Here is a 72,089-nt window from a genome sequence, read left to right on the forward strand (position 1 = left end):
AGTACTGAATTTATGACGGAGTTTAACTCTTTTACACGCAGAGTTAGAAACACTTATTTAGGCGATGCATTGTATGATTAATAATCAACAGATCGAAGTAACATTTGCAACGGATTGCTTGGATGTGGTGAAGATGGTGTCGACACTTAAGGAGTGGCCCACATTTGTATTACATTTGGAGGAGTTTGCGAAGAGCAAGGAGAGATTCATCTCACTTTCGCTGGTTCACATTCCACGCGAAGAAACACGGCGGCGGACATGCTTACACGGAGTGGTAGAGTCCACCCAGATGACGTTATATATGTTAACTCAGTCCCTCTGACTTGGTTTTGGTCGAGTCGAATTAGATGCTGAGGCTGTTGACAAAAAAAAAATAATTTTTATCAAAATTTTGTATTTAATATGGTAAAATACTTCTAACAAAAATTATAGATCTCAGTTTATTTTAGTTTATTTTTTCATTTTTGAATCAAAACATGCTGAAAGAAGACCTATTTAAAATCCAGTTTATTCAGTTTTCTTGGGGATATATTTCACTTGTTATTAATTCGTTTTATTGGTTTGAACAGACGAACCGTCGGACAAGTAGAAGAGTTCCAAGTTATGTCGCAGATAAATTATCCGAGTCTGTAAAGATATGAAAAAATTAACGCACTGATTAAGGAATTGATGGTTAATCATCATATCATCATATTTGTAACATTCCCATCTCTACCACACACAAACAAGACTATCCATTTTATCATGGTCTACTGATAATCTAAGCTCGTACGCCCATAAATTTATAATCCTAGAATCCCCCCTCTCAATTTAAATGGTCTATTTGATAATTTAAGCTCGTAATAAAGTTCTAATCCTAGAATCCCCTATCTCTATATAAAGAAGGAGGCCGTGATAGAGAGAGACAAAGAGAGTTACCGCCGTTAAGCAACCTCAAAATAAGCCATCGTAGCCTTCTGAAAGCAAATAGAAGACAAATGAGAGGAAAAACGAAAAAGAAAAACTGATCTAATTATTCTAAAACTTGGTTATATTTCATTCGTTTAGGGTTTTACTATAAGCTCGCGCAGTGTAACATGTGTGTGTAAGACACGTTCACATATACAGATTTTTGACAAGAATTACTATACATATTATTTAAAAGGGCCTATTTAAAAGACAACGAATTATTTAAAAAGAAAGATAAAGAGATTTACATAGAAAGAGTTTGTGTCTCATTTCGTGAAAAATTCAAGTACTTTTTAGCTGAAATATTGTTCCAAGAGTAATTATAACTCACAATTTTTAGCTTCCTCAATATGGAAATAACTATCTTGATATCTATATTATAGTTGCCGGAAAAAAAGAGTCTATATTATAGTTTACCGTTCATGTTTTACGTGTCTTTGATATATAATATTTTATTTACTTTTTGATATTATAGTTTAAAACTTAAAAAAAAATAACTCATAAAAGTAACATTATTTATATCGCATGTCTTCTTTATTTTTTTGATAAAGTATATCGCATGTTTTCCAAAAGAAAAAAAAAAACTCGAATAAGCTACAATGAAACGTTTCTCGACATTCGTATCATTAGAGCTAAAACCTCCTGTATAAATCTACTCTAGTATGAGACGTTTCTCGAACATATTTGAGAAATTAACATAAATTAAAGGTATGAGTCGTTGCACTGAAAATTAAAAAGGGTTCTCCTTTTCATTTTAGTATTAATGGCTATCGAGTCCTATTGTTTTCAACAAGATGTGCGACAAAGACTCTTCATAATTTCATATCATGCAAGCTACTGTCGTCACTCAACAGAAAACTACTGATTTCTTCTTCTGGTCATTTGTGATGTTATTTTTTTCCATTCAATCAACTCTAGTTTTGAATCCAATCTCTGTGGAGAAATATATATTACAAGGATTGAATTTGTTAATTAACGTTGTTGAAAAAAAACGAATTTTTTACTATGCGTGATATAGTTTTAATTAATTGAAAAATCTTATCTTTTATGTTTCTCGACATCGTTGGTATTCGTCCAAATATAGTATGACGAATTACGTCTTCTTCTTTTTTTTAAAAAAACATAATATTATAGGTGATTTAGATCAATAATGGACTGGGTCCAGGACTAGAACATGGTTCAAGGACTTGAACTGTCCAATTTATCACATGGGTGAACTAATCTGATAGAGAAAACATGACCAGCTGAGTTTTCAACTGGACCTCGATCATCGAACTGGAAAGATATGGTTCAATTGCATTGGTAGTATGTGACACATATATTTTTTAAAATTAAAGAAAAATCTTAAAATAAATTGTACGGATTTCTGTAATAATGTTCTTTTTTGTATAGAGTTCTTACGCAAATATAATATTCATTTTCTTTGAGTTGAAGCACGTTGCATAATATAACTTTAAATGCAGGGACCCAGAGACAAAAAGTTTATGTCGTTATTATTTTAATTTTAGTTTTGAAATAATTTTTCACATAGTATAATGCTGCAGTTGTAGTTGCGGTTACTATCGCTAAATTTTAATATTTCAATTTTCTTTATAAAATTTTATAAAATATAATTTGTAGATAAATAGTTTTGAAAATGTAATTAGAGGAATATGTACTTTTTTAGTGTAAGTAAGAGTTAAATAGTAGATGACTTGAGTCTTGACCCTTAATAAAAGTGGATGATTTCTTAAGAAAAAGTTTACTATTTTGCAATCATTTCTTTTTTAAAAAAAAATAAAATATTGAATGTTAAATTAATTCAAATACAGAAAAACTTTTTTTAATCAAGTACATCTTTTGTTTGATAACTGAAATGAAAACAGAGAATAAATATACGACTCTAGCTTCTAGTTGTGAACCAAGTTTGAAGGCCTTCATCGTGTCGCTTATCTCCTACTGTCTGTGTCGATAGTAACTGATTTCAACATAGATAATTAAATAGTAAGTTTGCAATCATTTTAACATTTTGCTCTTTCATAAAACCATAAATAATTATAAAGTAAGTTCGAATCAGCTAATTACTTAAACAATTTGCTATCAAGTAAGTTTAATGAGTTACTCGAAGTGAAGAGAACAAGGTTTGACGCATAACAAAACTTACCATCCCATTTTGGGAGGTAAAACTAACCTACCAGTCACATTGCATATACGTTATACTAACAAAAGTAACACAATAACACATTAAGAGATGTCTTTCATTCTTTGCAGAATAAAAACAACTTTTAAATTTCCTATTGTACATTATAGAACCTATTCGATAAGGCTGTTTAGAAAACAGAGTCGTAACTTGTTGTGAATATAATTTAGAATTCTTCCAGCAAATTCTACCTTTTTAGTGAAGGAAACATTGCATGCTACCATAAATAGGTGCTGTTTTTTAGAAGAAACGTACGGTTGGAAAGACATGTTTGAAAAAGTATACAAAAGCATAATGAGTCTCTATCATTTACAAGAAAATTAAAATAATTATTGTGTATACTAATGTTTTCTTGAAAATCTTGAAAGAAATGGACAGTGATATGAAGATGACTTAACCTTACCGCTTTTATGAGATTATGTCTCATTTGGCAAATTATTAGTGGAGAATTATATGCACGTTCTTTTCATTTTTCTGCAAAAGAAAACAACAGAAAAATCTCTTTAACTATTTCTGTCAGAATTCAGAAAATGCTAGGAAAGACCAGCTTATCATCAACTACTGTGCTCCTATATCCAAAAAAAAAAACTTACATATTATACATATGACATGTGTAACTGTGTTGTGCCCCGTTATTATTCAAAACCAAAATATCAGAAATTTTAATGCATAAATTGATTATATACGCTATTATCAAAAAAGAATTCAAAAGATTGACTATGACGTAAAATTATGTTATTTGTATGAAAATAAGTATGATAAAAAAATAAGAATGATAAAAGTTTCACACAAAAAATAAATATAATAAGTATGATAAAAAAAGGAGAGATATTGAAGGAAACTGTGTTTGATGTCAAGGTATTAAGTTCATCGATCTTTTTCTTCAGTTCAAAAGCTTTTTTACCAGTAACTATCTCCAAGAACACAACTCCAAAAGCATAAACATCAGAGTAACCCATGTTCTAATTACTCAGGAGCTGAATACCCTCTTGTTCCTTCCACGTGTTTCGTCGAAAACGTAATCTCCTCTTCTTGGCGGTGAATCTCGCTAAACATAAATTACCAATCATATATCTGCTCGAAGTTCAGTGACTGCATAAACTTATGAGCAGCGGCGAAGCTACATAGTGTTTGGGAGGGGCAGTTACGTACCCACTATAACATTTTCAGTTTTAGTATAATTACCTAAAGATTTAAAAAAATGCCTATGCTTATCTATTATAATATGTTATGCCCCATTATTTAAGTAACTAGATTTATAGCTCGCACACTGGCAGAATTTTATTTTCTATTATTACAAAATTATTGAACAGATAATTCATCATATTTGTATTTTTTTTTTATATTTCTTAATTTTGTTTGACTCCTTCCTTATATTCATATTCTCTTAATTTATTATCTTTATCTTCTAGTATCATTTTTATCTTCCAATCTGCTTCCTCATCTTTTAGGCTTCTTCTTCATTATATTCATATTCTCTTAATTTATTATCTTTATCTTCTAATATCATTTTTATCTTCCTGCTTCCTCATCTTTTAGGCTTCTTCTTCATCTTCAACATCTCTGTCTTTGTATTATCGAATCTTTCTCTTCTTTTTTATCTTTTTTTTAGTTTTCTCTTCATCATCTTCGATTTCTACTTCTTCATCTTTTTTTGGTTGTCATTTAATTTTTTTTATCTTTTTTTCTAATTTTTTTGTCTTTTATTTTTATTTATCTGGTATATGTATTTATTTATTTTACTTCATTTTCATTTGCATTCTCTTCTTTAGATTTTATTTTTTTTCCTATTATTTTTCTTATTTTTTTATCGTTGTCTTTTTCTCTATTTTTTTCTTCTTTTTCCAGTTTTTATTCCTATTCGTCAGGATGAAAAATAATAATTATAAAAAATGTGTGAATTAATTAAATCTTTTAATTTAGTGTTAATTTTTTCTATTTTCTGTAAATAAAAAGTAATTTTTTATTTCATAATGTAAAAATTAATTGAGTCATTAATTTTAGTATCACATCTAAATTTTTAATGAGATTAATTTTCAATTTAATGGTATAAATTTGAGGTACAGTAATAAATGTAATTATGTATTTAATAAATAAATATATATTTTTTAACTAATAATAGATTAAGTTTTGCCTCAGATAAAATTAAGTAAATTCTAGATCCATCACTGCTTATGAATATGCATCATGTTAATTGTTAGGGTAAAAAATTCTGAAATATGAAAGCTAAAGTACATGTTAGAAATAAAGAAAACAAAAATATTGCATACATTATATAAATGAAAGGATGAGAAATCTTTCGTAGTTGTAAAAGGAAGTGATGATTTTCATGGAGAAATTTACCTTTTCAAAAAATATAACAAATATTCATGGAAAAGAATTACAAAAAGACGCTTATATCCAAAAGAAATTTGGTCACCCTAAGGTTTTTGTTAAAAACATTTTATCTAAGCTTTATATACCGGTGACCAAACTTACTCGGATCTGAATTGAATCGGTGGATGATCCCATCAACTCACCAAGTGAAGAATACCAACGGGAAGATGTGTTTTAACTTGTTACAAAGTCAAAGAGGTTGTTCGAATGTTTGGCCATTACTTCTTTCTTTTTACAACATTTTTGACTTTTTAATTTAAGTTTCAAATTTCTCAAAACAATAAAAAAAACGTTTCAAGTTTCTTTTATTTCATACTTATATTTTTTAGATATTATATGATATGATATAGGTGAGTGTTTGTATATGTATATAAGGTGAAATATAATTATGTATATAATATAGAAGAGACGAGAGAGAAAAAGGGATGAGAGGAAGTGATTTATCTTTCTATTATTACTACATCTTTTACCATCACAATTATAAAGGGTGAGACAACATATTTATAGCCAAAGTATACAAATGGCTAAGTCGGTGAATTTGAGGCGGTGAAAGAAACTTTTACAACAAGTAAAACTAAAATAATAAAATATTAGTGTGGATAATTATCCACTTTTTTAACACTCTCCCTTAATTATCCATCAATGTTTATAGATTGTGTACTGCCTCGTTAAAAACCTTATCATGGAAAAACCCAATGAGATAAAAACCATGACGAGGAAAAAAGAGTACAGTAACGTAATCTCCCCCTGGAATGATGGATATAATGTTCTCTTTATAAATCTCGCAAATGACGCATTCCGATACTTTGAATATGCTTTCTGTATACTGTAGTAGGAAGCGCCTTTGTAAAGAGGTCCGCCGCATTGTCACTTGAACGAACATACTGGATATCGACTTCTTGATTTTTCTCGAGCTCTTGGGTGTAAGAGAAAAATCTTAGAGGAATATGTTTTGTTCTGTCACTCTTAATGTAGTCTTCTTTTAGTTGAGCGACACATGCAGCATTATCTTCGAACAATTTTGTCGACTCTTTGTTGATGACTATTCCGCTTGCTTCTTGTATATGATAAGTCATAGATCTAAGCCATACACATTTTCTACATGCTTCATGAAGCGCAATAGTTTCTGCATAATTTGAAGAAGTGGTGACTAATGTCTGCTTTTGAGAACGCCAAGAGATTGCAGTTCCTCCAAAAGTGAAAACATATCCGGTTTGCGATCTAGCTTTATGAGGATCTGATAAATAACCTGCATCTGCAAAACCGACTAAACCAAGTTTGGAGTTTCTAGGGTAAAACAATCCCAAGTCAATTGTTCCTTGAAGATAACGGAATATATGTTTTATTCCATTCCAATGTCTGCGCGTAGGGGAAGAACTATATCTTGCCAGTAAATTTGTAGCAAATGCTATATCCAGTCGGGTACAATTAGCAAGATACATAAGTCCACCAATAGCGCTCATATAAGGTACTTCAGGACCTAATATTTCTTCGTTATCTTCACAAGGTCGAAACGGATCTTTTTCCGTATCGAGAGATCGATTAACCATTGGAGTACTCAAAGGAGTCGCTTTATCCATACAAAAGCGTTTTAATATCCTTTTAGTATAATTTGATTGATGTACGAATACTCCATCTCGGAAATGCTCTATTTGTAATCCAAGACAAAATTTTGTCTTTCCGAGATCTTTCATTTCGAACTCTTCTTTCATATGAGTTCTTGCATCATCAATCTCTTTTTGAGTTCCGATAATGTTCAGGTCATCCACATAAACAGCAATGATCACGAATCCTGACAAAGATTTCTTAATAAAGATGCAAGGGCAGATTGCATTATTCACATACCCTTTCTTTATCAAATATTGGCTTAAGTGATTATACACATGCGTCCGGATTGTTTTAATCCGTAAAGTGATCGCTGTAATTTGACCGAACATATTTCTTTCGATTTGGAACTTAATGCTTCATGCATTTTCAATCCTTCTGGGATTTTCATATAAATATCATTATCAAGTGATCCGTATAAATATGCTGTCACAACATCCATAAGGTACATTTCAAGATTTTTGGATGCCGCAAGACTCATTAAGAATCTAAAGGTAATTGCATCCATAACCGGAGAATAAGTTTCTTCATAATCAATTCCCGGTCTTTGAGAAAATCCTTGGGCAACAAGTCGGGCTTTATATCTTGTCACCTCATTTTTCTCATTTCTTTTTCTCACAAAAACCCATTTGTACCCAACCGGTTGTACATCTTTAGGTGTTGTGACAATAGGTCCAAAAACTTTCTTTTTATTAAGGGAGATCAATTCAGTTTCTATGGCCATTTTCCATTTCTCCCAATCAGATATTTTCTGGCATTCCAATATGGACCTTGGATCTGGATCATCAATTTCATATTCAATTTCTTTGCATACAGAAAATGAGAATATTCCATCATTATCTTCTATTTTATCTCTAGCCCATAATATCCCATCTTGGGCGTAATTGATGGAAATCTCATGATTTTCTTCGTCATTTTCGTCTTCAGGACATTTCTCTGTATGTGGTTCTTCTGGACCATTTTCATTTTGTTTTCCCAATTTCTTTTTCTTTCGGGGATTTTTATCCTTTGAGCCAATTGGCCTCCCCCTCTTCAACTGAACTTTGGGTTCATTCGCTATTTTTCCATCATTTTGTTCTTCCGGAACGTTAATTCTCGATGGAACATTTGCAGCGGGTATATATGACTTTGTCACCCTTTTCATATCTGTGAACGCATCTGGTATTTCATTTGCCATATTTTGTAAATGAACAATTTTCTGAACTTCGAGTTCACGTTGTTTCGTAGGGGGATCAAGGTGCAACAAAGATGGTGTGCACCATGTAACATCTTTTGGAACTTCTTTAATTCTCCCCCTAACGCTGGAAATTCATCTTCATTAAAATGGCAATCGGAAAAACGTGCCGTAAGCATATCACCAGTTTGCGGTTCAAGATACCTAATTATACTCGGTGACATATAACCGATATATATTCCCAATCTTCTTTTCGGCCCCATTTTTAATCTTTGTGGCGGGGCTATCGGAACATAAACCGCACACCCGAACACACGCAGGTGGGATACATTTGGCTCCTGGCCAGATGCTAATTGTATTGGGGAATATTTATTAGAAGAACTCGGTCTTATCTGAAGCAATGCCGCTGTATGCAAGATAGCATGACCCCATACTGAAATTGGGAGCTTTGTTCTCAATATTAACGGTCTAGCAATGAGTTGTAACCGTTTAATCAATGACTCAGCCATGCCATTTTGTGTGTGAACATGTGCAACAAGATGTTCAACATCAATTCCCAATGACATACAATAATCATTAAAAGTTTGGGAAGTGAATTCACCAGCGTTATCAAGTCTCACTTTCTTTATCGTATAATCAGGGAACTGTGCTCTCAACTTGATTATTTGGGCAATGAATCTTGCGAAGGCCGTATTACGTGTTGTCAATAAACACACATGTGACCATCTACTGGATGCGTCAATTAATACCATAAAATATCGAAATGGCCCGCATGGTGGGTGAATAGGCCCACATATATCACCATGTATTCTCTCTAGGAATACTGGAGATTCATTCCCGATTTTACCTGGTGATGGCCGAGTTATAAGTTTTCCTTGAGAACAAGCATTACACATAAATTCTCCCGATTGAAAAATCTTCTGGTTTTTCAACGGATGGCCATTAGAATTTTCCAAAATTCTCCGTATCATGACTGAACCAGGATGCCCTAATCGTTCATGCCAGATTTGGAATGTACTAGTAAACTTCGGGTTTACTGTAACATATGTTTCAGTCATATTTATCTTTTTGGAATATATTCCGGAGGATAATGCTGGTAATACTTCCAGTACAACTTTTCTCTCTGAAATAACTGATGTAATGCAAAGATATTCAATGCCGTTCTTATTCATAGTTTCTATGTGATATCCATTTCTGCGGATATCTTTGAAACTTAACAAATTTCTGTAAGATCCGGGGGAATATAACGCATCATTTATTTCAAACTTTGTTCCCCTTGGCATTGAAAAACTGACTCTTCCGGAGCCCATAATAATTTTTGCATTACCAGATATTGTATTCACGCTTCCAGCGGAATCTTTCATATTAAGAGAGGAGAAATACTTTTTATCTTTTAATATTGTGTGCGTTGTCGCACTGTCTGCCAGACATATATCTCCATCCTCGATCTTAATCTTTGACATTTTTCTGAATTCAAGATATTCATAAAAGATAAATTAATATAGCAAAACAAAAGAGTTTATATTATAATAAAAACCTTTTTACAACAAAAGATACATTTTAAACATTTTTATTTTTCACACTATGTATACATCATGTCACATCTTCTTCTTCGGGAAGATTTTACTCGTTTTGTTTTTCGTTGATATCTTCGGGATCAACGATGAAATCAGATATATCGAGATTTGTATCATCGTTTATACCATCGAAAGAAAAACTAGATTCACCATGGATGAAGTTGGTTTCACTTTCTTTTCCTTTCGCCTTTTGCGATTCTCGGTACAGATCGGCTAAATGTTTTGGCGTACGACAGGTACGAACCCAATGTCCTTTCATGCTGCATCTGTAGCAAGCACTCTCATGTTGCTTGCGACCAACTTCATTATCTTTGAACTTTTTGTTATTTCTTCCATCGTTTAAATCAGCAGGACGGAATCTTCTTCCTCGTCCACGACCTCGACCACGTCCAAAACCTCGTCCACGACCACGATCATTTCCTCGACCGCGTCCATGTCCACTTTGCCAATTTTCATGGCTTGATGATGCAACATTCACTTCTGGGAATGGAGCTGATCCAGTTGGACGAGTATGATGGTTTAAAATCACGAGTTCATTATTTTGTTCTGCCACCAAGAGAACTTGCATTAACTCCGAATACTTCTTGTATCCGTTTGCCCGGTATTGTTGCTGCAGGACTACGTTTCCAGGATGAAATGTTGAGAGAGTTTTCTCAATCATATCATGATCACTTATCTGTTCACCACATAACATTATCTTGGAAGTGATTCCAAATAGAGCTAAGTTATACTCACTAACGCTCTTATAGTCCTGGAACCGGAGGTTCAACCACTCATGTTTAGCCTTTGGTAAGATCACATATTTCTGGTGATCAAACCTATCTTGGAGTCATTGCCAAAGATCTGCAGGATCTTCTTTCGTGATATATTCATCTTTTAAACCATCATGGATATGGTGGAATAAAAAGATCATGGCTTTCGCCTTTTTCTCTTCAGGAGTTGTTTTCGTTTTATCGATGGTATCAAGGAGCTGATTTCCTTTTAAATGCATCCTTGCAGCTACTGCCCATCTCATATAATTTCTTCCAGAAATATCAAGGGCAGTAATCTCGAGTTTTGTCAAATTTGATATGATAACTGTTATCAATATAACAATTTATAACTTTGGTCATAATCCAGTTTTAAAAAATTCTGATTTTAATAAAACATGATAAAATTTTAGAATTTATAAACGTAATAAAAACTGAATTTAAAATACTGAATTTAAAGTAATAATAAACAGAAATTAAATAACAGTATTAACAGAATTTAAAGAACAATAATTAAAATAAATATTCGTCTTCTGGACGAAATTAATTATGCAGTTCTTTAGGAACGCTTTTATATATCTTCTGGATATATATTTTTTATATAGTTCTTCTGGAACTATTCTTTTTCATATGTCTTCTGGACATATATATTTTTTTTTTTCAAGTATGTCTTCTGGACATGGTATGTTTTTCTTAGTTCTTCATGAACTTTTCTTAAATGTCTTCTGGACATTTATTATATGGAGGTAATGATCTGAGGAGTCAACTACCATATGATCATAAACCAACCATATATTTGATCTGAGGGGACATAGTCTACCATATGATCATGATCGTAAAGGCATAGCCTCCATAACAATCGGTTCGGAGAAGGCAGTGCCTATCATCCCGACCATAAAATATAAACATAAAAGTAAGCGGATTGAACATATATTAAACCTCACCTTTTCGGTATAGGAATGGTATAAGAACGGTTCGTGCTGATAACGTTTTAGATATTATTAGATATGATATAGGTGAGTGTTTGTATATATGTATATAAGGTGAAATATAATTATGTATATAATATAGAAGAGACGAGAGAGAAAAAGGGATGAGAGGAATGTGTGAGCCAAAACTCGCACAACCAAAAATTTGTTAAGGAAAACTTAAGGGATCGGAAACTTCTAGAGTTTATCGCAAGAACAGTAAGATCGAAAAGAAAGTTTTTATTGCTGAGAAAGTGTTTTGCTCTTATTGCTTAGGGTTGCCAAAAGTTACAGAATGAATTGTGTACATCGTCTATTTATACTAATTCTCTAAACCGCCTAGCCGAGAATCTCGGGAGAGATTTTCGGAATATTTCCTTATCGCCTCGTGCGGCTCACCGCCTTCATATTTCGCCTAGGGTTTCTATGGGCTTCGTCTTCCAAGGCCTTGGCTCGGCCCAATTGTGGAAGGAAGTGGCTCGGCCCATTCTCCTTTTTATGCAGCTCGGTCCACCTGCTTTTTTGCACAGCTCGGCCCACTGGACATCCTTCCTGCGGCTCGGCCTACTTGTTCCTCTTCACGGCTCGGCCCATCTTCGCACGGCGTGGCCCATCTTTCCTTATTCACGGCTCTCCCACTTGTCTATCTCCACGGCTCTCCCACTTGTCTTGGTGAGCACAGCTTGGCTAATTTGTCTTTCTTCCATACTTAGTCATTTTGAGATGGTTTTATCCGCTTGGGGTGAAAACCGACCCCAACAGTTAGCCCCCCAGCTCGTCAGTTTCGGAGGCGAGAATGACGAGGTCCATTACTCCTGACTGTAGGAGAAACCATCGAGTCAAGCTGTTACGACTTAAACCCAGGTGAGGTGTTTCGTTAACGACGAGGCGTTTCAAGAGAAAGTTATCGCCGAGCCGTTTCGTTAACGACGAGGTGTTGGCTGAGAACTCAGGTATCCCAACCGTTGGTCTCCCGAAAGAAAGTTCCTGATTTATTGGCGCGTGTAACCGACGCAGTTCGAATTGGTTAATACGCTGCGGATCCCACGCGCCGTGGGATGGTTTCCCGAGGTTCACACGGAACTCACGCGCTTCGGTTTTCCTATAAATAGGTGAGCTCCTTCATTCTTCCTCATTATCTTCAGACTCACTCGTTTTCACTAAAGGTAGCTCTCCCTTCTCTCTTCTTTCTCTCTCTAGTTTATTTATTTTCCGGCTAGGGTTTCTGAGGTCTCCGCTGTTCCAGATCTTTTTCCGGCGGAGGTTCGCCGCGTCGTGCTGTAATACTTGTATAAATCGTAAATTAAAGCCGCTTCGACGATTCGCTGGATTCACTCTTTCATTATGAGCCGAGCCACATAGATGCCGAGGCGAGAGGTACAACAGAATCCTCCGAGGCGTCTGTTTCACCGAGCCCTTCCAATCGTTCATCTGACGAGGCGTCAAATCATGCAAATCCGTCAGACGACGGCTCTCCAGATGACGAGCCGTCGGTTTCGACGAGCCATCCCCAGGATCCCGTTCCTGACGAAGATATCAATCGCGCCGCAGTCAAAGCCGAGGAGGAGGCTTTTCCCTTTGACCTATTTGAGGCGAAGCGTGAGTTAGAACGTCTCATGGCATCCCGAGGTGCTTCCACATCTGGGCGAGGGCCACGAGTTAAAAGAAAAAAGCCTGACCCGCCTGGCTCTACGTTTTCCTCCCTTGAGTCGCTCGAGGCATCGCTTTGGGATATCCAAGGCGGTGGAGTTTGTCGTTCCAAAGAAGAGCGACCGAGCCGACAAGCCTCCCGAGAATCACTTCACTCTGTACGAGGCTTTCTTCGAGCTCTGCATCCTCTGGTTCCCGATCCCTGGAGTGATCCTTGAATATCTCTGGAAACAAGGGATCTCGATTGGGCAGATCATGCCGAGGAGTCTGCGGCACATGATCGGCATTTTGGTTCGGAGCTTCGAATGCGGGGTCGATATTGAACTGAATCACCTGCTGAACTTGCTGGAAATCAGGAAAGCCCCGAAGGGAAATAGATTCTACATTTCCAACAAGTCCAACCGCCGGATTATAGGCGCTTTCCAAGCAAAGACCAGTTCTGGACCGAGCGCTTTTTCTATGTCTTGGTGAACGAGGCGTCAGTTGGCGAGGATTACGTTCAAAGAACCAAGACCGCTTGGGGACCACTTGGTAGCCGACCCGAAGCGTTGCCTCGGCTCGGAACTGTTTTTGTGGATTATCTTCCCTTACTGAATTTGTTTTCTTTTTGCAATTTTTTGCAGTTCGGAGCATTCTCCCCCCAATTCCCGACAACCTCTTTGTTGTTCGAGACTCTCTTTCGGCTCGGAAGGTCAATTGGAGGAAAAATTTCACCCTCGAGAGAGTGGAAAAAGCCCAAGCTATCCTCGCCGGAGTCCCTGTCAGTTCTTCACCCTCCAGTTCTTCAAGAGATACCCGAGAGAAGATGGTGATAATCACTCTCAGAGATAAGAAGAGGCGTGAAGAAGAAGAAGCCGCGAGACGAGCTGCCGAGGCGGCTCAAGCGCAGATCAAGGCGATCCCTAAGCCCGATCCGCCGAGCCGGGAAGGAGTCGAAACGGTCCAAGCCGCGGAGGCGAATACTGCCGAGGCGGCCGAGAAAGATGCAGCGCCCGAGGTGGAACTGGGCGAAATTATTCCCGAGGCGTCCAGGGATGACTCGGCGGCGCGGAGTAAAACTCCTTCGAACTCCGCCATTCTGGCCCTCCCGAAGTCATCGAGGCCGCCGACTTCGGTTGTGTAGAAACATGACCCCAGCCGAAAACGTTAGGCCGCTGACAAGGGGAAAGGCGTTGCTGTTCGAAAAGACGAGCCGTCCAAGAAGAGGCGGAAGCCAACGCCCGGAGACCCTGCTGCGCGCAAATTGGTCGTCGACGACCCCGATTACTCTGCCGTGGTGTTCGTGCGCGTTAATAACGCGAACACGCGTCTTCCTCTTCCGGAAAAGCTGAGGAGGCCGAGGTCGTACGGCGCAATGGCACAGTGCGGTACCAAGGTATGTTCTATTTTCTTTCCTTTATTTTCGCAAATTTTTACTAAGTGTTTAACGCGTGTTGTTCCCTGCAGTTTGATGGCTGAATACGAGGCGGACCTGTCTAAGGTCGAACGCCGCTTGGACGAGGCTCGAAACGAGACCGCGGCGACGAAGGGGAAGCTGGACGAGGCGATGTCTAGAGTATCAAGGCTGGAAGAGGAGAAGATAGTTCTCTGCGCCGACGTGGACAAGGTCTCCGCCTCGGTGATTCGCCTAGAGGAGGCTAGGAGAGCCAAAAGCGCCGAGGTGGTGTTGCTCAAAAGGCGAATCGAGGCCAAGGATGCCCTGTTCGAAGCCAAGGTCAAGCGCGCGAAGAAGGAGGCGAGGCGAGAGCTGACTGCTAAGTTTCAGGAACGCCTCGCCAAAGTAGAGGAGGGTCTGGCCAAGCTCGAGAAGGCCAAAACCGACGAGAACGAGCTGGGGCAAATCAAGGGTAACCTTGCGATGATCGCTGATCTGAAGAAACCGGACGCCCCAACGCTCGACGACGAGGAGGCGTAGCTGAAGAGCAGGGAGAGCGAATACGCCGATGACAAGGCGTACGAGCGCATCGCCTCCGAGATTCGTGGCGAGCTGGTTTTTTCGCCCGTATCGCCGAACTCGGTGGACACCAGCCTTGGCAACAAGCCGCTTGAGGAGACAGCGGCCAACCTGGGCGTCGTGGATCCGACCGGATCGAACGCGGGAACGCCGGCCCTCTTGAACCTCCTTGCCGAGCGTGAAACGCAGTCCGCGGCCTGATCCTCTCCGTTTTCTCCTATTTTTGTCTCTCATGCTTCTGTACTTAGGATTTTTATCTGTTTTTTGAACTTTTTATGTAACCGGTGCCTGGATGGCTTTATCCACCTGACAGTTATTATTTCTTTTGCATTTGGTTATGTTATCTTTTCCTTTGCCGTTTTTGGATTCATTTGTCTCTATCGATCCATGAAAATGTTTACGAAAACTGTTTGTTTTGGAAAGAATTGTCATCGATTGGCTTATCGAATCGTGTTGAGAATGATCTCGATTGCTTCATTAGCCGAGCTCTTCGAAATCGACAGAAATACGGGGTAAGGGGTGAGTTGTTTCAGGATCTTGTTTGAGTTTTAAATCCCGAGCTGGGAGTTAGTTTTGCGGAGTGTCTTTTGTTTTAGATGACGCTGGAAAGTTTTAAATGATAATATCAAGGCAACTTCTGCTTGCAATGCCAAGCCGTGTTTAACGACGAGGCGTTTTCTCTTTGCATGGTGCCGAGCCGTGTGAACGACGAGGCGTTTTTTTTTTTGTTAACAAAGGATGATTTGGTAGTCTCGTTGATTTTGACTATAGACCGGCATTTCCAAGAGGATGAGTGTGTTTTGCCGGGTTCTAAAATTCACTTCAGTTCTAGAGAAAGCGATGTAGTCTCGACTTATAATTTCGTGTGCGATAGCGAACTGTGGCGACCGATACATTTTTGGTCTGATATTTGTATAGCGCGCTTTAATTTTTATCCATAGAGGATGTAACTTCCACCCTCGTCCTAGGAAAGGTGGTAAAAGTCCGTTTAGAGAACTTTGTATTTGTTGCCCCGTTGTGGCCAGCAACGAGACGAGGCATTCGGAGACTTAGTTTGCCGAACTGAAACTGAGGACCAATAAAGGTCCGAGGCAATCAGATCATGATACCATGTCAAGGTGGTATGATTACTCGCCGAAGTGATGAGTGAAAGAATTTAACAATCCGAGCTCGATAAAATAAGTTGCTGATTTAAAACGAATGAGAAACTAGCCGAAGCGATAATGAACGAACTAGAAATCTGAGGTGATCATGAAATAAATAGATGATTTAAAACGAACTGAAAATGGGCCGAAGTGGCGATGTTCCTAAGTGAACGAGCTAAAATTCTAGAGTTAAAAGAAGGTATGTGTATACGTACCCACTCCCCCTTTTTTAGGAGGGGGGACAGCTGAACCCGTCCGAGGACGGGCTGCCTATGTACCTTTTGCAGGGATCAAGCCATCCCGTAATTCATGCTGACCGTGCTGTAGCTTTAGTGATAATACTTCTTTAGATGCATTGCGTTCCATGATCTTGGGATTGCTTCGTCAGCTAGCGTCGCGAGTTCGTAGACTCCTGGACGAACCACTTTTGTCACCTTGTAAGGACCTTCCCAATTTGCTCCGAGCTTTCCTGCGTTCTTCTCGGCAGTGTTTTGGAAGACCTTTCGGAGGACGAGCTCCCCTTCTCTGAATCTTCGACTACGAACATTTTTGTTGTAGTACCTCGCCGTTGCTTGTTGATAGTTCTAGATTCGGATTAAGGCTTGGTCGCGCTTTTCGTTGATTAGGTAGAGCTCATCTAACATCATTAAGTGGTTCAAGCCCTCTTGTCCTGGTAGAAGTCTTCGTCGAATACCTGGGAAATCCACCTCGGGGGGAATTATGCACTCTGTTCCGTAGACCAAGGCCAATGGAGTTTCCCCGGTGGCTCGGCGCGGAGTCGTGCGATGAGACCAAAGGACTCCTTCGAGTTCGTCTGTCCATCGTCCTTTCTTGGCGTCGAGCCTCTTTTTCAGACCGTCGAAGATCGTCTTGTTGGCCGCTTCGGCTTGCCCGTTCCCTTGAGGGTATCTTGGTGTAGATTTACTTAGACGAATTTTCCACTTCTCACAGAAGGCTTTAAAGCGTGTTGAGATGAACTGGGATCCGTTGTCGGTGACTATCTCGTAGGGGACCCCGTGTCTGCAGATGATATTCTTCCAGACGAAGTGTTCGACTTGAACATCCTTTATGCTTGCGTATGAATCGGCCTCGGCCCACTTTGAGAAGTAATCCGTGAGGACGAGCAGAAAACGCTTCTGCTTCGAGCGATGTAGAGGTCCGACGATGTCCATCGACCATCTCATTAACGGATAAGGTGACAAAATTGACGAGAGCAACTCGGTAGGTTGATGAATTGTTGGAGCGTGCCGTTGACACTTCTCGCACTTCGCCGTAAATTTTTCGCAATCCTTGACCATCGTAGGCCAGAAGTAACCGTGCCATTTTATCTTGATAGCGAGCGACTTTCCGCTAGAATGGTTCCCGCACGCGCCGCTGTGCACTTCGTGCATGATCTTTCTTGCTTCCGGTCTTTCTACGCATGTCATGAGAGGTCCTGAAAATCTCCATTTGATCACCTCGCCATCAACGAGGACATACCGTGCGGCCTAAGCTTTTAATTTGCGGGCTTCCCATCTATCGGTTGGCACCTCTCCATCGGCGATATACACTCGGATAATCCCGAGCCATTCTTTGTTGCAGCCGTACTCCGGCTCGGCTGGTAAGGCGTCTTCGTCCATAGGAATGGCTTCGTCGTCCTCTGGTTCTTGTTCAGGAGGATTTATCAGCCGAACTCCTTCTACCTCTTCGATGATAGGTCGTTCGATGAATTCAACTGGGATCATCTGTCGGAGATCTGGGTCTGAGGTCGAAGCGAGTGCTGCCAAGGCGTCGGCCGAGGTGTTATCTCCTCGGGGAATTCGCGTGAGTTCGAACTTGTCGAACTTTTGCACCAACTTTTGGACCACCTTGAGGTAAGCTCCCATTCGTCCGTCCTCCACCTCATATTCTCCATTGAACTGGCATGCTACGAGCTGTGAATCACAAAAGGTCCTTACCTTTTGAACCCCGATTCCTTGCGCTAGTCGTATACCGGCGATCAATGCTTCGTATTCTGATTCGTTGTTCGAGGCGTGGAAGCTTAGGCGAAACGACTGCTCCAGTATTTCTCCTGTGGGAGAGGTGATGCGGATCCCTATTCCAGAGCCATGTTTGGATGACGAGCCGTCGACGTGCAGCGTCCATACTTCATCTAGGGTCGGCTCGTTTGTTGTTTCGGCTGGAAGTTCAATGAGAAAATCTGCGAGCACCTGTGACTTTGCAGACGACCTGTTCCGATACTTGATGTCGTATTCGCTCAGCTCTATGGCCCACTTAGCGAGCCGACCGGATTGGCTTGGGCTGTGTAGGATCGAGCACAGCAGAAGTATAGCGAGCCCAATAATCGAATATGATTGAAAATACGGGCGCAATTTGCGAGCCTAGACCACGACGGCTAGGGTGACCTTCTCGATCTGGGGGTAGCGGGTCTCGGCATCGGTCAGAGTCTGGTTGATGTAGAAAATTATTTTTTGCTCGGATCGTTCTTCTCTGATAAGCACCCCGCTCACAGCTGTGGCAGACACAACGATGTAGAGGAAGAGCGGCTCTCCTTCGACTGGTTTTTCTAAGATCGGTGGGCTTGCCAGATAATTCTTCAACTCATGGAAAGCTGCTTCGCACCGCTCGTTCCACTCGAATTTCTTGTTTCCTCGGAGGGTGTCGTAGAAAGGCAAGCACTTATCAGTGGAACGGGAAATAAACCTGTTTAGCGCGGCGACTTTTCCTGTAAGCCTTTGCACCTCGCGCTTCGTCCTTGGAGAGGGCATCTCAATTAATGTCTTGATCTGCTTGGGGTTTGCTTCTATGCCTCGGTGAGTTACCAGATAGCCGAGGAATTCTCCCGAGGTGACCGCAAATCTGCACTTCGCCAGGTTTAGTTTCATGTTGTGCTTGTTCAATCGCTCGAAGCATTCCCGTAGATGCGCGACGTGGTCTTCCTCCTTGAATGATTTGACCAACATGTCGTCGATGTATACTTCCATGGTTTTTCCGAGCTGAGCCGCGAACATTTTATTGACAAGCCGTTGATATGTTGCTCCTGCATTCTTGAGCCCGAACGGCATGACTTTGTAGCAGTATATCCTGCGATCAGTTATGAATGTCGTTTTTTCTCGATCATCAGGATGCATCAGGATCTGATTGTAGCCAGAGAACGCGCCCATAAATGTTAACAGTCTATTTCCTGCAGTGGCCTCGACGAGCCGATCGATATGTGGCAAGGGAAAGCTGTCTTTTGGGCATGCCTTGTTGAGATCAGTGAAATCCACACAGACCCGCCACTTGCCGTTCTTCTTCTTCACAACCACCAGATTCGCGAGCCAGTCCGGATATTTGGCCTCGGTGATTGATCCTACTTTGAGTAACCTCTGGACTTTGTCGTTAACTGCTTTAGCTCGTTCGGGGCCGAGCTTCCTTCTTTTCTGCTTGACTGGTTTAAAGGTCGGGTCCACATTCAGCTCGTGACAGGTCACGTCGATGCTTATGCCTGGCATATCTTCCACTGTCCAGGAAAAAGTGTTGGTGTTCTCCTTGAGGAGGGAAAGGAGTTCGCTTCTCAGAGGCTTTTCTAGTTTTTTTTCCAATTTCGACGCATCGCTCCGGACGCGCCTCGTCTATGCACACCGAGTCCACCGCATCACATACAGGCTCGGCGCATGTTCCGCGGCTCTCTGCGATCTGTAATTGCTATAAGAGTTTCGAGAGCTCGTTCGCCGGCTCTCGGTCTGTCTTCATCTTTTTGCGGTCTATGTCTGCTCGTGCGTCGGTGACGGGGTTCCTTAGCTTGTGCTCTGCTAGGCAGCACATTCGTGACTCCTTCTGACTCCCCAGATCGTTTTGACACCCGCTGGAGTTGAGAATTTGAGGCAGAGATGATAGGTGGAGATCACCGCCCTCATCCCGTTGATCCATGGAGTTCCCATAATCACATTGTAGATTGCCGGGTGATCTGTGACGCAGAATTCGACGATCTTAGTGACTCCGCCAGCTACCACGGGGAGCCTGATCGTTCCCATGGTCATCGTTGTTTCTCCTGAAAATCCGGTTAGAGGTTTGGGGATTGCTTCCACTTCGGAGAGATCGATTCCCATCCTTCTGAGTGTCTCCCTGAAGATGACGTTCACCGAGCTTCCAGTATCGATGAGCACCCTCGCTACGTCATGATCCCTGATTGTTAACTCAATTACCAACGGATCGTTGTGGGGTCTATCGATTCCTGCCGTTTCCTCCTCGGCGAAGGAGATCACTGTATTTGGGATGTCGGTTGATTCTGTCCAGTTCTCCTTCGCTTCGGCTCGGCGCTGGTAGGCTTTGATGGAGGACACGGTATCTTGGTAGTATTGAGATCCACCCATGATCATATTGATCCTTTGCCTCGGCTCGGGTCGCTCTTCGGGTTCGCCTCTCCTGTCACGCTTGGAGTTATCGTCTCGTCGGGGAGGATTCGCGGGTTCAGCCGCGCCGCTCGGCTCGGCTCTTTCTTGTGGTTCATTAGGGACGAGGTCTTTGAGGTTGACCGCATTTTGGAGCTCTCCTCCTGCCATCTTAGGTCTGGTGATACTCGCAGAAAGCCTTCTCGTCGTAGTTGGCAGACTTTCTCACAAAACTGTTGTTGCGCGGCTCTCCTCTTCCGCGTCCGGTGCCTACCTGATAGTTATGGGCACCTCCGCTTCTAGGTTCGTCCGAGTTCTGCGTTGTTGTGTTGTTCGATGGGTTGCCCTTCTTCGCGTGGCGCGGCAAAATTGAGCTTCGGATTGCTGCTTTCATTGCTTCATACTGCTCGTCCAAATTCTTCATTTCCTCCTCGTTTACGACGAAGTCCGATGACCGGTGTAAAGCGTCTTGAATTATTTGTGGCGTGTTGAGTACCATCTCCCGTCGGAACTCGGATTTGTACCACAAAGATCGTTTCAGAGCTTCGAGCGCGGTCTTGTCACTTATCCCTTCTATTTTGGACACGACTGCCTAGAATCTTACCATGTAATCCCGAAGCGGTTCGTTTGGTCCTTGGGATAGTGTCCACAGGTCGGCATCAGATGTGCCTCTGTCCATAAACATTGAGTATTGTTTAAGGAACAAGGCGGAGAGCTGTTGAAAACTGCCGATTGAATTGCGTTCCTGTCTTGAAAACCACTCGAGTGCGGCCCCCTTAAGATGCTCTAGGAATATAGTATCCGGCATCTACTTCCCGCTTGGTCAGCTTGGTGGCGTTCTTTGTGAAGGCTCGTTCCATTGCTATCCGAAACGCTGTGATGTTCGCTTTCGGGTCGGTTGTTCCTTCGTAGAACGGGATTCTTACCTTCTCCGGCTTGGGAATCCTGGCCTCCGTGATACTTGCAGTGAATGGAGTTCTTTGAGTTTCTTCAAGCATTCGGTCAAATTCGGGCGCGGCGCTTGTTGCGTTGTGCACTTGGGACTTCATGGCGCGTATTTCAGCTACTGTCCGAGCCATTGAGGCTTGCAGCTCTTTGAGTTCGAGAGTTTGTGCGCGAGTCATTCCCTTTGATTGGGGGGGGGGGGGTCGCTCCCGCTCTTCTCTCCTCGACTCGTCTTCGCGCTCTGCCTGCTCGATCCATTGGAGGTTTTTTTCCTCCTCGGTTGGGTTGTCGCCGCGAGTTGGATCAGAGACTTCGTCAGTTCGAACGCCGTTTAGGGCCGAGGCGAGCTCTTCTTGACTTATTCGCCAAGCCGAGCCGGTTTGTTGCGGATTCGTGGTTCCGTCGTTCTGCTGGGCGTCCACATTGATCGCATCATTCTCCTCCTCGCCGGCTCGTCGCCTTGAGTTCCGGCAGAGTGGAGGCGGCTCGGTCATGTTGACTCGGGTTGCAGCAGGAGTCTGTTCGTCGAGGGGACGAAACATTGGAGGAGCCGAGGGGTTTCTTGCGCTGCTCCCTGAGGCTTCTGCAGGTGTTGAGAAATCGAAGCGTCTCCGGATTCCATCCATCGGATCGAGCCTCTCCGTAATCGCCTCGTTTCTTTTGTCATGTTCGTCGATTTTCTTCATCAACGCAGCCATCATGTTTCGCATCTCCTCTTGGGTCTCGGTAGTTGCCGTCGTTGTGCCTGATGCCGGAGCGTCCTTCTCTGTGCCGTTACCGTTGTTGTTGTTATCATCGTGGGTGTTGCTCGCCATGTTCTTCGGATCTTAAAGTCTTGTTGATTTAGAGTAAGAAAGTTTTGATTACCCACAGACGGCGCCAAATTGTGTGAGCCAAAACTCGCACAACCAAAAATTTGTTAAGGAAAACTTAAGGGATCAGAAACTTCTAGGGTTTATCGCAAGAACAGTAAGATCGAAAAGAAAGTTTTTATTGCTGAGAAAGTGTTTTGCTCTTATTGCTTAGGGTTGCCAAAAGTTACAGAATGAATTGTATATATCGTCTATTTATACTAATTCTCTGAACCGCCTAGCCGAGAATCTCGGGAGAGATTTTTGGAATTTTTCCTTATCGCCTCGTGCGGCTCACCGCCTTCATATTTCGCCTAGGGTTTCTATGGGTTTCGTCTTCCAAGGCCTTGGCTCGGCCCAATTGTGGAAGGAAGTGGCTCGGCCCATTCTCCTTTTTATGCAGCTCGGTCCACCTGCTTTTTTTGCACAGCTCGGCCCACTGGACATCCTTCCTGTGGCTCGGCCTACTTGTTCCTCTTCACGGCTCGGCCCATCTTCGCACGGCGTGGCCCATCTTTCCTTATTCACGGCTCTCCCACTTGTCTATCTCCACGGCTCTCCCACTTGTCTTGGTGAGCACAGCTCGGTTAATTTGTCTTTCTTCCATACTTAGTCATTTTGAGATGGTTTTATCCGCTTGGGTGAAAACTGACCCCAACAAGGAAGTGATTTCTCTTTCTATTATTACTACATCTCTTACCACCACAATTACAAAGGGTGAGACAACATATTTATAGCCAAAGTATACAAATAGCTAAGTCGGTGAACTTGAGGCGATGAAAGAAACTTTCACAACAAGTAAAACTAAAACAATAAAATATTAGTGTGGATAATTATCCACTTCTTTAACAATATTTCTGTTTTGGTGATTGTTTCCTTTTTTCTGCTAGCTTTTATAGTTTTATATAAGTGCAAATAAATGTCATAGTTGAGGGATTAAATAACACCATTCACATTATAATGTAATGATCATTCTACCAATCAATACTATAAAAACATTTGAATAGACACATCAGTATTTTCAATAATTTTATTGTTGACACTTTATTAAAAACAAAACAAAAACAAAATTCAAAGGATGTGGCTTGGTTCCTTATAGGTGATTTTAACGAAATTCTAAACAATGATGAGAAGATGGGTGACCCTCGGCGTGCTGAGAGTACTTTTACCCCTTTCAGGAATTTTGTGAGAAATTGTCGTCTGAAGAAAATTTTAAGCTCGGGTAATAAATTGTCATGGGCAGGAAGACGTGAGATCATAGATGCAAATGGAGTAAAAGAACTGGTACAGATACAATGTCGCCTGGACAGAGCGTTTGAGAATTCAGAGTGGTTTCGTCTCTTCCCTCGATCACATTCAGATTATTTGGAAAGATGGAGTTTCGATCACAGACCTTTGCTGACACGATTCAACAGGAATGTGGAAAAGCATCGGGGAAAATTCTGGTTTGATAAAAGATGTGCTGTCAATCCAGAATCTGTAGAGGTGGTTTGCAGAGGATGGAACCGTGATACTGGAAGGAGAAGCATCTTGGATAGAATAACCGATTGTTGTAAAGAGCTGGCTCGGTAGAAACGAGAATCTAGCCGGAACTCTAAGATTACTTTGCAGAAGCTTCAGAAGGAATTTGATGAGGAGAGTTCCAAAAAAAACCCAAATTTTAATAAGATGTAGAAGCTAAAACTAGAAATGGCACAGGCTTCAAAAGAGGAGGAAACTTACGGGAAGCTAAAAAGCAAGAAGTCTTGGCTAAAGGAAGGAGATCAGAACACAAAATTCTTTCATAACTGTGTGAAGTCTCGGACGAATGAAGAATCACATCAATGCATTGCTGGATGATAATGGACGAGAACAGTTCACTGAGGAAGCTATTGCTGTAGATTTTTACACTAATCTGTTCCGAACTTCAAACCCGGATGACCCGGTGGAGCTTCTTGAAGGGATGACACCAAGAATCACCCAACGCATAAACAGAGATTTGGTGAAACCGGTAACAGTTCAATAAATTACAATGGCGGTTAAAGCACTCAAAGGTGATAATGCACCAGGTGCTGATGGAATGCCTGGGAAGTTTTTTCAAACTTAGTGGAGCATTTTTGGTCCACAACTGGTGCTTGAGGTTCAAAATTTATTTGTAACCCGTGTTCTTCCATCAGATTGGAAATACACTCAGATATGCCTTCTACCGAAGATTCCAAACCCAAATGCGATGACTGACTTGAGACCAATTAGTCTATGCCCGGTGACATACAAGATTATATCCAAGATCTTGTGTAATCACCTGAGGAAAATCCTACTGTCATTGGTGTCTCAAACACAGGGAGCTTTTGTAGAAGGAAGGCTTATCTCTGATAAATTCCTCTTGGCACATGAAATGATTCACGGGCTGCGAACCAATCAAAATTGCAAGGCGGACTACATTGCCATCAAAACAGACATGTCAAAGGCATATGATAGGGTAGAGTGGAGATTTTTGGAGGTGCTTTTTCAAAAACTAGGGTTTGATTAGCAATAGATTCGCTGGGTCATGGAGTGTGTACGAACTGTTTCCTACACCATTCTACTCAACAGGCAGTCACATGAATTTATAAAAACTGAACGGGGCATTCGCCAGGGCGATCCTCTTTCCCTTTTCCTTTTCATCTTATGTGCAGAGGCTCTTGTTCATGTCATGAACAAAGCTGAGAAAGATGGGAAGATTTCAGGAATGCAGTTAACCAATAGATGCCCTTCGATCCAGCACCTGTTGTTTGTGGACGACAATTTGTTCTTATGCCGAGCCTTTCTCAAAGAATGTGAGGAATTTTTACGTTGATTGCGTCTGTATGGAGCTGCCTCTGGTCAGGAAATCAATTTTCAAAAATCGGCTGTTACCTACGGGGAGGACATCAATCCATACATGCGTAAGGTTTTAGCTGCATCTTTGGGTACTGAGAAAGAGGGTGGAGATGGAAAGTATCTGGGTTTGCCAGAATATTGCTTCAGTGGGTTGAAACAAAAACAAAAACTCTTGGCTTTTATTGGAGAGAAATTGAAAAAGAGATTGACTGGATGGTATGCAAAATTTCTGTCTCTCGGGGGCAAAGAAACTCTGTTGAAGTCTATTGCTATGGCCCTTCCAGTGTATGCCATGTCATGTTTCAAGTTAACTAAGATGCAACTGGAAAATATTACAAGCGCAATGACAAGTTTTTGATGGAATGCAATAGAAAAGAAGAACAAGATTCACTGGGTATCTTGGAAAGAACTGTGTAAGTCGAAAGCCAAAGGGGGGTTAGGATTTCGCGATCTGAGTGATTTCAACCAAGCTCTGCTAGCAAAGCAAGCCTGGAAAATCCTGAACGACCCTAACTCTCTTCTATCTCGAGTCTACAAAGGAAGATATTTCGCTTCAAATGATTTTCTTGAGTGTGGACAAGGATATCGTCCCTCGTATGCTTGGCGAAGTATCCTATTTGGAAGAGAATTGCTGCAGCGTGGTTTGATTAAATCCATTGGCAATGGTAGAGATACAAAAATCTGGAACAAGAAATGGATCATGGATATTCACCCTCGGAGACATATGAATAAACAGAGGATGGTGGATATCGAGCTCAATGTATCATCGCTAATTTCTACTGAGGGGGTTTGGAGATCTGGTTTGGTAAATGCTCTTTTCCCACCAGCAGATGAAGCTCGGGTACTACAGACTCCTATTGGAAACACAAAAGAAAGCTGATTTGGAGGATCTTGGCTTGTCGAGATTCATTATGGGCAAAGTGGATTCACATGAACCTACTTGCTAAAAAATCATTCTGGTCTGTAAAGGAAAAACAAAACATATGATCCTGGATGTGGCGCAAGATCCTTAAGCTCAGACCATTGGCGAGACTATTCCAGAGGGTGGAAATCCGAAGTGGAAGGGATAACTCGTTTTGGCATGACCATTGGTCGTCTCTCGGAAGATTGGATGAACTCTTAGGTTCCCACAGGTGTATTGATCTGGGTATTTCAATCAACTCCACAGTGGAAACTGTTCTAAAAAATCACAGACGAAGAAGACACATAGCGGTGCTTCTAAACAGAGTAGAAGAGAAAATCAGTCAGGTTAGAGAGTCTGCAAACTTCGAGGAAGCTGATATAGTCAAATGGAAGTGTAGCGCAGACACTTTCAAACCGAAATTAAACTCAAAAGCTACCTGGCTCCTCATTCGGGAACCTCTGTTACAATGTTCTTGGACTGACGCTGTTTGGTTTAAGTACGCCACGCCAAAATTCAGTTTTCTCTACTGGATTGTGATGCAGAACAGACTGGCGACTGGAGACAGAATGGTGAAGTGGAATACTAATGTTGTTCCATCCTGCACACTCTGTCAACACCCTATGGAGACGAAGCACCATTTGTTCTTCAACTGCACATACTCTTCTTAGTTATGGACGAAGCTCGCCAAAGGCATACTCAAGAGCAGATTCATGACAACATGGGAGGACTTGATGCAACTCATACATGATCGTACTCAGACGAAATTTTACCGGTTCGTCCTCAAATACACTCTCCAAGCCACAATTCATGCTATTTGGAGAGAAAGAAATGGCCGCCGACATGGTGAAGACCCTTCTCCGCGTCAAAAACTAACAAAGCTCATCGATAGAACCGTGAGAAACAGACTTAGCTCGATCAGACTTATGGGGGACCAAGATTATGAGGACAGCCTTATGTTTTGGTTTGACTCTAGAGACTAAAAAGTTTTCTAAGCTGTATTTAGATTTTCTCAAACTCGGATGCACTCTGATGTAAAAAGGCTTTAATTTGATTGAATAAATTTTACATTCAATTCAAAAAAAGAATATGATCATTGAAAAATGATTGAAGAAAAATATATATAATCACTGAAAAAGCTTAATTATGGATGATCTAATTTTGTTTTATTTTATTTTTATTTTTTCGTTTCTATTTTTTATATTTACGGGTTATAAAATATTAAATTATAACTAGTATATATGCGAGTACTTATCTAGTAATTTATAAAATAAATAAAAATATTCACTTGTTATGTGGAAACTTCTTTAAAAAAGTTAGATTATGTAATAATCCTTACGAAAAATGTTATGTCTATTACATTTTTATTTAGTGTTTGACTATGTCAGATGGATAGCATAATAGCAGCATAACTGAGTAATTGTTAGCAGAAAAACTGAACTAGATCAAATTTTTGTAAAATAATTATAAAATAGTGAAAAGTTAGTTTTAGTAGATAAATTATAATTTTTTATAGTTATATTTTTAACATGTTATTTGTATATAACAGAAGTACTTTTTAATAATCATAAAAATATAAAATTTTGATAAATATTGTTCATAATAAAAAATAGCGGAATCATATTTTGAAAACGTGAAAACGTGAAAAAATGATAGACCATTCATTACCATCTATTGTTTTTGGATTATAAAGGATAGTGTTATAGCTAGGGGCGGAGGCAGTGAATGAGTAGTGGAGTCATGTGCCCCTACTCTTTTTTATTTTTTCTTAAAAATTTAGGTAAATTTATTTAAATTATTTTTAATCTAGTGATAAAAAAGAAAAAATTGCTCTCAACTAATTTTTTTCTTGCTTATAAACTTATGCTTCCAATTAAATTTTGTTCTAAATCCGCTACTGGTTATAGCTGAAAATTTTGATAACCATGGAGTCAAGATTTTTTTAATATCCCATAAAAGTTAGTAAATTTCTTTTCCATCTTTGCCAAAAGTATAGAATCAACAACGCGACACATGAAAATCTACGAGCCAATAAAGCTTAATTATCTTTATACATCCTTCCTATCTATCTATTATGTTCTAATTCTGGTGCATGAATTTACCCCCTCTTGTAATCATATATACGAACTATCTGCCACTAGTCATTAATTGTCCTTTCTCCTAATTTTGTTCAGAGACATGTTTTTTTCTATAAAGTACTGAAGAAAAGATGAAGAGACTAGCTAGGTGCTATGAACCTTTTCTATAGTTCTAAATCAGTATCAAAACGTAACTAACTAACTTAGCAAATTAAGCACGACAAAAATAAACATGAAATGTGGGTATCAAACATGCACGTCACATGCCTATGTTCGTCACGTGTATAAATAAAGCTCTCCGAGCTAGGATTTGTGAAGTCACAATATAAACCCTCTTCCTCGACAATATAATTTTAGAATACTTATTGGTCCATGGAGGGCTCGTCCAAAGGGTTGAGAAAAGGTGCTTGGACTGCTGAAGAAGATAGTCTCTTGAGGCAATGCATTGATAAGTATGGAGAAGGCAAATGGCATCAAGTTCCTTTAAGAGCTGGTATGTTATTTACACACACACACACAAACTATCTTTTTTAAGAAAAACATGAATCAACGAATCGAAAACTAATTAATATATATATATATATATATATATATATAATTAATCACTACAAACACACACACTATATATATATATATATAAATATATATATATATATATAATTAATCACTACGAATATTTTCTTTCTGTATATCTACTTCAGCAAATCAATCAACAACGTGGACAAATCAATGTTTTCTTTTTTGTTTTCAAATTGTTGATTCATGCTTTTTAAGGTTGTTCATGAAAAATCAAATGTTAAACTTAAACGAAGACCTGTATTCAAGACTAAAGATGTAAAAGGAAATTTAAAAGAAAATACTATTTTACTTACGTTGCATTTTGCTAGTTTCTTGTTGACAAGACGAAAAGATGCCGACTCTTTTATTTGTTTGTCTTTTAGTAAATGAACTCAGTGAAATTTTCTGTTCGAACACGTGTGTTTGAGTGTAAAAAAAGTACATTATTTCTATTGGTGTGCATAGATTCTTCATGATAAAATTTTAGAAGACACGAAAGCAGTCATAGTACGTTCATTTAATAGAGTTATTGTCAATTATTGGTTTTGTAGGGCTAAATCGGTGCAGGAAGAGTTGTAGATTAAGATGGTTGAACTACCTGAAGCCAAGTATCAAAAGAGGAAAACTTAGCTCTGATGAGGTTGATCTTCTTCTTCGCCTTCATAAGCTTCTAGGAAACAGGTTTGTTTTCTTGAGACACAATTCCAACTTTATTCTTATGTAATGATCCAATACTAAATCATATATTCAAATCGTTCAAAATGAATGTTTAGGTGGTCCTTAATTGCTGGTAGATTACCCGGTCGTACTGCTAATGATGTCAAGAATTACTGGAACACCCATTTGAGTAAGAAGCATGAACCATGTTGTAAGACAAAGATGAAAAATAGAAACATTCCTTGCTCTTCTACCGCACCAGCCAAAAAAATCGACGTTTTCAAACCTCGACCTCGATCCTTCACTGTTAACAACGGCTGCAGTCGTCATCCGCATGGCCTGCCAGAAGCTGACGTTAGTCCTCCATGCCTTGGACCCAAAAGCATCAGTAATTTTTGTGAAAATATTATCACATGTAGAAAAGATGAGGAGAAATATGAGCTTGTTAGTAATTTAATGGTTAATGGAGAGAAGTGGTGGGAGAATTTGTTAGATGAGAGCCAAGAGCCAGATTCGCTCGTTCCAGAAGCCACGGTAGCAGAAAAGGGGGCAACTTCCGCTTTTGACGTTGAGGAACTTTGGAGTTTGTTGGATGGGGACACTGTGGAACTTGATTAGTGTTTGGACTGTTTCTATGTGTTTGTATGTTCATTTACTTTTGCATCTAGTGTGTATTGTTTTTAAATAAACCAACTAATATCTGTCTCTGATTACATTTCTATTTTACAGAATTGCAAATAATGTCTTTCTATATTAATTTTAAATCAAAGGTGGTAGCTAGTTTGTGTTATTATATAACTCAATATGAGTTACCCATCAAATAAATCACAAGCCGAACTAGGACATGATCCAAAATTACCATCTGACGAATCTCTCAGTGTAAGTGTAACCGTCGAGTAATTCATTCACCAAGTCTACAGAAACATTTGACCGGAGAAAATGTCTTATAGTAGATAAGGTTAAAGATGGAAGGTTATATGATCGCCGAAACCTGAAACCAAAGCTGAGGACGAGAAAGCAAGTTGTGGATTCATTAGGCTAAAGGATAACGCTATATTTCTATGACTCAAAAATTGTAGTTTCAAACAATTGAAACATAAGTTATGTATTACTCAAGAATTATGTCGGGTTTCATTTCGTCTGTCCTCTAGTTTTTTTTATTTTCTAGTTCGATTTTACATGTTATGTGCTTAATTAGGGTTTTACAATAAGCTCACGTAGAGTAATTGTTACGTGTAATGCTCTTGTTATGCTCATAATTAACTATAGTTTTCGTGTCTCCAAAAGTATACCTATCAAAAAAGGTTAATTATATTTGAATAAGTAAATGAGTTGTTTTCTTGGGGTTAAAGAATCCTTTTGATACTTCCTCTACAGTTCTTCAATATGTAATTAAGCATTCGAACTTAAAACCTCTTTGAATCTTACAGATTTTGTAATATATTTGGCAAACTGTTAAAAAAATATATATATTTGGCAAACTATCCCAAAAAATAAGTATGTGTTCTTTGAAAATTAAATACTATTTTTTTACTTTAGTACATGTTTTAGGCTGCTAAAAGAGAAGTGTCGAGTCCTATTGTTTTCAACATGATATGCGACAAAAGACTTTTCTTTTAGCAATCATATCATGGTTGCGCAAAAGTGTTGTCATCTCCGCTGTAAAACTCAAAGCTGTTGTCGTCTAACTGATGTCATCTTCTGGAAAAAAGCAAAACAAAAAAAAAAACTCCATTTTTGAATCCAACGTCTTTGGAAAAAATTCGCACCATGTGAATAGAATTTGTTGACGAAGTTACAAGAAAAAAAAGATAAGTACTTGTTGACCATGCGAACCACAAATGTACAGATATTATTTTAATTAGTATGCAATTTCTTTTTTTTTTTTGTGTTTCTCGAAATCGTTGATAGTTTTTCTATGCAAACAACTCTATTTTTGAATACAACTTCTTTGGAAAAATTTGTACCATGTGAATAGAATTTGTTGATGATTTTTATATAAAAAAGATGAGTACTTGTTGACTATGCGAACCACAAACGTTTCAATGTGGTGTACAACTATTATTTTAATTAGTATGCAATTTTTTTTTTGTGTGTGTTTCTCGAAATCGTTAATATTTACCCTTTGTATATCGAGGATTAGCGCAGCAATGCAAATACAACTTCTCTCTATATTACAAGCCATCACCCTCCCCCAAACAAGTTAAGTATAGCCGTCATTACAAAATATTCAGTAATACATGCACTAACGAAAAAAATATGCAGTTATCAGTGACAAACTTTAATTACAATGTATTTGCGTCTAGTCAAATTTAAAGTCTATATATGATGATCAAAAATTAGATGAGTGAACATGCCAATAATTATAAAATTTTGTGCTAAAATTTTCGGAAGTTTTTATATTAACTTTCGGACGTATTATATAACTGATAATTCGACGAATAGTGACGTTCCATTCCTCGCATCGAATTTGAATATAACTGATAATTCGACGAATAGTGACGTTCCATTCCTCGCATCGAATTTGGTTGAAATCAACGAACAACAATACCAAGTAAGTTCTTATGCAAACCAGCCCAAGTACGTACGGTTGTAGAGGACGGTTTAGTAGGCTAGTAGCTAGCTAAGCCGGTTAAGAGATTTTTGAAGCATGTGTTATGGCATGCATGGTTAACGATCACATAGTAGATAAAAGTAACGTGTATATAGTATTTATCTTTCCAAAATCTATGGAAAGTTCACTTCAAAAAGAAAATTCTATTTTCTAGAGTGAATTTAACAATATATATGGTATATATAAAAACTAGCCAAACAATTTAAATCTATACTTCTTCTAACAACTTTTATCTCAAGTAAAGTAAGATTTTTTTTTTTTTTGGTTGACATCCGTAAGATCCCTTTTTTTGGGGTTGAACTATAAATGCATGGGACAAAAACCAAAAATGCATGGAAAGTTTCGCCATTTGTGTTGTATCTTTCTTCATCGCTCCGTGAAGAAGCTCTTGTCGTTATTATTGTAAGTTATGGACCATTTTCAACCCAAAAAAAAAAAGAATAGAATATGGACCATTGGTATTGTCATGTATCAATTTATTTATGTAGCATACGTGGACTGTGCCGACGAAGCAACAGAGTTATTTATAACATACGGAAACGTATATATCATTTTTGGCAGGCCATGCCAACTTGTTCCAATCGTAAGTTCTTAACCGTTAAAATTTTATTATTAATTAATAGTGACAGTTATTGATTAGATTTCGTTGGTATGTGCGTGTAAAATACAATACTTATACATCGTATCGTCACGTTTCATTGGTTTTGCTAATAATGTAGGCTTGTGATTGTGATTAAACAGTGTTGGAAGATTACACGTTTCCTGCAACTAAATCTACCAAGCATGTTCAGTGTCGTATATGCAAAAACGTTTATGGTTTAATTCAATTATCATATAATTTGATTTGGTGTTGATTCTATAGATAAGAGAATATGTACTTTAATTTAAATAATGGTAAACCATTCTAATACTCATGACGGATTTGAGGGACTTGGTCATGTTCGATCATGGCAAGGTTAATCAATTATGACAATGTTCATGGGGTTACAAATTTCTGGAACCACAATATTTTTTTTTTTGACTTTTAAGATAAAACTGGAAAACAACATTTTTGTTTTCATTCATGATCGGTTTTAGGCCTGTACAAACAAAAATACTGTACATTATTGACCCACAATAAAGTAACAACAAAATTATATATTTTAACTCCAAAATATATTTGTAACAAACTATCTATGTATATATATACACACATAAATACATCACTTCTTTTAAATACTTCTCTGTTTCATTATAAGTGATGTTTAACATTTTTGCATACATATTAAAAAAAATCACATTTAGACTAGTTGGCTGGCTCTAGGATTTAGCCGAATATCTTATATGGTGTTTTTGTATCCACCAAACTTGCACATCCTTGGAATTAGTCGAGGTTTATCTGGCTCACTCGAATTATATAAAACAATAATATATACATACCTGAAGCAATTTTTACTTCAAGAGAGGAGGACAAGATTCCACGCACAACACAAGTTTTACCAGTCATATTGCATATAAATTATATTAACAAAAGAATTAAAAAGCAGAGATAAGATATAAAGTAAAACCTTTAACAAAATAAAGATATAAAAAATACATTAGAGATGTTTTTCTTTGTAAATATAAACAATTTTTAATTTTTTTTGGCACTAAAGAAGTAAAGGGTATGTAGATGGTTAGAAGTTAATATATATATATCCAAATAAGAAACTGTTTGGAGGAATGATCTGTTTGAGGCAGATCAAGGTTCAAAAGTTCACCGTTTCTTTTCTTTATGCTATCTTTAAAGCTTTCTGTTTCGGGAATTTTCACAACCGAAATTTCCAACTCGACAAACAATATTGATGTTTACTTAAGAAAATTTATATAATTTTAGGCCTAGAAATAATTGCTAGTACTACTTTTTTGTAAATTCTTCTGATATCATGTATCTCAGTTTCGTTCCTATGATATTTCCACGATATTCGGTTGACTAGAAATGTCAGAAAATACTTAAAAAGTACGATAAGTTTCTATCATTTTGAAGGGAAAAAATATCATTGTGTATGATCACTGTCGTGGGATGATTCCAAAGTGAAAATATTGAAAAAAAAATCAAAAGGACACAAAAAGGGGACTTTTATATGAAGATGACTTGACACCTTACCGCTTTTATGAGATTCTGTCTCATTTGGAAATGGTATGTGGACGATGAGGATGCACGTTCCTTGCCTTTTTCCTACAATATTAAAAAACAAACAACTCTACTATTGAAAACCCATTTGGCAAAAAAAAAACAAAAAAACCTATTTGCCATTTCCATCAAAAACTTGCTAAAAAGAATCAACCTATTATCAAGCATTGCGGTCACGCGTGAGATTTGGCTCGACTATTTGGTTGCCCCGGTCCACCGAAAACTGGCACTACTGCTTACCCATATTACCTTATTTCACAATAATATTTTAATACTCTGTTATAACGCACATTGGTTTTAGATTAGTTCTAGCCCTCGCATAACTTCACATGTGCAGGAGGAGCAATTGTACACAACCAAAAAAAAAAAAATTGAGAAATTTTGAAGGTCCTAAAATTTTTGAGGGTTCAATTTCTTAACTTTTTCTGTATGTATTTCTTATGTTTTTCTTATAAGATGTTTAGATTTCATTCTGTTTGATTCCTACAAGTTTCTATGCAAAATACATGCTATGACTTTTGTATTTAATAGTATTTACTTTGAATGGTTGGATTGATTTTCATTAAGTATTAAATTAAAATTTTCTTTTCATTATGACTTCTTAACCCGTGCTTTTAGCCAAAACTTATAAAAATGAAGATAGAGAGTACTAAATAAAACCTCTTTTGAAACCCTTTTATAATTCTAGAAATTTCGAGGTTTCAATTTTCTTGTAGTATGAATAATTAATCACCATTTTTTTACGGTTAGCACAAAGATTTTAATACTTATTGAACCGCCTCTGCTTATAAAATATTGTAATATTTAGCAACAATTATGAGTTTTTAATTCCCATGCTTTAGCCAAAAACCTTATAACAATGAATACAGAAAGCTTTTTTTGAAAAGAATATAAAGAGTTTGGTTAGTTAGAGAAAAGCCTTTGTGAAATTCTTTTTTAATTCTAGAAATTTTGAGAGTTCAATTTTCTTTTAGTATATAAATATATGATCAATTTTATTGTGGTTAGCAAAAAGTTTTTGAACTTATTGATCTGCCTCTGCTTATAAACTAATGTATATTTATCAAATTAGCTGACATATGTATTTCAGATAGTATAGTATGTTATCAAATGTTATCGAATAAGACCCTTTAACAAAAAAAAGTATGTTATCGAATAAAATAACATTTCGAAGCTACGAAGAAAAACAGATTTACAGAATGTTATTTACATAAAATCAGGGTGAAACTTTAACAAGCCAAAGGTATTTGTAATCTACTTCCAAAGTTATTTACCTAATAAAAGAAGTGAATCCTTTTTGCAAAAAAAAAAAAGAAGTGAAAAACGTTTATTTAATCAACCAAAAAAATAAGATTAATAGTTCATATTCGCGAAAATAAAATACTTAACGTAAGTTATAATTTTTATTATACTTTTTTAACTTTGATGTATTGAAGGTATAAAAATGTATTGAAGTCGGAAAATGTTAACACCAACGACGTCGAGACAAAATATACTTAAAAAACTCTCTACATATTATTACCATCTCCATTCAAAGACCATTCTCATATACACAAAACCTCTCTCTCTGTCTCTCTCGGTCTCCCTCTCTTTTTCATTTTTGTCAAACTCTCTCTCTCTCTCAAACAGTCTTGTCAAGACTGAAGAGGATATTCCATTATTATGTCCCAAACAAAGACAAAAAATATAATGGAAATCAAAAGCGGTTTGGGTTGGTCTAGTTACTGTAGACCATTTTCATAAGTCAAGTGTGGTCTTTATTTCCATTATCACAAAACGGACAAGCTCGGATTCTTATCTGTCGTTGGTTAAGCTAAGCACCCGTGATTATGGTTTAAAGCAGTTTATTTTTCAGATTTTTTTTTTTGAACATCTATAATTTTATTAAACGGTAAACAAATAGTACAAGAATTTTTCCAACCAAAGAGGTGGAGAGTTATATATAGTAAACGATACATTTGAAACATAACTCTTCTTTGCTAAGATGTCTGCAGCTTGATTTCTTTCCATGTTGACCTGATCTAACTAGCATAGAGGGAGTTTTATTATCCAATGACAAATGTCATATAAGATGTTGCTAATTTCTGTATTCTCTCTTCCTTGATTAATCAAATTTGTCAATTTCATGTTATCTCCTTCGAACCAGACCATTCTCCATCTTTGCGCCCAAATTGTCTAAACAACATGTAAAAAGCCTCTTGCTTCAGCCTGTAATGGTGTGGATACCTATTGCAATAAAGTGGGGCCTACCATAATAAAAGTTTTATTATAATCTCTAATAATCCAACCCACACTCATGGCATCTGCATCTTGAACAAAACTGGAATCAAAATTGCATTTTAACCCGCCTTTTGGTGGAGGTTCCCATTCACTGCCTTTATCTTGATAACCCTGTTTCTGTAAACCATATTGAGCAAAGATGAACTGGTTTTTCCATTGCTGCACATTCCTTTGCTCCATGTATTCCCCTTACTGCATCTTCATTCGGATGTGTTAATCGTTTCTGGAATAAAAATTCATTACGAGATTTCCAAATAGTCCACAATATCCAGCATGGAAGAACTCGAAGATCCATACTCAAATCCCGAGTTTCATATAACTTTTAGGCACATTCCAAATTCTCTTCTATATTTTCCGAGGTAGTTAGAAATTGGTTGAGACCAGTGCATCTCCAAATAGCTTGAGCATGAATACATTGGAAGAGCATATGATTTATTGTCTCTTCTTCAACACAACATCTCTGACAAACTGAAGACATGTTCACGTTTCTTGAGATTAAACGAGTTGCTGTTGGTATAGCTCCGGAGACTACTTTCCACAAAAGATCTGGATTTTGGGTAAAATATCCATTTTCCATATTCTTGTTTTTAACTCCAAAGATCCCTGCGGTGGTTCTATTTCGTCAATGCCAATAGCTTGATGTGTAGCAAACCAATAACCTGAGCGAACCGTATATTTTGCATTGCGTGTATATGGCCAAATTATCTTATCCTCTTGTGCTACCTGAGATAGCAAAATTTGTTTTACCTTTGTGATATCTTCTTGAACTAGAAAGACTTGTAGTTTTTCATTATCCCATTCCCTCTTTCCTTCTAACCAGAGATCTGAAACACGAAGATTAAGATTCTAGTGATTTACTACTGCTGGTCTAGGAGGAGAATCAGGGATCCAGTTATCCCTATACACCTGTATTGAATTTCCGTTTCCAATTTGAATCCGAAAACCTTGTTTCAACAAGTCCATTCCTGTGTGAATGGATTTCCATCCATATGATGAGTTTTGTCGATCACACGCCGATTCTAAGAATATCGACTTTTTATAATATCAACCTTTATATAATCAAGCAATAAGCCACGCCTGTTTAGCTAAAAAAACATGGTTGAACTGGTACATATCACAAAAACCTAATCCTCCTTCTTTTGGTATCGATAATTTCTTCCAAGCAATCCATGGTATTTTCCTGTTGCCATTCTCTTGTCCCCACCAGAACTCTGTTAAAATATTATTTATCTCATCACAAACCGTTTTTGGAATGAGAAAACATGTCATCGAGTATACTGGTATTGACTGCAGAACAGACTTTATAAGCACCATTTTTTCTTGCCGGTGATAAGAATTTGTTGTACCATCCTCCTATCTTTTCTCTGGTTTTCTTTGGAATGAAATCGAAGTCTTCAGTTTTCTTACGACTTAACTGTCCTGGGAGGCCAAGATATTTCCCTCCCTCACCAGTATTTGTAATTCTGAGGATGTGATGTAATGACTGCTTCCGGTTTTCCTCAATTCTCATACCAAAGATCAGTGATGACTTCTCATAACTTACCTTATGACCCGAGATAACTGCACACTGTATCCATAACTCACACATCTTCTAGACTTATATCTGTAGAATGTAGAGCTTCTGATACATATAACCCTGCAGAATCACTTTTACTTGCTTTGACCATTGCGGCTTCCCCTTTGCTTTGGTCCTTAAAATCGACTTCCAAGTGGTGCTTCAAATGATGATATTGTGAGTATTTTTTGTGATAATTAATATATGATTTCTTAATTCATTTACATTAGTTTTAATAAATTCTTTAATTATGAGTTAATCAAGCCAAAATAATGTTAAAGGAAGATCCAAAATACAAAGCAGGCTGGAAATTTGATCATGTGTTGAGCATTATTAAGAATTTTGAGAAGTTTAAAGATGGTGAAACTCCAGCTAGAAACGTACCAAATCCATGTGGTTTTGGGTATGCATCTTCGGAGTCGTAAAATCCAACCCCAGACTTTGGTACACAAGCATCTTCAGGTTTGACTTCATTTTCTTTGAAGTTAGATGATGAAGAAGACATTATTGGTGGGTCTGCATCTAAACGACCGATTGGAGTGAGAAAAGCTAAGCTGAAAAGAAAAAAATGATGATCAAACATCACTTGTTATCAACACTTTAAAAGAAGAAAATAGACAACTTGTGGAGCAACTAAAGAAGACCAGCTCCCAAAGACAACACTATTTAGATATTCAAAATAAGAATTATGCTTTGAAAAAATTTAGAGAAGAAAAAAAAAATTTGTTTCAAGACAAAAATTCTATACAAGATGTGAATATTCGTACATATGTTCAAGCTGAACAAGCACGGATTTTACAGAAAAGGGTTGAACAACAACAAAATCAGCAAACTCCTCCTTTAGCATCAACTTCATTTGGACAGTATTTTAATCATCTTAATGGACCTGGAAGTGATTTTCAAAATTATTAAGTTGTAAGTTTATGTTATGTTAAGTTTATTATTTATAATTCCGTATTAATTATGCATTTTTAATATTGTTGTGAGCTATGTTCTTGTATTTTCTATATATAATATATGTTATTGTATATTTTTATTGTGCTTACTGTATTTTTACTTTATAATTTAATTAAAAAAATTAACAGTTTTAAAATTAATTGGATAAAAAAACATATAAATTTTGTTTGGGTATAAAACAAAGCATGTATAAAGTTAAAGATACATTTTGTAACTAAAAAAATTTACCTTCAAAAAATGAAGAAATGAACAGTGTTCCTTCAAACCATTGGAGAACATTTCTTCATTTTTATCTTCAAAATGAAAGAAAAGGTGAAAAATGAAGGACCATTGGAGATGCTCTTATTCTTCATGTATCTTTTGATTGCACTGTTGGATCTTCGTGATGTAAAATTCTATGGAAAGCTGGTTGTCTCCTCTTGATTGTCTCCAAATTTTGAGCTGGGTCAGATGGTGAGAAAGTCTTCATTTGAGGCTGAACTTCTGACGGTCTGACACTAAGCTGAAAATGTGGATTTCTTCCATTTGACCATCATTTTCTCTAAGTTTCCAGAAAAGAACCTTGAAACTACATATACATATAAATCATAATAAAATTTCCTAAAACTGATGAAAACCTTTGAAAAAGCATTTGAAATCAATAGTGAAAATGGGTACAAATACGGTATTATCACTACCACTTAATCCATCAGGAGAGGCAATACACATTTCAGTAAACCCCAACATAACCCCAATATCACGCACGTAATCGTCCTTTTGCTTTGTTTCCACTAAGAACAGCAAGTCCAAGAGGTACATTCTCTGTAACTCCTTTAGACGTCAAAATGTGAGGCGCTGTTCTAAGCCTTGACAGTTCCACACCTGATCCCTCATGGAACCGGTGGTGGATTCGGGCCCACCACGCCTCTGTGTTGGTAGAGAGTTTTATTTTGGACAACCTCTGCATCCGAGTACACTGCTTGAATCTTTGAAAGTGCTTCCGGAGATTAACCTCCATTTTCAAACTTGTCCACCATCACAGGACTCACTGATGTTCTTGCTTGTTTCTGTGTTGGTCCTGTAATATCCGATTGAAAAGCATCTTCATGAATCTCATTTGGTGTGAAGATATTACCTATAGTATTATGAAATTTCTCAGCCAAAGATTCTCCTTTACGAAAGCCCGATCCTAAAAAGCTTCCATATTCCTTAAACACACTGATATAGGCACAGGCCTATAGAAGTGATGGATCCTTGTTGCTTGTTGTGTAACGCTCTCAACAAGGACAGAGAATGGATTCTAGGTGGAGGAGGATGGGACCTAATCAGCTGGTTGTGTAACTCTCTATGATAAAGTCAAACGATGGAACGAATGGTGCACATGGTGGAGTGAGGGTCACCACATAGTTTTATGGACTAAACTTTGATAAGACCGGCGAGAGATGGATCAAACACCAGCTCTCAAAAGAAGGATCAAACACCAACTCTCAAATGAATTTGAAGAATTTAAAGACAAGAATATTGCTTGAAGAAGTGCGTTCTTTTATTGATAGTAGGGTAAAAATACACGGCTGCTTATAAGAGACTTTATAAGAGAGTCTGATGCAGATTTGCCCTTCTTAGGGACTTGAAGCAAATACAATAAATGACATAAATTATGGGACTCTAAAGAAGCAAGTACAGACTCGTGCAATAACTAGAGAAATATTCTAAAACTTAAAACTATGAATAGAACCTGAAAAACAAACCAAAGACAGAAAACCAAGTTAGGCAAGAATATAATTGTATTCATTAGTTTACCTTGGTAGATTGGACGGCTAGGATGGTCTTAAGTTGGCGTGATGCTGATGCTGAATAGATACACTTCTTTGTTGGGTCGGAGAAGTGGCAATTCAGTTGTTGGACCGTCTTGTATAAGATAGGCTTCTTCTTCATTAGGCTCTTCCAGGCTTCTTTCTTGGACCATGGCCTTAAAGCTTGGGTACAAAGAGTCTTCTTGCTCGTAGATACTAAGTAACGCTTCAATGGCTTGATTTAACTCCTCACACAAGACTCTAGTTCCTTACCTTGTTCTTGGTCCTTGTCTCACAGTTGGTATAGGTAGAGCTTGTGGTATATGCCCTCATCACACACCATCCAGTTGTTGTCTTTTTCCACTTTCACCTTGAGTATGAGACTGATCAGATGGAGACGGAGTGTGTACCTCAGCAGTGGTATCTTGCGTAAACATTCCATTGATCAGATTCTCCACAAACCTTCTCTTCCGGAGTTCCCTTGTGTGACTTTGCTTCGCTGCTTCATACTCCTCAAGTGCCAGTTGATAATCCGCCATAACATGTTATAAATCAACCTCTGCATTTGGACGTGAGTACCCACTTGTTTCACCATGTTCCATCTCCATCTCCATGGTGGAGCTAGGATTCTTTGTTGGATTTGCTTGCCTTTCACCTTCAAGAAACAGAGAAGCAATGAAATTCTGCTTTCTATGCTCCCCATCATCTCCCATAAAGATAGTTCTCTCTCGAACAAAGGCTTCCATACACACTTGGAAGTTCTCATCGGTGAAAGGTAAGAGCTCTTCATCTTTAGTTTCACTTGGATGGCCCATTGCCTCATTGTCATCACCGTAATTATCATCTGCATCTGCTTCATTAATTTGGCCATCTGCAGCCGCTTCCATCTGGTTTGGAACCTCCTCGTGATCCATATTCACCGGTCCTCCATCTTCTGCATCTCCCTGATTCCCATCATTGCCATCACCATGGTTATGATTGTCATCCTGGTCTGGATTGGGATTGTGGTGGACGCATGCTCCCGTGTCATGTGTAAGCATCCCACACACTTCACAGAAACCTCTCAGCCTTTCGTACAGGAATTTTAGGGTAGTGTTAACCCATGGTGAGAACTGAAAGTTCCTCTGGAAACGCAGAGGGAGATCCACGTTCCAGTTGAGTTTCACTCTCACAAATTCCACTGCCTTAACTGCTTCCAGATCGAAATCCATTTCCAGCACTTGATCTGTTGATCCCGCCATGACGCCTGCAATATGGTTGATGATTCCTTGTGTCAGGAATTGCAGTGGTATTCCCGTTATTTGCACCCATAATGGAATGAAATTGAGATCCAATTCATTCATCGTTGGACTCCATCTTGTAAGGATCGTCATATGGTCGTTAAAAGCCCAAGGTCCTCAATTCAGGACTGATTGCATCAATGTCCGAAGGAAACAAAAACTGATACATCCTACATTCAATTAGTCGGGCTGAAATGATACCGTTGAGACCCCACATTCTCGGGAAGAAGGCAATGATTGCACAAATCTTTTGTCGACGTGGTATCAGCGGTTGGCCCATCAGTGAAAATTGGTTGACCCGAACAGCTTCTCTACACACCGATCTTGGAAGTGCCACTGGTTCATCGTTGATTCCCAGATTGATCTCCTGGATTGCTCTGCGTAGATTTTCAACCATCATGAAATTTTGATCTTGAAAACAAAAGAGTATTTGATAAGTAATTGCGAAGAGATTGTGAGTATGTAAAGGAAATGGTAGAGATCTGTTATATAGGGATTTGCGATAGCGGTTCCTGCCCATGTTCACCTCATAATGGAGATCTCTCCCCACTACGGAGATTAACGATGTATAAGAGTAACTGTTGCTGAACAGCTCCACTTCCCCATCGAAATTGGAAAAAAGTGCTCTGTAGAAAATAATTTGGAAAAAGACAGCAATTTTTGGATCCCTGAGCAGATCACCGAAATCGACATAATTGCCCAAAAAATCGCCATCAGAGAACGGCTTCCCTACTAGACTTTATTTCACGTTGGCGGTTGTTTATTTTTCAGATTCTATGTCAAAATTTTTTGTTCAGATATAAATTTCACATTTAAAAAATAATTAAAAATAAAAAATAAAGAAAACTCAATATACTTTAAGCAAAACATCAGTATGAAAAAAAATTGTTACCCTCTCCAACATTGTTATTATCCATCTATTTGATGCATACGAGTGCGTTTATATATTTATTTTTCTTCTAAAATTCTTAAAAATAAATAAGATTTTAGGTTATAACTGAGAGTCGATCCAAGGGCTTAGCCACTTTTTCAGTCGGGTATGTAGGTTAAGCCCATTGGTTTTATATTACGGGCTTGCTCCTATTTTCAAATTTATAGTTTTACTTTACAAGACTAGACAGAGAATAGGGTTTCCAAACAAGAGCGATCATGAAAACACACAACAAAAAGCCTAAGAACATCAATCCACAAACGTCGCAAGATAAGAACAACTTTGATGAAATCCCTCTTGACTTAGTGATCGAGATTATTAAGAGATTTCCTGCAAAATCCGTAGCTAAGTTTCTTGTAGTATCCAAGTTATGGGCAACGATCATCCGCAGTCGAGATTTCATCAAATCTTTCCCGATTCGGTCTTTTTCGCAGCCTCGCTTCCTATTCGCTTTCAGTGAGTTAGATAGACAAAGAGGACAGCAAAATTGGTACTTCTTCTCTTGCTCTTCCTCGTTAACGTCCTTACTATCACGTTTGACATGTCCGTTCCCAAAGCCTAAACACATAGTGTACCCTTCACATTATGTTAACGGCTTAATAAGCCTCGGATGTGGTCAAGAACAAATCATATGTAACCCTACCACGGGAAAGTCCATAACTTTAGCTAAAGTCAAGACCAGGAGAAGGATCGCTAAAAGTTTTTTCGGGTATGAATGTATGATCCTGTGAATGATCAGTACAAAGTATTGTGCATGACAGAAAAACTTGGTGATGCTTATCGAAATCTTCCATCATCTCAACATCAAGTTATCACAATCGGATCACAAAAATCATGGAGAATGATAGATTGTAACGTTCCTCACCGTCCTTGGTCGAACGGTGTGTGCATAGATGATGTTGTGTAATATGTTGCTTGCACGGGTTTGGGATCGTCGCAGCGTAGCTTAATGAGATTTGATTTGAGGTCCGAAAAGTTGGAATTTTTCACTGGATTATCCACAGACATTAAAGCTTCAAGGCGACATGGTTACACTTTAATAACCTACGAGGGGAAAGTAGCCATAACCTCAGGAGTTTCATATAATACATTTGATGTGTGGATGATGGAAAAACATGGATGGTTGAAGAAAAGTTTCAGTGTCCATGTCGAACCTGTTAAGGTTTTACTCATAACAGGCACTACTCACAAGGGTGAGTTTATTTTGGTACCTTACTATTCTAGAGAGCTTTATGTTATTCTTTACGATCTTAATAGGAGTAGTTTTCGAAAAATCAAGATTGAAGTAAACCCAGACCATGCATGGAAGCGCTTGAGTACAGGAGAAGGAACAGAAACAGGAGCATGTGTTCTTTCGGATTATGTTGAAAGTATTAGGTTTTTATAAGAGTTTTATGAGTTGATACCCATAATGCGTTAAGAATTCTTTTGTTTGATAATAGTATAACTTTGTTGCTTAAACCAGTTTGATTCATCTGATTACTTTGGGATCTTGACACTTAGTTTATGTCTCCTGTCTCGGTTTATTATATTTTCTGGTTTATAGGATATCATTTTTTTTTTTTTTTGCATTATATGAAGCTAGATATACTTTAGCAAAGCGCGGGCAGAAAAAATAAAGAATTGTATGTTATAAACAAAAATGTACACTTTTAATGAGTTCAAAACAAAAATAGTTGGCATTGGTTTGAATGTTTCAAAATGAAATGAAGTTTCTTTTTAACAAATCATTTGAACAAATGTTATCATGGGGAATACATGTTCCAGAAACAATGATGTCTCTGCAACTCTCAGCTAAAAACAAGAGACCACTTGTTCCTCCATTGCTGCTTCTCGAGACAGGTTCGGCGACTTATCCTTCATGGACTTAGCTCAACGAAGTTGTCTTTTGTGAATTGGTCGTCTCATGGATGCTAACTCTACTCTATTGATTTCCAAAACTATGATATGCCTTGTTTGTCAGGCCACTATCTATCTCATATGGGAAGATCGTATAGATCAAGGTATCTTCAAGCAACTAGCCCATACGATCAGAAACTCACTTCTTGCTCGGCTTTCAAAAAAGGCTGTCAAATTTGCTTTCTCAACGGTTCACTCACACTTAAGCTAGACTCTCGCTTTTTGTAATTGATATATTATGATTTTTATGGTTTTTGACCATGATATAAGTTTTATCTATATAATTTTTCTAATATTTTTTTAGTCTTTTGGAATCTTTACAAGTCTAGGTGTGTTTGGAATATAATTGAAAATTTTAGAGTATTTTTGAGCCAAACAAGGATCAATTGCGTTTAAAGACGATTATTGCCTTGGTGTCGAGCGACACCACCATAAGTTTCGGTCGACACCATTTTCGTGAGAAAACAAATCTCGACTTTTTACAAGTTTCTGAAGATTTCTGCATTTTGGCCCAGAAATTTCTAATATTTACAATAAGACCCCACTTATGTTTTTAGCTTTTTTTACAATAAAACAAATCCTAAGCCTATATTTATCTCATTGTTTTTTACAACTCTTTTTAATTACATTGCTGCTTTCAGTTTCATTGTTTTGACTTAGCGTAATTCAAACCTATTATGTGGTTTGACTCCTATTATACTACAATTGCAGTAATAGTTTTTTTCCTTTGGGCCCTAAGCTTTTTGTTTAAATCAATGTAATCAAACTCAAACTCTTTTTTTTAGTAATAAATTCAGATTTTATCCCAAATGATGAAAATAATACATGTATATATATATATATATATTCATTTGAATTAAGTATATCTATCTAATTAATATATTCATGATAATGCCTTATACAATACTATATTAACTAAAAAGAAAATGTGGTTCTATACAAATAACATTCCTTATTAAAGATATTTTAGAAAATGAAATATTATTTTACGGATTCAATATTACGGGCCGTTAATGTTTAATTAAATAATAGTTTTTTTAAAGCCCAATAATTTTGAAAACAAAATATGTATTTAATGGATTCAGTATTATGGGCCGTCAAAGTCCAATCTTAAAATAAATTTGTAAAACCTGAACTAAAAACACTTTTATAGAATTTTATTGAGGATAAGATTTCAGTGATTCAGTTTTACGTCGAAAGATTGAAGATAATTTTTAAGTGGTTGAAATTAACTTATCTTCGCATCGAGATAAGCGTATTAGTGATTTAGATTTACGGAGAAAGATTGAAGATAATTTTTAAGTGGTTGAAATTTATTTATATTCATATCAAGATAAGCTTGTAAGTAGTATAAAATATATATGTATGTTTCATGTTAAGAAGGTAGTTTCACCAGAATTATTTTCTCTTCAACAGTTCTTATCGGTTCTCGTACACACTGATAATGTAAGTGGTTATTTCATTGTCTTTCAATAATTTTTTACGTAAATTTAGTATATATATACTGAAATGTGCAAATATGTTAAAGTCTTTGTAATGGTAAAACCTATAGAGTTTCTTTGTTCACAAACGCTTTTATTTTCATTACTCTTATTGTGTTAATTGATTTAGAGATTATACATCTTATAAGAAAAATTAATAAGAAAAATTGGTTTAAAATATATAAACGATGTATGTATACGATAATTTTATATTGGTGGTGGTTGATTATATTTTAACATTTTTAAAAATTTATTCAGAGTACCATAATATAGTCTGTAGAATCCCAAAATATTATGATCAATTAATTATATTGACTAATTTTAATTCCAAAAAATTTAAATCTAATTGTTTACTGATTTCGGAGAAATTGTTTTGCTTTTTTGTCAAAAGAAATTGTTTTGTTCAACATTCTTTCTTTTTTACTAATGTTTTTGTTATACAAAAATTATATTTTGTGGCATTTGTAAATATTGAATAATTTTGATTATTCAATTTGATTTTAATTTTTATTATGTAAAATTTGAAAAGATTTATTTTACAACTAATTGATTATTGGATGACAGACATTCTGAATTTTTAGTTTTTAAAATTTATTAAACAAATTTGGACAAACACATGGTTCAAACTAGCAAGTGGTCAGATAGATTTGAGAGGAATTTTTTTTTGGTTAAACTTATCTATTATCAGATATATTTAATTAAATTAATTAACGAATTAATATGGAAATATTTTTATTTTAATAAAACAATTAGTAGGATAATAAATTTATACCATTATAAACATTTATTTTGAGCGTGTCACGTTGCGTAGTTGACAAAAAAAGAAAAAGAAAATACCCAAATAACGGCTCAAGGGCTATTTCTTCTTTAGTGTAATGTTAGGATTTTCAACATTAACCCTGATTTATCTATACATACTAGAATAAATACATGCATATATGCATATTTATAATTTACTATTTTATAGCCTGTAAAAAAAAAAATAAAAAAAAAAATAAAATGAAATCACCTATAAACATATATAATATATAAATTTAAAAATAAAATTAATGGTAATTATAAAATTATTTAAATACAAAATAATGAATTTATAATAATTAAAGCATAATTATTCTACATGACTAAACTAATATAACAATAATGACTCAATGCATTAGCTTAACATGAGTACCATGAAATAAAAAAATGACATCATGCTTATGAACTAAAAAAATTAGCCAAATATTTTTTGGTTGTTAATCTGTAATATATTGTTTAATTTCGTATTTTTCAGATTTATTATGAGTGAATTTTTAATTTCATATTATTAAAAAAACTATCAAAGTTCTAATTATGAATGGTTTTTAATTATCTAATTTCAGCTTAGTTGTATAGTTAGATAATTTTGCTTTAATACAATTTTTTAAATCATTAATTTTTTAAGATTGTAATATATTGATTAAGTTCTTTATGGTAAACTAAAATATATGGTTTTTTGTTTTTTTTTTCTTATGAATTGTGGTTTTATTCCTTTGTTTATCTATTTTTTTCTTAATTTATTTTCCCCCTTTACCTTTTACTATTAAATACCAACTATAAATTGTTAAACCAAGAAAACTAAATCCAAAAAATAAATTCCCCAATCATAGAAAATATATGCAAACATAAGAATAAATGATAAAGCAAGAGAAATGACAACAATTTGTATAATATCATATTGAGTTCGCTCTCATCCATTGCTAAGGTATATAGAGACGGTTCAAGGTGATGGTTAATTCGTGACTGTTTAGATTTTGATTTCTATATTCATTGAACCTAAGAAACATCGTAGCTTTTTTGTTTTGCTTTCTAGAAATAATCCATTTATTTTTTAGAAATAAATTATTATTTTTATTTACTAGATTATCTAAGATGTATAAATGTTATAACAAGTTTAAAATTAATGTCAATTTTCCTAATGTTTTTTATTTTAGTTTTGTTATAACCATTTTCCTAATGTCAAACTTAAAAGGCAAATAATAATTAATTTTTTTATTTTAATAAATCAAACTTAAATATTATAATTATAAACCACGTTATATTCTCAAATTAACTGCTACCTAAACATAAAAAGGTGAATCGCTTTAATGCTTTGTCGATAACGACATGTTATTTTTTAAAACGTCTTATCTAATGAGTTATTGGTTTGTGTAAAGATGAAATCAATTCGAAGTTCGACAGTTGTTACTTATTTCTAATTACTATTTATTTTTATCAAGTATCTTTAAATTATTGTTTGTCTCAGTCTTTATCCAAGAATCATTGTTTTTTTTTTTTTGATTTTAGGGCGTGAATAACCATCTCTGATTATCTGTATTCTTAAAAAAATATCTCCTTGCACAATGATTTGTGATTTAGATAGATCATCTGATCGATGCTGCATTTGTGTGCAAATTATCAAAGAATCCGAAAAAATTCTAGGTGTTCATGGCATTTAGAGATCGTTTATACTTGCAGATGAGCATGTAAGTATAATTTTTAAAAAGACATTAATGCCTAATTTTTTAATCTACTACCAATATGTCTTCTTCTTTTTTGAATCAGGGTGATCGAATCTCTGCATCGATTCCGAATTGTTTGTTAGGCCGTTATGAAGGTATGATGCACGATGGAGATTGGTACTTCATTGGTAATTTTAAAATTACTTCGCATTCGAGGTTGACTCTCAATGGTCTCCACATCTGTATTGATGAAGATACTCATGTTGAAAAGACTTTCCAAAAATCAGAGGACCACTTATACTCTTTTTCTAATTTTAGAAGAGTTCTTGACGAATCCCTGATGCAAAGCGTTTATGTTGGTATGTTTTTTTAATATTAGACTATACAGTTTTAGGTTGATTAATATTTTACATAACTATATGAAATATGTTGTTATATGTTAGTTGACTTGATTGGAGGTATTGTCAAAGTTAGTCAGTTGGAAACTCAGAAGGGGTTTTGGTCTGGAATTCAGAGAATTGATTCACAAAGTATTTTGCAATTTACGATTAGGGATTTCGAGTAAGTCTTCATATATAAGTTAACATGTTTGTGAATATTTTTTTTTCATGTTCCTCATTAATTTAACTTATGTTTCATTTCTCGGTTCTAGAGGAGTCGACATCAACTGTGTTGCGTGGGGCAAACATGCTGAACATTTTGAATTTTTATGGAAAAACATTCCTCGTCATACAATAGTTTTCTGTGTACTGAGATTCTGGAGGATGTCTCGATATGGAGGTGATTTTTTTTTCTCTTTAAAAAAGCATCTAAACATATATATCCTATGTGGCTAATATAATTTTTTATTCTGTGCAGATGAAATACGTGTGTGCTCTGGCCGAGAGTTTTCTGAAATATTGTTTGATCCTCCAATCCCTGAAGTAGAAAATTCTCATTTTATGTAAGTATTTTTTCTCTGGTAATGTTTTGAAATTTTCCCAAACAACGGTCATAAACTAATCCATTTATTGTTTACTTTTTGTTGCAGGTTAGACTTCACAAATGATTTTGAAAGTATTGAAGATGAATATGGAATACTTTTTTGATCATGCACCTCTTTTTCCCAACCATTGAATATCTAAAACTCTCTTATGTTGTTTTAATATTTCTGGTTTGTAAGATGACTAATGTTTGAAACTTTTTTTTTTGGCATGTGGTTGAACTTTATTTTTATCTAATATAGCCGTTACTTTATTGTTAACAATTCCATTTCATTTTTCATAATGATTTTTAAAGTCATTTTATTAAGTCAAAATATTCCTATACAAAATTAAAACGTAACATATCGATAATACCTTACAATGTTAACAGAGAGTTTTTGTAAGAAAAAATAAAATACCTAGATCATACAATTGGCACTAAGCAAGCATCAAATAAATATTAAATCACTGACGCGATAACAATGTCATAAACTTAGAATAGATAAGCAGCGATTTAAGATAACAAACACCAAAATAAATAGACAAATTTGTTCAGACTATAAATTATGAAGTAGCTCAGATAGGTATCACGAAAACATAAAAAACACATAGAAGATTGTCTCTTGCATTACTTCTTCATCTTCTTAGATGATGTACTCACTTCTCCAGATTCGCAGCTCTCGTGGTTGATTCTGGTAGAGTTTTTTTTTCAAACCGTTTTAACCTGAACAGAACATTCCTAGTTATTTATAATTAACACATGAAACCTTACTTTATTATAATGATATAATGCATTTGTATTTGAATAATGCATATTTACCTTTTGCATAAAAGTTATAGTTTGGGGTATCTGAGGATTAAACTGGAACATTGAAATTCCTCCTCTGCTTTTAATATAAATACCACATGTGTGAGCCAAAACTCGCACAACCAAGAATTTGTTGAGGAAAACTTAAGGGATCCGAAATCTCTAGGGTTTATCGCAAGAACAGTAATATCGAAAGAAGGTTTTTATTGCTGTGAAAGTGTTTAAGTCTTATTGCTCTCGAGTTGTGAAAAGTTCCATAATGAACCGCATACATCGTCTATTTATACTAATTCTCTAAACCGCCTAGCCGAAAAACTAGGGAAAGATTTTCGAAATTTTTCTTTATTGCTTCGTGCGGCCGCCGCCATAGCACTTTGCCTAGGGTTTTTATGGACCTACGTCCTTTACGATCTTGGTTCATCTCATTGAAGAAGGACTGGGTCGGCCCAACACGAAGGAAAGCGGCTCGGCCCATTCTTCCTCTTGTGCAGCTCGGCCCACTCTTCGTTCTTCTCACGGCTCAGCCCATCTATCTTCTTCCACGGCTCGGCCCACTCGTTTTGGTGAGCACAGCTCGGCCCACTTGTTTCGTGGGACAGCTCGGCCCATATTCGGCGGGCAGCTGTTCTTTCTTGCCAAATCGGTTTTCTCCAGTACTTAGTCATTTTTGAGATGGTTTTATCTGGTGAAACTGACCCCAACATCTACAACAGATTTGGATAAAGAATGCATGTTAGAAATTGATGATCATATTAAATTGACTCTATTATTTATAGATATGTATTGTCTAAAGAAGACAAACTCTCTCCGTTTGACAGTCCAATCCGTCAAAAAGCAAAGGATCGGTACATAATTGTGGTCACATAGATTTTGGATTTTACAGGCCTCAAAAGACTTCCGAAGAGACTGTGCCTGGGCTTAAGTTTTACATTTTCATTTTCATACGTTTGGGTCCCAACAATTTTGCTGGAAAAAAACAATGATAGAAAACCCTCATATTCTTTTTAAATTTATATAATCGATATTCGAGACTTTGACTGAATTTTTACAATGATTTTTTCATCACAAAGTAAACAACGATTTAACAACAAATTTGTTGCTAATTCGTCGTAATAAAATTCATTATGAATTTGTTGTAAATTTGCAACAAATTTACGATGATTTTTTAAAAAAAAAATTGTTGTAAAATCGTTGTAATTACAACAAATTTACAATGATTTTCTTTTATTTAGTAATAAAAAATAAATATTGTAAATTAATTTACAACGATTTTACAACAAATTTTTGTTTTCTAATAATAAAAAATAATCATTGTAAAATCATAGTAAATTTACAACGATTATTGATTTTTTTGTGAAATCATTATAAATTCTTTGTAATATATAATCGTTGTATCATATACCCTAAATCTTAAACTTAAAGTGTTTTATTTAATATTAGCGACGAATTAACAACGATTCGTTGCAAAATTATCGTAAATCCATTTTTTATTATTTAAAATAAACGACAAAATTACAATGATTTATCTTAAATTTGATGTAAATTCATCGTTATACTAGAAATACAAAAGTTTCACATAGGAAGTTTGACAAAGTTTCTTGTAGTGTATTTATGTAACCAACTTATAAATATTAAACAACAAGTTTACAAGTTAACCTTCACCGCCAAAGTCCACCACCGTCACTGGAGCCACCACCGGAGCTACTGTCACTAGAACCACCACCAGAGCTACCGTCTTCGGAGCCACCGTCACCGGAGCTACAATCATCAGAGGTACTGGTGCCAAATTCTGGTGGCCACAACCACCACTAATTTGTTATTATAAATGGTATTATTTTTTTATTTTTGTTGTAATTTCGTTGTAATGAAAAAAATAATAATAAAATAAAATAAAAAAAATCGTTGTAAATTTGTCGTAAAATAACGACGATTTTTAATCGTCAGTAATTTACGATGAATTTACGACGAAATTCAGTTTACGCTGGTTTGAATTTCGATGTAAAATCGATGTAGACTCTGATTTAAAATGAATTTACAGCAAATTCAGTGATTGTAAATGATGTATTTTCTTGTAGTGAAATCAGTTGTTTAGTAATGAAACAGAAAAAGAGAAAAGTCATACTACAAAACAACAAAGAACTAAATATAATCAAAGACATACTGGTATACAATATTTAGTGTCTTCGTTTGAGGTTTGTTGTCTCCGTCTGTGATTAAGATTTGTAGACCTGATTTGGATGTCACCCCTGAAACCGCCACATACAACTGACCATGAGTAAAGACTTGTTTAGGCAGGTACAATCCAACTTTCACAAGCGTCATCCTGGCTCTTGTTTATCATCATTGCAAAGGCAAGGGTGGCTGAGAACTGTTTGCGCCTCATCCTAAAAGGAAATTTAGTATCGGTAGGAGACACAAATATCCTAGGAATAAGAATTTTCTGACCTATTTTATCATCAGTTATTATCTTGGCTTATATGACATAATTAGCCATCTGAGTAATAAGTAGCCTTGTCCCATTACACAAACCATTCAATAGGATCGATATTCCTTAGTAACATGATAAAAAATACCAATTTTTAAACGCAACAATTTTTTGGTAATCCAGAAATTTAACACTATTTAAAAGCTCCTATGTGTCTATCGTATTACTTGGATCGTTTTTTTATCTGAGTCAACACTCTGAGATGGAACTTCGAATGCATCATTAGCATCGGGTTCTCTATCCGTGGGATCAATACTATCACAATACATAATTAATATTAACATAAATATATACCTTCGTTTATATTCAAAGGTTTTCTTGATGACTATAATCTTTTGTAGTAGATATAATTAGACAGATCACACTTATCGGAACATTTCGTAACCGATCCTTTGATCATCGAAATAATGGAGCGACGTTTATGTGGAGCTTCGTAATAAATTGTATGTTTTTTTATTTTTTTTTTCATTTGCAATAATTTAAATTGTTAAGTCTTACTCCATTGTGTGATAATTATGTGTCTAAAGAGATGCTCGGCTGCAAGTATTACTACGGAACGACTACATGTTGGATTTGATGACTGCTTTATCTCGGAACTAACACAAAATTAATATTTGTGTTATAAGATTCGCTAAACATTTCAGATTTGTTCATGTCTGGACAGCTATGACCATGTTCGATTGTACTGAGATTTTTTTAAACCTTATCTTATGAGAGGATGTGAGCTACAATTACAGATCAAATGACGGTGTTACAATTAGTCTTTGAATCTAGTAATATTTTTAGGTTTTTTGTTCTTTCTTTATCTTATATATAAAAGTTGCTCAACTTTCTCCATATGCTTGACACATCAGCATTGGAGAGGTTGACACATGTCACTTTTTTTTTGTTGACAGCCTAAGCACCTAAAATGGTTCAACAATCCAAACCGGTGGTACTGAGTTTACATACATAACATATAACGGGTAGACACGAGCACTTCTTGCTAAATTATCTGCTTTCGCATTTTTTGCGCGTGGGATATGTGAAAGTGTAAAACTATTGAACCTCTCTTTGATCTTCACAAACTCCTCCAAGTATATAGCAAAAGTTGGTCATTCGTCGCATATAGACAGCATCTTCACAGATCAGAACAGTGCGTTGCAAAAACTACCTATGTCTTATGATTCTCTATCATGCATAGCATAGTCCAAATTGACACCTGTCACTTAAATTTTAATTAATAAATTTTAATATTAAATTTTAAAGTATTCAAAGAATATGGAAAGTTTGTTTTATTAATTGACTCTTAACTAATATTTATATTAATGTTAAACAAAAATATATGTTATAACTAATTAAAAATATTAATAGATATGTATTTAATTTTTATATAACTGTAGATTACTTAATAATACTCAAGATTTATTTTAATTAATTTTAAGATTATTTATAATAAAATACTAGCAATAACAATTGAAATGATGATTATATTAATTTTAGTTTTTTTATTAATTGACCATTAATTAATGTTTGTGTAAAGGTTAAACAAAAATTTATGTTATAATTAATTAAAAATATTGAATAATATTTATTAGTTTTAATATAACTTTAAATTATTAAATAATATTTAATATGTATTTTAAATTAATATTTTCATTTTTTAGAATAAAATATGAACAAGTAAGTAAGTAATAAGTGATGATTATATTGATTTTTATAGAAATATAAAAAATAAATTTGAAAAAATTGAAAAGAAAAACCCGTACGTAACGTGCAGGTATTTGACCTAGTATTTTTAATTTATGTAGGTTTTTAATCAAAACTTAAGAATGCTTTTTATAATATTATTAATAAGATGCTGAGATTATTTAATACAACGAATTTTTTTTAATATTTTTATATATTGGTTCTAAAACGCATCTTAAAATTTATTTTATGATAGTTTAATAAAATGTCGAGACAATTTAATACAACAAAATAAAATCAAGTAGACCCCAATACTAAAGTTTTTTTTGCAGAAACAACAACAAAAAAAACTATAAATAAATATCATATTATTAATCAACTAAACCTAATGCATGATATGCACTTCTAAAAGAATGATAAAGGACTCTACCGACAGTCTTAATATCATAGAAGCTACACAGATCCCTTATTACGTCCAGTAAAACCCTAAGATAATAATTTTCTCTATATTCTATCGGCGATTCCTCTACAATGCATGCACCAAGAGTTCCTTTTAGCCATGACCTTCACAACTTATTTTTTTTATCACATACAAATATAGAAGAGATCTCTGAGTATAAAAGATTCCAAGCCTCTGAATAGATCTGATTATACGTCATCCAAGCACAGAACTTAGCTTTTCAAGCAGGAATACATGCATCTAAATCATCAAAAAATGAAATATTTCGTTGGGGTAGATGAAACAGTAAAACTTACAAATTAACCCGTTGTCGCCTATGAACACTTAGACATTGACAATAGAGAACCCAATAATAACTAAAATAACAATAAATCAAAATTAAACATTAATTATCTCTGCATAACGTAGTAATTATCTATCACTTCCACTGTAGAAGCCTAATGCAAAAACATTAACGTATGCAAACTGAGCTTAGTCCGATGTTTATGCATTTATATATACACATAAAAATTTTAAAGTTTCTGCGTAATTTAGCTTTTTTAGTTATTAGTTAAATAAACAATTTTATACCTACACCACACAAAGAAAACGCTAGCGTCTCCGTAAAAGTGATAATTGGAAAGTATAAGTAATATAAATCCTTTTTAAGAAAAAATAATATTACATTAATTTGTGATATAATCCCAGCTGTCAATAATGAAAGTTTCAATTATTTAGAAGAAGAAAATTCCCTTTTGGATTAACACAAATTAAAGTATTGAACATTCCATTTATTTTTAAAATATGATATAGTATTTTCAATAAAATGTTATATACGATTTCCATTGAACAGTTAATCAGGAATATATAATAGTGGAAAAACTTAGATCTAGAGAACGCTTAAAAATCATGAAACAATCTTTGGTCGAAACAAAAATATTCATTGCACAATTATTCGTAAAATCCTATTATTAATAAAAGTTGTAGCTAAATACCTCTAAAAATATTCACGTACGATTAAAAAGGACAACTCTATTGGTGCATATCAACCTTCAAAATTATGAAAGTTTCCAAAAAGTAATAATATTGTTAATAAAATATATATAAAAGAATAAAGAAATTATGTATTAAATTTCCATTAACAACAAAAACCTAAAATAATATTAGTTAAGAAAATTTCTTAAACAAATATGAATTTACTTAGATATAAAATATATACAATCAATTAAAGAAATAAATTATTTTTTTTTAAAAAAAATTCAGTTTTCTTATAAAACTGATATAAAAAGAATGAAATTGGAGATGATGAAAACTCTTATTTTCTTTTATTAGAGAAGAAACATATACTATTTTTTGTCAATACTATTTTTATTAAATAGTAATTTATTATTTTCTTATTATTTTTAGTTAACTTTTTAGTATACTAACCTACAAGCATTAGAAGAATTTAAAAATTTTTATACAAGTTGAAATATAAAAAAAATTAAAATAATATTTACTATAACATAAAAAATAACACATATATTAATATGTGGAGATAATTGGTGGTTTAAACATAATTAAAGGGTGACAATAAGTTTGTGAAATATATTTTAATATATATTTAAAAATTAATATAATAGTTTATTAAGGGGTCATTAAATTCTATCATGTATAATTTGTATTCATTAAAACAGTAAAGAATAATAAGGAGAAATTTGTTGCCTTTTTTGGTTGTCAATAAAAACTCATTTAGAAATTATCACACACGATATGTTACGCGACAAAAGGTTTGGTATTTACCAATTTAACATAAAATTGACTAAATTGTGTTTATTAGTTTATTTTTAATTTAGAATAAATTAGAAACTTGTATCGACTAAACTAGCTAAGAAAAGAGAATCATTTTTAATTTTATTATTTTCATAAAAAGTATACATAACAAAAATGCAACTGATAAAAAACTTGTTTTTTTTACTAATAAGTGATGTATAGTATGTTATCTTCGTGTTAATACTAACTAACTAAGTATTATTTAATTAGTTTGTTATATTTTTGGTTGATTTTGGTATACAGAATGTTAAGCGTTCAATAAAATAATATGTTTTTAAACGACACATATATAAATACAAACAAAATCATTGAAACCTCAAATCTATATTTAAAATTTTGAGATTAAAACTGATTTTTTCGATAAATTTTATTACAATAAATTAACATCTAAATAAATATAACTGCTTAAATATGATTTCTATCAATATGACAGCATTAAAAAACTATCCACGTTACAAATCTAGTTAGTGAAATAAAAAGTTCAAAACACTATTAAAGAGGTTTACAGTTTAAAAGCATCTTTGATTTATCAATACGTCATATTTCTTTTAAGTTTTGCATTTTATTGATAAAGAAAAAGTTTTGAAAAACTGTTAAAGAGGTTCACAGCTTTCCATCTTTTCTTTCACGAACAACGTTATCCCTTAGGACAGTTAAAAGCATCTTTGATTTATCAATACGTCATATTTTTTCAAGTTTTGCATTTCATTGATAAGCAATGCTATTGACCCAAACCCACTTTGAATTTTAGCTTAGGATCCCAAACTTAATTTGAACTAGTGACGATTACATTCCATCCAAACTTCTAATTTGCTTTTCATTTTCAGGTCAGCCATCTCCACGCCATCAGAAAAGGAAATTTGCAGTAAGGGAAAAGGCACAGGCCAATATCCAACGCCTAAAATTATGAAAGAACAAACTCATCAACACAAATCAATGTATGTAAGACAATCATACTATTAACTACAGTAAAACCTTTATAAATTAATAACTATCATAAAATAATAAATTTTGTCGGTCCCAAGTCGGGTCAATGTAAAAATCCATCAAATTTGATAAAATAATAAGATAATAATTTTTTTGAAATCTCTATGTAAATATATGGTTCCAACGAACACATAAATTAATAATTGTATAAATTTATGTAAATATATGTAATATACTATATTAAAATATGAGTAATGTATTTGTTTTTACTTAAAGTTGAAATTTCATTGGTGTTCATCTCTTTTCTTATTACATCTCTATCTCTTATTGTTGTTTTCGATATGCATTCAAATTTGTGAAAAAATTTTGATGTGATAATTGATTTTCTTACACGTAAATATTTACAAATGTGGTATTTAGGCTGTTGACAAAAACAAAAATGTTTACAAATGTATTGTAATATTGTCTTCAATTTCATCATCAAAAAAATACGGATAATAACAATAGTTTCTTATAAATTTTGAACTTGTAAATATGTATATTTTTAATGGACAAATTAAGATAGTACTAACAACTATTTATTATGATAACTATGTTTATTAATCATAATTTTTTATAAAATATTTGCTTAAATTTTTAAATATAATATTATTCAAAATAAATTTTTAGAAGATTATTGACGAAAATTAAAATCTCTATAAATTAATAATTATACTGTATATATTAATAAAACTGAAGATGAATAAATGAACGTGATCCAGTTTAGATAAGATAATTAGAAAGACCTTACTTTGGTAGGATAATAAGAAACTAGGATACTGGTCCGCACGCATGTGCAGGCTTGAACTTTTTTTAAAATTTTAATTTATTCGGTATATTGTTAAGTTTATTGAGTCGAATTTTATAATATTGATAGTTTACAGTGTGTGTGGATACAATATTACTAATTTTGGGCCGAATGATATGTTATTAGTATAAGAATTGGATTGTATCTTAAAATTAGCCCATATTTGCAGTTATAAATTTTACGTAATTATAAAATTAGGTATGTATAATGAAGAAAGTGTAGATGAATACATGTAATTATGAATACATACATTAATTTTATGTTTTTAAGTTGTTCATCGAAATGTGACATTTATGAACATATTTTATAGATTATATGCGAAGATGTATTGATTTATTTCGAAATGTATCTTCTTTCAGAATTTGTGATAAATCAGTCAAATGTTATTTAATATGTTTTAATTATAAACGACTTTTGGGGAACATGAAACACAAAGAAGAAAAATGAGAAGTCACTCTCTGAATGTCCAATTTGTGAGAAGATCCAAAAATCATCAGTAGGGATCATCAATATCAGTACTTAGTTCATCATCAACATAGATGATTATGCCGATCAAGCTTACAAAGAAAAAATTTATTTACACAATATTTATAAAAATTCTTTAATTGAATAATGTGAGAAGCCTAACCGATAGAATACTCAGTAGGGAAATTCCCTCGGATAATGGCATCAAAAGGCAAAAAATCCATCATATGCTTAGGATTGACTTGAAAGGTCTTTTCTACAACAGTATCGGCGTTCATGTTGATGAAGTGGTAGTTTATAGTATTTCTGAAAGATCTGAACGCATTGACAACGTTGAAGAATTTTACATAATTCCATTCTCCTTCTTTACACTTTGGACCAAGTACAGAAATAAGATCCTGATCTATTGATGCCTCTATTTTGTATCCCTAAATTCGTGAACTAAGTAATCATTTCAGAGATTCATGTCTTTAAATGTTCATAACATACAAAAGAATAAAAAAAACTTCAAAAAGATGAACTTACGTTTTCGTCACCGAGGATAAAATGCAATTCCTGACGTTGATTACGGTAGTTGAAGTGTTCCCAAACCCGTAGAACTTTTATAAGAATTCTGGAGTCAGATTTTGTGGGAGAAAGATACTCAATGGTACAATATCGAGGCATGTTTGAGGAAAGTGGTTGTTTTCTGGGACTTTAGGTTTTTTTAAGTTAAGATGGCGAGACGTTTTTTTACTTGGTCCTTTATATGTATAGCAAAGCAAGTATAGGGTTTGAAAGGTTGTGTCGTTTTGTAAAATTAGAATAAATTGCAACATTTGACATTTATTGCACCAAGTGACTTACGAACAAACCCAATTGGTTACATTCAATTCATAGGTATATTTGGCTTTTTTATTGATTAAATATATATAGAAAAATATGTAAAGATGGTAGAAAAATGTCATATCTTGTACTGACTACTTTTCTTTAATTAAGTCAATTATTTCATTTCATTAATTACAAATAATTAATGAGAGTACAATACCGGAATTTATGTACTCTATTTTTTAATACAGACACATATCACGGACCATCTAAATTTTGAATATCATAGTTATTTTTTTGTTGAAAGCAAATAGAGTATGATTCATGAAAAAATGCTAACACAATTAAATTGTTTTAAAAAATATATATATATATATATATATATATTGTTATTGGGTAAGTTATCTCAATCAGAATAATATAGAAGTTAAATTTCCAAGTTTAACACTATAAAAATAAGAAATAAGAAATAATAATCTCTTTTACTGAGACTGGTCTTCATATTCATCATGGATCGGAGTATAATCAATTGAAGTTGCAAGCCTGAAATAATATTAGGATTTTTGATCATTATACATACATATATATATATATATATTTATAAATATTAAAATATAGGATACAATATCAGAGATGGAATAAACATACCTCAACATTGCTCTTTTCACTTCTAGGGTAGGAGGATCCTCAAGAATATCAGATATGAATTTTTCCGATTCAACTATCCATTCATCTAAATACATAGACATACTCGGTATATGGAAAAAATATATATGTAAAACTTGTAATTAATTAAAAATATCAAATAATGAGGTAGTTATTATTTAGTTACCTCTCCATCTAGTAAAAGAGAAAAATCACAATACAATAATATGCGTAGAAGACCTTTCACGATTCCTCTAAAGTTCTTCAAATTTTCTTGCTAAGTTATCCCAAGCAATACATTTCAGATATTCTCCACTGTACATTTAAATCATTTAGAACATTATTAATATACTTTAAAATTTGTAAACAATATACACATAACAAATTTTTTGAGGATAAGTTGTACAGACCTGAAATCATGAATTTTAAAACCAATAATTGGACGTTGTGTGGGTGTGTCCGATGTATCGGACATATGAACTCCTAACTGAAGTTTCTGAACAAATGTGACAATACCGAGAAGATCAACTACAAATATAAAGCAAAGAAATTAAATTCATGTTGGAGTTCCTTAGGTAAACGATTTAAAATAAAAAGTTGTAAGAAACATACCAAGATATCTATCTGTATGAATAAATCTATATAAAATATTTATGAATGCACAAAAAGAGTATATTCCTCTGGAAGACTTCGGATCGGTTTTCTCAACAATAGTCTCCTCGAGGAAATGTATATGATAGTTTTTTGATGATATACTTGGATGAATCACTCTGTCAGTAACTTCAAAATTACCAAGAAAAACCCAATTTCCTTCAACCAATTCATACTCGAATTTGTCCATTATATCATATTGAATAGTAGACAGGATGTGATTGCCCTACACGGTTTATAAAAATAAATAATTAACAAATATATTCCTAAAACATATATACGATAAATCTTTTCAAACCTCAAAAACTTACAAATTCATCCGCCAGAAGTAACATCCGATTAGGTCGATCGAAGAGAGTATAATCATAATAATCTCTTAGTATATGTACACCAATACGATATCCGCCGTTTGTCTTCTGAAGATCGGAAACTCTTTCACAAGAAGACATTCTTTGTTTTAATTTTTTGTTAATATTGAAGAAAGAGAATAAGAAAATGAATAGTTTTCTATGTGATGGAGTAAAACGGTTATGGTTTTGATGTCGTCTTAATTGAAACTCTCGTGTAAATTTATGACAGTTGGTTGAACAAAAAAAAATTAAATCACAAACTAAAGTCTCAAAAAGTTGTATTAGAAAAAAAAAATTCTAGGGCAACATTTAAGTTCCACAATTAAATAAAAATATGCCAAAAAAGTTCCACAAATACCGCAAAAAATAACGAATAGAGTTCAAACGTTATCCACCCATTGGAAAATTTTGTTATAAAAATCAAAAGCAATAATCAGTCACAAGAAATGCATTTCTGCAATAAGTTCATTACGATTTCTTGCTTCTTCATAACTTCATCGGGATCTCTTGCTTAGGTCGCTTTTTATTAACAGATTTTTCACCTTCATCAAAATAGTCGGGACTCTTAATTAGCTTCTTAGATGAAGGAGTGAGTGAAGATCCAGATGATGGATTCTCAAGTTCGTCAGAACTCGTAAGCATCAACGGTTGCAGAAATATAAAACATTGCCGACGTAACAATTTAACTAAACGATCAGATAAGCAAGCTTGAGAAGTCTGTAAAATGTATCCTATATATTACCTCTGATCGAGAATCCCACTCAGTCATAATGTCGTCATCTTGAGACAATAGATCTACTACATACGGAGACTGGCTTACTTTTGTATGCTCTTCTGAAACTATTATTTTGAAAAGCATCCTCATGGTTAGGAGTTTTGTCAAGCCATCAGGGAGCCCTCTTGGTAAATCCTGCGCAGCATTATATTAAATGGATTAATATTATTTCAGAAAATATAAATAATGCATAATGTATACAATTGTTTAACAAATAACCTCATCATTTTGTTCCATTATAGACTCAGCTGAATGACCTAACAATCTTTGAGCAGTGTCATCAAACATCAGGAAGATGACATTGACGTCTGAATCATCAGTTACAAATAATACAATATAGTACCTACATAGTTTGAAAGGAAACAGAAGAGTGTGTTATTTAAACGTTACATGAATAAACATGTAATGTAGTGTTGGAATAAATGTATGCTGGGATGAATCAATGTAATAAAATAAGGCGAAAATTTAGCCAGTCAATAAGAGAAAGTCTACATGAAATAATTCTGCTATATCTGCTATATATCTTACCAAATAAGGTCCTAATGAAATAAGTAATGTTTTCTTGACTTTATGGGACAAATCATTGTATTACCTTGCGACGATGGTATCATATGAATAAATATTTTCACAAATTTTGCAACTGAAAAGAGGAATCCTCTTATCGTAATCTTCATAATCAGACATAATGCCATGCTCTAAAACTTTGATGTTGCAAGGTTTGCATGCCCAATAATACTACAGCTTTGAAGTGTCAACGTCTTTGACCGTTACGCATGTTACAATTTGCCAGGCTATAACAAAACCATCAATATGTATATAGTGAAATGTAAATATATTTGTACCATGAATAAAATATAGCTCATACCACTTTTGTATCACGAATTCCAGCTATCGTCCGCCTCCTATTTTTCACACCTAAAACTTTTTCACGGTAGTCAATAGCACCACCCCAAGAAATCGAATAACTCTGTTCAGCATGCACAATCATTTGATTATTTTTGACAACCTACAAAACTGTAAACAATAATTCTATAAATAAAACAATGTTAAAATGATATTAAAATTGTCACATAACATACTTTTCTCTGAAGTCTTTCACGATCTGGATGTCAAGATCAAACAAAATTTTGGTGGAGTTGAAAGCGTTTGATATTGAAATGTCACTTATACTCAAAAAACATAAAATAAGAATAATTAACAAACTAATCTAATATCAATCTCTACAAACTGTGTATATATGAATAGGGGATATAGTGATCTAATCTTTGTACTCTTTTATACAGACAAATCGCTTTACACAAACAACATAGCAGCCATATGTTTGTCAGTGTACTCGATAGTTGATTTTGCATATTGTCTCCATAGTGTACATTTTAGTTGGACATCGCTTCAACAATAAACATATTAGTGTTCCATTGTTAAAATATTGTTATGTTTATTTTGGTATGATATCATAACTACTTACTTGGTATTCTGGAGTATTATCATTAATTTCTCGCTGATCCCACTTTTGGCTTTAGTTTTTATAACTTTCATACTCCCAACGGTGACAATTTGTCCAATGACATCTTGAAGACAAAATATTTGTATACAATGATAAATATGTACATTAGAATATAGTTATCAAAATCGCGATGATGACATATCGATGAGGATGTTTTTGTCGAGTTTGTCTTCCTTGATTGACTTGAAATCAGACAAATATTTCTTTGGCAAGTCTGATGGAAAATCATTAATCTCCTTAGCACGGATTGTTCTGCACAAATCGATCTTGTATGGTAATGGAGTAGTCCTAAAATCACCATAGTATTCTTAAATGATGAAGCAATTAATAGAAAGTGATTTTCCTTCTATAAGGATGCATTTATGTTTTGCGATCAATTCTTCATCAACAGTAGCATGAATCCTAGTGTTGTATGAATCACACATAAATAGTATTACTATATAATCTATGGGTTGATTAAAACAACAATAAACAAAATACATAAGATCGCATACAAACCTCTTCGTCAACCAATAACAAAGCCAGACTGCATGTTCTTGACTTTCCAAAGTGAAAATATAGTAGCTCTAACTTTCTGAATTTACTTGATTGATCTAATTTGACAAATGGAACTATAGCAGCCGAACGTCTGTGGACTAAAGCTATTTTTGTGAATAAGAATGGTAGAGTTTTAGGGTTTAGGATAGGTGGTATATATAGGGAGAGGAAGTCAATGAGAACATTTAAAATTGATGTTAGGCGGGGTTGAAATTATTTTGAAAAAGAGAATGAAATGAAGAATATGTATATTCGGAATGTGCGTAGAAGTAGGTATTGTTGCGGAAATATTTGAGAATCAATATATTCAAATTGATTTAATTGCCAAAATTGACGTATAGTATTAAAATGTAAGATAAATTCTTGTTTCTTTTTGAAATATTAAGGTTTCTGTATATTCTTTTACATTAACTCCGGTTAATCTTGATTATAGTTAATGTAATCTTCCATTTTGGAAAAAAAATTCTAATTTATTACACGGAAAAGTTTTTTAAAACCATAATTTTAAAAATTTGATAAATAGGCTTGTATGAAGTATTGGGCCAAAGGATGTTTTTAAAATACAGATAATTGGACCGGGTCGGGTATAAAGATCTGCATGTGTATCCGTTTATGATTTTGTCTTTTTGTTTTTTTTAAATTAAAAAAACTTGAACAGAAATTACACATCAGCATCAGCATCCAATGAAATTGCGCATAACTAGCGTCCTTGCAATGTCATATTTGACGGAGCTTTTCTAAGCCAATCAAATTAAAACAAATCGGATTTTTTCTCTAAACTACATTTTCATTTAATATATAAGATTTTATTATTTGTTTTTTAAATTGTATAAAAAAAATTATTATTTGTTTTAAATTGTATAATTTGCATTTTATCTAAAAACATTAAATTTTAAAATAACCATCATAGTTCTTACAGTTTTTAACAAAATTATCAGACTTTTAATAGTAACAATCTCAGTTTCTACATTCTCAATCTCTGCAATCACCCAGAATCTAGTAAGGGCCTGTTTACGCTCTCGCTGCGGCAGATGATCGGCGACACAAAATTATAACGTATTTGAGCTCCAAGTTTGTGGAAATTGGAGATTGGCAATCAACGAAAAAAGACGCAGCAACGATCACGATCAGTAAAATAGACGCTGGTCTTTTCAGCGTCACCTCAAATGTCGGCAACACCAGAAAAAACGAACGCAGCGTCATCTATTTTGATTCACCACCATTTGTTTTGCCCGTGATAATGTTATAATTATTGGTCGCGATCGCTGACACAGCAACGACACGCCTAAGGGCTTGACTGGTAAAACCGCAACGGTTGCGGTTGCGAGTGCGGGAGTTTGCGGAAGCAGACGATTGCGGTTTTGAGAGTTATTCAGCGGTTTGCACGACTGGTTAAACTTTTTAAAGCAGGTCTGTTTGCGGGACATTTTTGACTGGCAAACCAGCGGTTGTTTTAACGGTTAAACATAAAATTACCAAAATAAATATCATATATAATTATAAGAAAACAAAAAAAAACTATATTATTATGATAAATATCAAAATCACTATTTCAAAATAATTAATAAAAATTATAAATAAATATTAAATAATTATTTTAAAAACTAATAAATTTTATAATAGTATATTTTATTTCAATTATTGGGAACATCACCCAAAATTGTGTCTAATAATGTAATAGACTGGAAAAAATTTGTTCCAATACGTAGATCTTCTGGATTATATTATGCATGATGTAAAATTTCTTCAATTGATCTAATCGATTTTTTGCACGACCCCAACTCAAATCAACTCCAAATTGCTCATTAGTATTCAAAATACGTTCTTTCTGGAGTGTAGTAAAAAATCTAGAATATTTATCTTGAGTTTATTTTTCCACAATGATTCGTTGAAGTAACGCATATATCATCTCGTTTGATCATGTAACTTTCTGAAGAACAAAAAAAAGAATTATAACAAACTAATTTTGTAATTAATAAAATACATATTTATAATTTCTTATTTTAAAAGTGGAAACAGAAAAATTAATATTAATGAATTAAACCAAAGTATTATGGCACTTACTTGTATCTTAATTTTCTTCAATTGATATGAAAGTCATGATTAGAGACTAGAACTTGATAGAAAAAGTGAGAGGTTTAGGATTTATATATAGGAGAATTAGAGTTTTATAATTATTTTTAACGTCATCTTTTATTTTATTTTTCTAGCGTGATTTTATTTTTTTTTAATTTTTTTACCCAATCGCTACCATCCGCAACCGCAAACGCTGGCGGGAAGCAGCTTTTGGATTTCAGCGGTATAAAACGATACAGAACGGTTTGCAACGATTCCTATGATTGTGATAAAACGCCACTAACCGCTATCAACCACTACGTTTGCAGGTGATAGCGGGTGAACCAATCAATACCTAACAGACCCGCGTTTGGCGTTTGCGTTTTTCAAGAAAAGAAATATTTGAGATTTATCGCAATATATTTTTTTGATAAGTAAAGAATCGTATCGCAATAACATGTTATTAATGCACCAGCGAGATACGTGGAGAAAGGTTAAGAGATCACATGGGATCGTGAAGTATATAACTAATCTACAACACAATATGCACATGATCAAACAATCTTTCTAAAATCTAAAGCAACCATATTAATAAATGTTAATTAAAAAAGTTGATATCATAATCGTTAACAAAAAAAAAAATCGATTAAATCTTTTGAATTAGTACATTAATCCAGATCAATTAGAGAGCAAAACAAAAGATTCTCCTAGTTTAATCCCCTAATTATCATATTTACAAAAAAAAAACCAAAGAAACTAACGAATCCTAACCGTCGAATCTCCGGCGAGATTCCGAAACGGTTTTTCAAGCTCCGCCGCGAACCATCATCTTCTTAAACTCTTCGAAATTAACGCAACCGTCACCGTCAACATCAACACTGCTAATCATCTTTTTACAATCCTGAATCGAACACTTCTCGCCGAGATTATTCATCACCGACTGAAGCTCCTTCGCCGAGATCCATCCGTTACCATCCAGATCGTACAGATCAAACGCTGCCTTCAGATCTTGAGCATCGTTTCCGTTGCTGTTTCCGTCTCCGATCTGGAAAAGCGCGACGAACTCGTCCATGTCGATGAATCCGTTACCGTCGAGATCCAACTCTTTCATCATCGATTTCGTTTCTTCCGGCGACGCCGTGGGACTGAGAGCTCGGATCACGTCTTTTAGCTCGTCGATCGAGATTTTCCCGTCGCCATTTTTGTCGAATCGTTGGAATACTTTTCGGATATCTTCCATTGAACCTAAGCAGTTTCTAGCACCGTTCTTCGACATTGCAACAGAGAGAAAGAGAGAGATTGCAGAGAGAGTAGAGAGAAGATTTTTAGAAGTTTCGAGAAAACTAAGAGAGTAGAAGAATGCGTTTGGTTATAAATAGGAGGAAAGTTTAGAGGAGAGTGACGAAATAAACGCGGTTTTAAAAACGCGTGAAAGATTGCGTGGGATGGAGTGCATAGTATTATTAATTCTGATTTTAAATTTACTTTCTTTTTTTTTAACTATACTCTCTTGCCAAATTTTGTTTTTATTGACTTTATACTTTACATTATGGTTACGATTGTGTTAATCAGTTGTTATGGCAATTGAATATTTTTTTAATTTAAATGAAATATAAATATAAGATTCTGTTGAGATTGTACGACAGTTTTTTCCATATTGTTTTCAATCATGACACTGTAAGGATATCTTTAAATATTCTGAAGTTGTGAAATGATATTGCATATCAGATAGTGTGATTACCGATCGAATACTTGAATCGGACACCTGAATCGGATCAAAAATTTCATACATTTTGTTCAATCCTAATAAACCAACTTTATAGTATTTAAAAAATATAAAATTTATTATATAAAAAATGATTTGAAGTTAATAATTCGCTTGATTCGCGACTATGGCTCATATAACGTCCAAACAAACTGAAATCTAGTGAATCTAACATCTTTGGATAAATATTATGTTATGAATTCCACAATCTAACATCTCTTATAAAATTCAAATAAACTATGTTATGAATTCCACAAAAATTGCGAAGAATATATAAATATGTATTAGGATACCGGTCTCACTACAAGAAAACAATCGTTTTCCAACGGTCCATTACGACGGTTTTCAAATCGTCGCAAGAGTACAACGATTTTACAACGATTTTACGACGATCTAACGTCTAATTTTAAAACCGTCGTAAAACCGTCGTATATAAAAATCGTCGTAAACTCGACGTACAATTTACGACGAATTACGACGATTATACATCGATAACGAGAGATTTGCTAATAAATGTAAAATCGTCGTAAATTCGTCGCAAAATTACGACGAATATACGACGACTACATTTCGATGTACATGTTACGACGATTGTACGTCGAAAAAGGAGTTAGGTGAAAAACATTTAAAACATGTTTACCTAACAATTGTAGATGAAAAATTTTATCGCAAAATCGTCGTAAACTCGTCGTAATATTATTGTTGAATGTACAACCGTCGTAAAAAGTCGTCGTAAAAGCGTTGTAAAGCCCGAAATTTTCCTATAAATAGATCTTCATTTCTTCATTCAATCACAACACATCATCATTCAAACATAAGAGCATCTTCATCTTGGAGACCCATTGTAGGTCTCTTAAATTTTAGTATAGTGTTGTAAATCCTTATATATTGGGTTGTCCATTGCTGAAAACCCGAATTAAGAGTTATATTACTTTGAATCAAAGAAGTAATAATATTATAAGGTTAATTTACTTCATTCACGTGGCTAGACGTGACACAAGAGACCACCTCCTTTATTGTCTAATCAATAAAAAGAGATAGTATTTTGAATTTATTTTCAAGATGTCTATATACGAGCTAAGAAGTTGGATGTATATGCGTAAAGATTCAGATGGGGCGTTGACAGAAGAGTTCAAGAACGGGTTAGAAATATTTATGTATCAGGCTACAAATATGGAGAGAACGAAAGATAGTGGGAAAATGTTTTGTCCTTGTTTGAAATGCAAGAATACGAGGTATACACTAACCAAAACCGTGTGGACGCATTTATTAAATTTCCTGATGGGTATGTCTCTAATCTTTCCAAATCTGTTGAGAAGGGGGTAAAGTTTGCTGGGATGAAAAGCCATGACTGCCATGTCTTTATGCAACGATTATTTCCATTTGCATTTGCTGAACTCTTGCCCAAAAACGTCTATGAAGCTATTGGAGGCATTGGTTCTTTTTTTCGGGATCTTAGTACACGAACATTATCAGTTGATGTAATATCACAATTGGCATTGAATATTCCAATCTTGTTGTGCAATTTGGAAAAGATCTTCCCACCATCATTTTTTGATGTTATGGAACATCTTCCTGTTCATCTCCCATACGAAGCAGAGCTCGGTGGACCCGTTCAGTACAGGTGGATGTATCCGTTCGAGCTTTTCATGAAGCATCTTAAAGGTAAAGCCAAAAACCTAGCTAAAGTGGAAGGCTCAATTGTGGCGGGAAGCTTAACGCAAGAGACTTCACACTTCACTTCATACTATTTTGCACCGAAAGTACGAACACGCAAAAGAGCTACTCGTCGATATGATGATGGAGGGGTTGGCCATACATATGCCGTTGAAGGTGTACCTGACATATTCTCGCCGATCGGACGTCTTAGTGGAAAACTAAAAGATGTTTGGTGGTCCAATGAAAAAGATTATCACAGTGCACATACATATATCCTGTTAAATTGTGAAGAGTTGTCATCGTATGAAAGGTACCTTTTTAATTAATAATATCTTTATATGAGTTGTCAGTATTAATAACTATTTGTTGTTTTTCTCAGCACATTTGTTGATGAGGTTAAAGAATGCATATCTGGGATTTCTGAAACGGAAATCAATGATCGTAAAGATCAACACTATGCCCAGTGGTTAAAAGGGCAAGTACGTATAAAATTTTAATTAAAAGAGTACTACTTTAATTTGCTATATATCGAAATCAAGAAATAAAAGCGGAATTTATTTCTTATTAGGTGGACCCGAATGATCCGGATGAATTTCCAACATGGTTCCATGAGTTACTACTAGGTCCGATGGCAAAAATAACTACAGCCTCAATGTATTTCACTCGGGGCTATGTTTTTCACACATACCGTCATGGTGCAAAGCGGGCGACAACAAACTATGGAGTTTGTGTGAGGGGTGAAATCGATTTTTATGGAGTTGTGCAAGAAATAATTGAAGTAGAGTATCCTGGATTGTTAAGCCTGAAAACTGTTCTCTTCAAATGTGATTGGTTTGATCCAACTGTTGGACGAAGGGTACGTCTAAACAAGTTTGGAGTTGTTGACGTGAACAAATCACGACGGTACAACAGGTTTGAGCCATTTATATTAGCTTCTCAAGCAGAACAGGTAACGTTTCTGCCATACCCTCGAGTTTGATCAACAGGAATTTCATGGTTAGCTGTAGTTAAAGTGGCTCCGAGGGGCAAGATTGTAGGGGTTGAGGATGTTCCACTTCAACAGGACACTTGCGTAGATCTGTCTGAACCAGATGTTGATGAGGAGATTTTCTTAATAGACCCTTGGAACAGGCAACTTGAAGATCTTCCTGATGATACAGAAGAAGAAGGTGATGATGAGTTTGCTGAAACCGATGATGACGATTTGGCGGAAGAAGATGGTGATGGTGATGAAGTAATAGAGGAAGATGAATCCGATTGAGTTTCATGCATTGTATTTAGTGAATGTTTGTTATTATGTAATTTGTAACTTTGTTTGTTTGAATTTTTTAAAACCATAAAATTCGATTTTACGACGGTTTTTCTAAACCCTCAACCATAAGTCTAGGTTTTAAGCCCTGAATGAATAGGGTTTCAACATTACGACGTCTTTACGACGAACCATCGTAATATCGTCGTAAATTTACGACGGTTTTACGACGAGTACACTATTTTGTCGTAAAAGCGTCGTAATGCCTAAATCCAAGAATTTGAATCTTTTATATCTTATTGGTTGTAAGGTATTTCACAATTGTTTTTGATTGGTTATCTTATTTTATATGAAATGCTATCAATATTATCAAAATCAAAAATTTGAAAAAAAACATACATATTTACAAGTTCATGCATGTTTTCGTAAATGTTAAGTGAAAGGTTATATATTAGATTACAGAATTTCATTTTTTACTATCTCATGTCATAAATCCATCATACATGCAAAGTTGTAAACCTTTTATTATATGTTACGATACAATAACCTTTGCATTGTTCTTTATGCAATATCCCATTTATAAGATTTAGGGTTTACTCACTTTTTTAAAAAACATCGTAAAATCGTCGTAATATAATCGTAAATTTACGACGGTTTTACGACGACTAAACCCAAAACCATCGTAAAACCGTCGTAACGTTTGCACTGGATATGCTCTTGATCCGAGGTACGAGGTTATAAATGTTTAGACATTACGACGATTTTACGACGGTTTAGGGTTAAATCGTCGTAAA

The 72,089-nt window shown here is 35.0% G+C and overlaps 6 protein-coding genes across 6 annotated transcripts; 3 read left to right on the forward strand and 3 right to left on the reverse strand.

Moving 5' to 3' along the window:
- Positions 1-9,905: 9,905 nt before the first annotated feature.
- Positions 9,906-10,553, reverse strand: LOC112085224. Its single transcript, XM_024154379.1, has one exon. It carries the CDS (start codon positions 10,551-10,553, stop codon positions 9,906-9,908), a length of 648 nt encoding a protein of 215 aa, XP_024010147.1.
- Positions 10,554-12,372: 1,819 nt separating this feature from the next.
- Positions 12,373-15,141, forward strand: LOC112085225 (uncharacterized protein At3g60930, chloroplastic-like). The gene is made up of 6 exons (XM_024154383.1): positions 12,373-12,440; positions 12,886-13,384; positions 13,479-13,662; positions 13,850-14,307; positions 14,377-14,588; positions 14,673-15,141. The coding sequence occupies exons 1-6, from the start codon at positions 12,373-12,375 to the stop codon at positions 15,139-15,141; spliced, it is 1,890 nt and encodes a 629-aa protein (XP_024010151.1).
- A 13,464-nt stretch (positions 15,142-28,605) lies between these two features.
- Positions 28,606-30,262, forward strand: LOC18008560 (transcription factor MYB114). The gene is made up of 3 exons (XM_006391331.2): positions 28,606-28,783; positions 29,400-29,529; positions 29,622-30,262. The coding sequence occupies exons 1-3, from the start codon at positions 28,663-28,665 to the stop codon at positions 30,121-30,123; spliced, it is 753 nt and encodes a 250-aa protein (XP_006391393.1). The 5' UTR covers positions 28,606-28,662; the 3' UTR covers positions 30,124-30,262.
- A 10,521-nt stretch (positions 30,263-40,783) lies between these two features.
- LOC112084644 lies at positions 40,784-42,782 on the reverse strand. The gene is made up of 2 exons (XM_024153918.1): positions 42,642-42,782; positions 40,784-42,492 (listed from the first exon to the last, which is right to left on the reverse strand). The coding sequence occupies exon 2, from the start codon at positions 42,206-42,208 to the stop codon at positions 41,381-41,383; it is 828 nt and encodes a 275-aa protein (XP_024009686.1). The 5' UTR covers positions 42,209-42,492; positions 42,642-42,782; the 3' UTR covers positions 40,784-41,380.
- A 482-nt stretch (positions 42,783-43,264) lies between these two features.
- Positions 43,265-44,433, forward strand: LOC18008557 (F-box protein At4g11590). The gene is given in 2 exon segments (XM_024154387.1): positions 43,265-43,756; positions 43,759-44,433. Coding segments are annotated over 2 exon segments (1,167 nt in total).
- A 22,819-nt stretch (positions 44,434-67,252) lies between these two features.
- Positions 67,253-67,961, reverse strand: LOC18008336 (calcium-binding protein CML24). The gene has a single exon (XM_024153477.1). The coding sequence runs from the start codon at positions 67,896-67,898 to the stop codon at positions 67,428-67,430; it is 471 nt and encodes a 156-aa protein (XP_024009245.1). The 5' UTR covers positions 67,899-67,961; the 3' UTR covers positions 67,253-67,427.
- Between the last annotated feature and the right edge of the window lie 4,128 nt (positions 67,962-72,089).

Source organism: Eutrema salsugineum, unplaced genomic scaffold, assembly GCF_000478725.1.
Source record: "Eutrema salsugineum unplaced genomic scaffold, Eutsalg1_0 scaffold_9, whole genome shotgun sequence".
NCBI lineage: Eukaryota > Viridiplantae > Streptophyta > Magnoliopsida > Brassicales > Brassicaceae > Eutrema > Eutrema salsugineum.

Bases quoted from the DNA above. Each gene is read 5' to 3' on its own strand.
- LOC18008336 (XM_024153477.1), bottom strand. From the start codon at position 67,898: ATGTCGAAGAACGGTGCTAGAAACTGCTTAGGTTCAATGGAAGATATC.
- LOC112084644 (XM_024153918.1), bottom strand. From the start codon at position 42,208: ATGACGATCCTTACAAGATGGAGTCCAACGATGAATGAATTGGATCTC.
- LOC112085225 (XM_024154383.1), top strand. From the start codon at position 12,373: ATGACGAGGTCCATTACTCCTGACTGTAGGAGAAACCATCGAGTCAAG. The intron at 13,385-13,478 runs GTACGAGGCTTT...TCGATTGGGCAG, and splicing joins CCCGAGAATCACTTCACTCT to ATCATGCCGAGGAGTCTGCG. The intron at 14,589-14,672 runs GTGCGGTACCAA...TGTTCCCTGCAG, and splicing joins TCGTACGGCGCAATGGCACA to TTTGATGGCTGAATACGAGG.
- LOC112085224 (XM_024154379.1), bottom strand. From the start codon at position 10,553: ATGTTATGTGGTGAACAGATAAGTGATCATGATATGATTGAGAAAACT.
- LOC18008560 (XM_006391331.2), top strand. From the start codon at position 28,663: ATGGAGGGCTCGTCCAAAGGGTTGAGAAAAGGTGCTTGGACTGCTGAA. The intron at 28,784-29,399 runs GTATGTTATTTA...TTGGTTTTGTAG, and splicing joins TCAAGTTCCTTTAAGAGCTG to GGCTAAATCGGTGCAGGAAG. The intron at 29,530-29,621 runs GTTTGTTTTCTT...ATGAATGTTTAG, and splicing joins CATAAGCTTCTAGGAAACAG to GTGGTCCTTAATTGCTGGTA.